Source organism: Spermophilus citellus (genome assembly GCF_964194105.1).
Source record: "Spermophilus citellus genome assembly, chromosome: 3".
In the NCBI taxonomy this organism is placed as follows: domain Eukaryota; kingdom Metazoa; phylum Chordata; class Mammalia; order Rodentia; family Sciuridae; genus Spermophilus; species Spermophilus citellus.
In genome coordinates this window covers 2,502,038-2,562,985 of record NC_138184.1, presented here as the reverse complement: position 1 = coordinate 2,562,985, position 60,948 = coordinate 2,502,038, and the positions used below count along the sequence as shown (strand labels likewise).

General features: G+C 59.8%; 2 protein-coding genes and 1 long non-coding RNA gene across 7 annotated transcripts; 2 read left to right on the top strand and 1 right to left on the bottom strand.

Moving 5' to 3' along the window:
* Positions 1-14,721: 14,721 nt before the first annotated feature.
* ZBTB7A (zinc finger and BTB domain containing 7A) lies at positions 14,722-30,722 on the top strand. 3 transcript variants are annotated; one of them, XM_081284255.1, is made up of 3 exons: positions 14,722-15,121; positions 23,135-24,389; positions 27,157-30,722. In XM_081284255.1, exons 2-3 carry the CDS (start codon positions 23,149-23,151, stop codon positions 27,647-27,649), a joined length of 1,734 nt encoding a protein of 577 aa, XP_081140381.1. In that variant the 5' UTR covers positions 14,722-15,121; positions 23,135-23,148; the 3' UTR covers positions 27,650-30,722. The 3 variants fall into 3 exon arrangements, with proteins under 3 accessions (XP_081140381.1, XP_081140380.1, XP_081140382.1); XM_081284254.1 differs by lacking the exon at positions 14,722-15,121 and adding an exon at positions 16,182-16,318; XM_081284256.1 differs by lacking the exon at positions 14,722-15,121 and adding an exon at positions 16,532-16,844.
* A 2,746-nt stretch (positions 30,723-33,468) lies between these two features.
* PIAS4 (protein inhibitor of activated STAT 4) lies at positions 33,469-52,259 on the bottom strand (the record flags this gene model as incomplete). Of its 3 annotated transcripts, none has more annotated exons than XM_081285895.1 (11): positions 33,469-33,960; positions 34,086-34,216; positions 36,161-36,321; positions 36,504-36,577; positions 37,434-37,539; positions 37,616-37,744; positions 37,836-37,926; positions 38,125-38,166; positions 39,221-39,305; positions 47,819-48,245; positions 52,107-52,259. In XM_081285895.1, 11 exons carry the CDS (start codon positions 52,131-52,133, stop codon positions 33,698-33,700), a joined length of 1,536 nt encoding a protein of 511 aa, XP_081142021.1. In that variant the 3' UTR covers positions 33,469-33,697. The 3 variants fall into 3 exon arrangements, with proteins under 3 accessions (XP_081142021.1, XP_081142022.1, XP_081142020.1); XM_081285896.1 differs by having other exon boundaries at positions 47,819-48,209; positions 52,107-52,232; XM_081285894.1 differs by lacking the exon at positions 52,107-52,259 and having other exon boundaries at positions 47,819-48,308.
* Positions 52,260-52,315: 56 nt separating this feature from the next.
* LOC308644566 lies at positions 52,316-58,828 on the top strand. Its single transcript, XR_014021034.1, has 2 exons — positions 52,316-53,620; positions 58,570-58,828. It is a non-coding gene; the product is annotated as an uncharacterized lncRNA (long non-coding RNA).
* Positions 58,829-60,948: the final 2,120 nt, after the last annotated feature.

The window sequence follows — 60,948 nt, the reverse complement described above, 5'->3', positions numbered from 1 at the left end:
GGCCATGATCAGAGACAGCCCTTACCAGGGCCAGCAAGCTTCTGAGTCCAGAGCCTGGGCCTCAGTGTGAAGGGGATGCTGGCAGGGGCACCCCAGAACCTTCTGGAAGGTGGACGGGTGGGCCCTGGGCTGAGTCTCCTGGGGCGGAGGTGTGTCTCCGGCAGGAAGCCTGGTGCCGGAACTCACTGAGGACTCTGGCCGGGTTAAGAGGGTTCAGAGGAAGCCGCTACAGGGTTTCCCAGAAAGCCAGCCGCAGCGCAGGGTGAGGAAGGAGGAGGCCTAGCTCAAAACGAAACTGGCCGGCCGCCCTGCCCCCGCGCGCCACCAGGTGTGCCTGCTCGCACACCTGGAGCAACAGGCCCAGTGGGTCCCTGTGCCGGTGCGACCTGTTCTGTGGTCCCTGTGGCAACGTGGCCTGGCTTGGGCTGTGGGGAGGCAGTGGAGAGGCTGGGCATGCGGCCGCAGGGGCCTGAGGGCCAAGCTCAGGGTTCTGCCCACCTTCCCAGGCAACAGCCTGAAGCCCACAGAGCCGCACCTGGGACAGGCCTTGCAGCTGAGGGCGGGCTGGCCAGGGGAGGACCCACCCACAGCCTCAGGCTCCAGGCACTCAGCCCTTGGGGCAGGGGGCTCCCTGTAGTCCCCGACCTGTGACCTAAGGGAAGGTCCTGCCCCTCTGCCAGCCTTGGTTACCCTGTGTGCGGAGGCTAAAGGAGACAGCTCCTAGGAAGGAGCCCATCCTTGGCCCTGAGGCCTGTGATATCACAGCCACCCTTTCCCATGTGCCCTCATGAAGTGGGCCAAATGGTCTCCTGTCCCCATGTCATCTCTGTGTCCCTGAGCCCCAGCGAGGTGAGGTGACTTGTGGTTCCATGATCCTGCTGTCCACCTAACTCCAGTACACAAACACGGGGCTCCCCCACAGCGCTTGTGGGGGCCCCAGAAGACCAGAGACTAGCCCTCTGCTAAAGCCCAGTTGGGCTGAGGTGCCAAGGTCCAGAAGTAAGGAGAGAGCCCAACGCAGCCCTCGGGGACGAGGCGGAGCCCAGACAGCCAGGCCCCAGGGGTGGGGGCCCTGTCCCAGGCCAAGCAGCTGCTGAGCAAGGCTGGCAGTGGGTCCCCGGGAGCCTTGCGTGGCCAGTCCCTAGGCCTGGGGCACAGGCCTCTGCCAGAGGGCTGGGAAGCCCCCGCCCAGCCCAGCATCCACCCTTTAATTTCTGGGGGGTGGTAGAGAAGGGTGGGCAGGGGCACTCCTTGGCAGTTGCCAGCGGGAACTCGTCAACTGGTCAACCCTCTGTGGCCTTTGGGGGAGCAATAGGTAGTGGCCCCGGGGAAGCCTGACCACTCAGATAGCTCGTGAAGAACTGTGAATGTTGGCCCTGCTTGGTGGCCCCACCTGTCATCCCAGTGACTCAGGAGTCTGAGGCAGGAGAATCGCAAGTTCAAGGCCAGCCTCAGCAACTTTGTGAGACTGGCTCAAAATGAATCTGAACAAGGGGCTGAGGACGTGGCTCAGTGGCAGAGTGTGTCTGAGGCCCTGGGTTCCATCCAGCTCCACAAAAAGTAAAGAGGACACTGTGGGCAGCGTTGAACTGTCCCTCCTGTGGAGAGCCCCAGAGGGACAGAGGGTTTCCTCAGCCTCCCTCTAGGTGGGAAGAGGTGGGCAAGTGTGGACACCCCTCCTGGCTGTGGGGTCGCTGGACAGTGGCCAGGAAGGCTGGAGGTGTCTGGGACGATAACTGTCACCCCATGGGTATTCTCCCCACACTGGCCTGTCCCTGCCCCTGCTACTGGAGATAAAGAGCCCCTGAGCCCCCCCTTCCTCTCACACTGAGCCCTCAGCCTTCCTCAGGCCTCAGTGGACCCCTGCTGACTGGCTTCAGCCACCCTGTCCCCTCCATCTGGGCCCCCACCCCCAGGACGCAGGAAGCCAACGGCCATTCCGGGTGCTGGCCTCTGAGCCTCTTCACCTGGGTCCCTCAGGACCTAGCCACCGCCTCCTCCCTGCACTGCCCCATAACCTCCCTAGGTGCCCGACTTCAGGGGGTCTCTGCCTCTGGTGCCCAACACCCCCAGAGTGCAGGGAGGGGGAAATGACCTTGACTCAGGGTCAGCGTCCTGTGGGTGCAGAGCCAGGCTGGGGGAGGACGGAGTCCTCCCTCTCACGGGCTTGGAGGAAATGGTGACCCCCAGTGAAGGTGCTGCTGCCTGTCACCCACGGAGAGCACGATGTTGGGGAGGGAGCCCCAGAGCAGGGCAGTGCACCCGCCTCCCCTCGATGCTCCTCCTCCTGGCCCCCTTCTGCCCCTGTCCCTGCTCCTCTGTGGCTCTCAGCAGCCCTGCCCCCCACAAGCTCCCAGGAGCCTGGCTGGGGACAGCACAGGGCCTAGGGGTGGTTGGGGACAAGTGGAGCTACCCCAGGCCGAGCCCACCGCATCACCTCCAGGAGCCCTGTCTCCTGTCTGCATGGTAGGGCACGTGATTTGTTATATAGAACAAATAAATAACATGGCTTTCTGTTTTTTATTGGGGGACAGGGTCCCTCTAAGTTACTCAGAGCCTTGAACTTGCGACCTTCTTGCCTCAGCTCTCAATCCCTGGGATTACAGGCCTGTGCCATTGCACCCCAGTTTTTTGTTGTTGTTGTTTTGGTACCAGGGGTTGAACTCGGGGTTCTCGACCACTGAGCCACACCCCAGCCCTATTTTGTATTTTACTTAGAGACAGGGTCGCACTGAGCTGCTCAGCGCCTTGCCATTGGCTAGGCTGGCTTTGAAGTCACTATCCTCTTGCCTCAGCCTCCCGAGTCTCTGAGATTATAGGCATGCACCACTGCGCCCAGCTGCACCCCGGTTTTTTAATTGGAAAAAAAATTAACTTTATTTATTTATTTTTGCAGTGCTGGGGTGGAGCCCAGAGCCACCTCGTGCTAAGCAGCGCCCTGCCTTCCAGCCCGCCATTTTTACTTTTATGTGCCGATTTTCATAGTGGGATTTTCACCCTCAGAAGAGGCCAGGCCCTGGTGTAGCTGGCTGGGGAAGGGACAACAGTTGTGCTGGGCAGTGCCGCCTGCCTTCTACGCTGGTTCACAGCAGCTGGACTCAGGATACCACAGAGGGGTCACCCCATGTCCTGATGAGTGAGGGGATGCACAGCCTGGCCCATTCACACCTGGAGCGTCCTAGGCCACAAGGAGGAGCGAGGTGACAGCTGCAGTATAGATGGACCTGGGGACCTCATGCTCAGTGAGAGCCAGACACAAAAGGCCACAGTGTGTGACCCAGTGATAGGAGATGTCCAGAGACGCGTGGATCCAGGGGTGCAGGGCTGGGGGGGGGCTGCTCATGCGCATGGGGCTTCTTTAGGGTGACAGAGTGTACTAGAATTAGTGGTAAGAGGGGCACAACTTGGTGAACACGTGGTGTAACCAGGGAACTCCTGGGTGGCGGTATTACAGGTGACTTATCTTAACAGAGCCATTTTTAAAGGCCCCGCCCTCCCACGGTCTGACACACACCAGCGGGCCTGGCCATCTAACCTCCCAACGGTGACTCGGCCACAGTCCCCAACACCTGGCCAGCCTCGCCCGCGGCGGGTGCTGGGCACAGGAGGTGAGGGGTCGGGCCCTGCCCAGGGACGCCCGGCAGAGGGACAGGGCAGCCCGCCGTCACCTGCCGGGAGCCCCGGATGGGGCGGGGAGCCTCCAGGTCGCGGCGGAAGCGCGGGCCTGGGAACGGGCAGGTGCGCTGGGCTCCCCCGGGTGGCGGCCTCCGGCCGGGCAGTGCTCACCCGCCCGCTCCGCAGCAGGAGCAGCAGCCTCCTTCCCGGGGTTTCTGGGCCAAGGGTCCCCCGCTGGCCGCGAGGGTCGGCCCCTGCCCTTGCCCCGCCCCCGCCCCCGCCCCCGCCCCCGCCCCCGCCCGCGGGGACACGGCAGGGCTGTCCCCGCCGCGCACAGGGCCCAGGTCGCCCCACCACCCCGCGCAGCGTGATTCTGAGCCCCGCTTTGGGGAGGAACAGGAAAGGATGCCACCGCGAGGAGGGGTTGGCTTCCCCTGCTCAAGGTCACACAAGGCAGGCTTGACCTTGACCCCTTGGCAACAGGGAAGTCAGGAAAGGGAGCCCGCAGCAGCGGCACCTGCAGGGGACCGACGGGGCGCTGGGCCCCCGCGACCACCCCGCCCTGCACCTGCCGCCGCCAGGGCGGTGCGCGCGTCCCCAGCCCGACCCCCACACCAAAGGGAAACTGAAGCCCGCGCCCCCCCGGGAGCCCACGTGGCAGGCGGCGGGAGGGAGGGAGGGAGGAGTCCCTCTCTAAATTGCGGTGATTTTTTAAAAAAGACAGAACCCGGGACTGGCCACACCAGAAGGCTGCCACGTTCTCCCCTTCCGCACCCGCCCATGCCTGAAGCCCAGGGGCCACTTGTGACCCTGCGCAGCTGCGGGAGAGGGCTGACCTCGTTCATCTGGAGTCCCTCTCCAGGTTCCACTGATCCCAGACAGGTAAAGCTCAAGCCCGCCCACCCCCCAGAGCGCCCTGGCTGCAGAACAGTTCCCCTGAGTCCCTGTCTTGTCCACCTAGCACAGAGGGGGAAGAAGCAAGTAGAAATGCAGGACTGAAGTTAGACTTCAGTTAGGACTTCTCTCCTGGGCCCCACAGACGTGAGGCCATGTCATTCTCTGGGTGGGCACCCTGGGTATTGCAGGGTTCTCAGCAGCACCCCTGGCCTCTATCCACTCTGTGCCAGGAGCATGTGATAACCATAAATGTCCCCAGACACCGCTCGTGTCCCCTGGAAGTCAGGATTGATCCCCAGGTGAGATCCATAGCCCTAAGTGGACCAGACTATGGACAGCTGTAGGCAAGTGGGGCTCTGAGCCAGGCCTTCACCCTCAGTTGGAGCACATGCCACGGTTCTGACAGGACCTAGGAAGTAGCCCAGGAGGCCAGCGCCCCTGTGCAAAGAGGCTGGAGCTAGGTGACGGCAGGGCCCTTCAGCCTGAAGGGCCCATTGCACAGATGGGAAGACTGAGCTGTGGGTGGACCTAGCACCAGCCCAGAGCAGCTCTCCGTGCTACCTTCTGGGTGAATACAAAGTAAGCTCCCAGCCCCCAGGTGCCAATGCCCCTCCAGGTGTCTGCCCGGGTGTCAACTCAGGGGCTGCCAGTTTGCTGCTCAGAACATATTCCTCCTATGATGCGCAGGGCTGTCTCGGGGTCAGCAGGACTGGGGGCACGTGGGGTACCCCAATGAGCAGCACTTTGCCAGCCAGTGCTGAAATATTTCCACACCTGCACACCCAGTTTAGCCACCCTGGTGGCTGCTCCAGTGTTAGCGGTCCGCAGAGCCAGGCGTGGCGGCACACGCCTGTGATACCAGTGACTCAGGAGGCTGAGGCAGGAGGATGGCAAGTTCAAGGCCAGCCTTAGCAGCCTAGTGAGACTTTGTCTCAAAATAAAAAATAAAAAGGGCTGGGGATGTGGCTCGGTGGTTAGGTGCCCCTGGGTTCAATGCCCAGTACAAAAAAAAAAAAAAAAAGTCAGCTGTAACTATCAGCTCCTTGGAGAGGGAGCCCAGGGGACTTTGCGGTGAGCCTGAAGGGACGTGCTGGAGGGGGCTGCACCCAGGTGGCCCTGCAGGCCAGCTCACCTGGCTACTCTCTACCCATTGTGAATCCAGGGTTATTGGAGCTTAGGTTTGCAATGTTCCTGACACAAAGTAAGGGTGCACTCACAAACACCACGGAGGGACGTGGTCGGCACCAGGGTCCACTCCTCTCGGTTCTTTTCTCTTTTTCAGAGATGTGTTCTGCCATGTCGCCCAGGCTGCTCTGGAACTCCCGGGCTCAAGTGATCCTCCTGCCTCCGTCTCCCAAGTGCTGGAAGAGCATGTGCCACCCAGCCCAGCCATTGTAGTCCATTCCAAGTGCACAGCTCAGTGGTATTAAGTGCATTCCTGATGTTATGCACCCGTCCCCACTGTACGTCTCCAGAACTTCCCATCACCCCACACTGCCCCTTTCAACACTAGCCCCCGCCTCCTATTTCCTGCCTCTGTGGCTCTGAGGGGTGCAGGAGCTTCATGCAGGAGGATCCTGCAGCGTGTGGTGTGTACTCTGACTCATTTCACTAGGTCCATCCACACTCCTGTAAGTGTCAGGATCCCTTCCTTTTTAAGGCTGCCTGATATTCCAGTGTGTGGACAGACCGCATCGGGTGTGTCCGCTCGTCTGTGCACAGACGTTTGACTTGTTTCCACCTGTTTATTTATGTATTTACTTGTTTATTTTTGGTACTGATTGAAGCCAGAGGTGCTTAAGCACTGAGCCAAATCCACAGCTCTCTATTATTATTTGAGGCAGGGTCTCACTAAGTTGCTCAGGGCCTCACAAAGTTGCTGCAGCTGGCTTTGAACTTTCGCTCTGCAGCCTCCCAAGGCTCTGGGATTACAGGCGTGCGCCACCGAGCTCCACTGTGCCCACATCAGCTGCTGTTGGCACTTTGGAACCAGACTCCATCAGACTCCACCCGAAGTCTTCCAGAAGGTTCTCCTGATGTTGTGCTGATCTGCCTCTCTGGGAGTTTAGTGCAGGGCATGCTCTTTTCTCTCTCCAGTGCTGGGACAGAAACCCAGCCTCAAGCTCCCTAAACAGGTGCTCTGCCACTGAGCCACACCCTGGGCCCAAGTTTCTTTCTTTGTTTCTTTCTTTTTCTTTTTCTTTTTGGTGATACTGGGGATGGATTTCAGGGGTACTCTGCCACTGAGCTGCACCCCAGCCCAACCTTCCTGAACTGGAAAGACCTGGCATCTCACATGCATTCATTTCCAAGATGGTTTCTGCAGCTGAACAGCCTCCCTCCTTCCACCAGCTCACACAAGAAGCAGACTCTCGTGGCTGTGGGACAGCGTCCACTCCACGCCCTTGTTTATCAGGTGGTTAAATATTTTGAATATCAATCTTCGATATTTATTCACCCAAACTCCTATTACATGACATTTGGATCATGGCCTCTGTTTTGCTTTAATAAATAATGCTACCTTTTGAACATCTTTGCATCTAAATTTTGTTTTCTTTTTGGCACCAGGGATTAAACCCAGGGACTCTTAACCTCTGAGCTACATCCACAGCTCTTTTATTTTTTATTTTGAGGCAGGGTCTTGTTAAGTTGCTGAGGTTAGACTCGAACTTGCCATCCTCCTGCCTCAGCCTCCCAGGTCACCGGGATCACAGACATGGCCACCACACGCGGTATGCGTTTGAATCTTGAAGTGCATCCTTGATTATCTTCTCTGGATAAATTTCTAGATCAGAATCTCTGAGTCAAAGGTGATGCATATATTTAGGCATTTGGTAGCTATTTGGTGAAGTGGCTCTTTTTTTTTTTTTAGGGGGCAGAGGTGTGGGTGTGTGTGTTTAATAGGGGCATAAAGTCAATGATAAAATGCACTGCTAGCGCACAGCAGTTGTTTGACAAATGCATACAGCCACCCCACCTCAATCTTTGGTTTCTTTGTTTTGTTTATCTGTTTGTTAAAAAAAAAAAAAAATTGTGGGGCTGGGAATGTGGCTCAAGCGGTAGCGCGCTCGCCTGGTGTGCGTGCGGCCCGGGTTCAATTCTCAGCACCACATACCAACAAAGATGTTGTGTCCGCGAAAAACTAAAAATAAATAAATAAATAAAATTCTCTCTCTCTCTCTCTCTCTCTCTCTCAAAAAAAAAAAAAAAAAATTGTGGTACTGAAGATTGTACCCAGGCCACTTCACCACTGAGCTACATCTAAGAATTTTCCAGGCTGGGCCTAGTGACACACACCTAGGATCAGTGACTCAGGAGGCAGAGGCAGGAGGGCCACAGGTTTGAGGCCAGTCTGGGCAATTTAGCAAGGTCTATCTCAAAATTTTAAAGCGAATACACAAGTAAATACATAAACAAACCCTCTAGGTTCAGTCCCTAGTACTGCTCCCCCCCAAAAAAATGTACAATTCAGTAGTATTTCTTCTATTCAGAATTGAGCCAGCATCGTTTCTATCTAGAACATTCTATCACCCTAAAAGAAACTCTTCCCCATGAGTAGTCACCCCATCTGCTCCCCAGCCCCCTGCATCCAAGAGTTCACTTCCAGGCTGTGGACCCTCCTTCCCTGGGTGTTTCCTGTCAAGGGAGTCACACACCGTGTGTCCTTTTGTGTCTAAAAGGTCCTCAAGTTCCATCCATGTGATGTCAGAGACGTGCTCCTTTCCACAGATGAAACCACCACACTTTAAATGTGAAGAAGTCCAGGGCTGGGGGTGTGGCTCGGTGGAAGAGCTAAAGTCCAAAACACTCACCGTGGTGACCCCTGAGGCTGGCTGCAGCCCCCTGGCTTCTGGGCTGCTCCTGGCATAAGAAGCTCAGGCTCGCCTCAGGGCCTTGGCCTGCGCTGTGTCTCATTTCTAAGTGGTCACCTGGCTGTCTTCTCCTTTAGATCTCTGCTCATATGTCATCTCCTTGAAAGCAGTCTCTCTGAGGTCCGTTTAAAAAAGTGCTCCAAGGCAAGAAACTGCATGTTGGCCTATCCTGAGGGCCCTCTGTACATCCCCAGCCCACTTTTATATTTATTTAGAGACAGAGTCTCACTGTGTTGTGCTGAGGCTGGCTTTGAACTTGACATCATCCTGCCTCAGCCTCCTAAACTGCCTTTTGCTATCTTTGAACTACTTCTGGACTCCCCAAGTTGTAGAAAACTGATAGTAATGGCCATCAGTTCTTGTTCATGAAAAGCCACCTTCATTCAGGACAGCACATTTTACTTCTATTTGTAAATAACCTTCTTGTGTTTCTTGTTTGTCTACGGATAGTTCTTCAAATTCTCCTTAATTTGGTTTAACATCTTACTCGTTTCCTCATCATATTATGATTAGTTACATAAAATTTTTCAAACATATTCAATGATTTTAAAAGTTAAATGTTCCTAAGCCCTAATTACCATCTTTCCTATCTTCTGCTTTACTTTCTTTGTTGCCATTATTTTCTGGAATTCTATTTGATTATTTTTATCAATCTTGGTTTATGTTTTTAAATAAATATCCAAACCATTTGCTAATCTTCTGTGTTATTTGTTGGTTTATTTTTTGTGCTGCTGCGGAGGACACCCTGGACCTCTAGCATGCTAGGCAATGCTGTCCCACTGAGCCACCTCCAGACACGCCTGCCTACCTTCCTTTAGATGTAGGTTGGAGTGGGGGAACTTTAACCATAGGAGGTGCCCCAGTCAGTAAATAAGAAAGAAAATGCTGTGGAGATTTTCCTCCAGATCTTCCCTCTGAAGGGAGCCAAGATGACCGACAGGACAGAGTAGACTGTGTGGGCTTCCAGGCAGATGAACTGCTTAACAGAATGTTCTAGAATTGTCATAGGGACCCATCAGGCTCAGAAACCCTGGGTACTAGAATTTTCCTGGATCTCTCTCTCTCTCAACCCCTGCCCCCCATCTCTGTCTCTCAGACTTTCCTCTGGGGGTGTAGCCTCTGATTCCCAAAACCAGGTGTGAATTCTTCTAAAATCTTGAGGCCTAAGTCCCCCAGCTCTGCAGTGCAGATAGAGCAGCCAGGGAAATTCCTTTATCTCCTCTTCTCTTGGGTCAGAGAAGAAAGAACACTGAAAACCAGAGCAAAAACGTGAAGACATTTGACCCAGTGTCTCAGGACAGTTGACCCCTGGTTCACCTGCCATCTCCCGAGGACTTGAGGGAGATATGACACTCGCCGTTGGTAAACGGGGGCCAAGAAAAGAAAAGCAGCTTGGGTGTGTGTGCACATGTGTGTGCTCAGCAGGAAGAGCAGGAGGCTCAGAGCTGGGCCCAGGCTCATGCCCTTCCCACCTTCAGCCTCAGCACCTGGGTGGCTTCTGTTGTACCTGAGAGATATTCTCTGTGTTTGGGGGAGGGGTGTCAGGGACTGAAGCAGGGACCGTGCCAGTGCTCCACGCCCCAGCCCTGTCTATTGCTGGCACAGGGCCTCCTAAGTTGCCCAGGCTGGCCTGGGCCTTGCCATCTCCCTGCCCAGCTTCCTGAGGAGCTGGGGTTCCGGGTGTGTGCCACCCTGCCAGGTGGCAGACATTCTTTTAAACTACCCTGGGCATGGGGCTGGAGTTAGGGCTCTGTGGTAGGGGCACTTGCCTGGCATGTGGGAGGCCCTGGGTTCGATTCTCAGCACCACATATAAACAAATAAAGGCCCATTGACAACTAAAAAACATTTTAAAAATACCCTGGGCATTTTGAAGATTAAAAAGACCATGAAGCCAAAAGCACTGGTGCCTGTAATCCCAGTGGCTCAGGAGGTTGACACAGGAGAATGGCAAGTTCAAAGGCAGCCTCAGCAACAGCAAGGTGCTAAGCAACTCAGTGAGGCCCTGTCTCTACATAAAATGCAGAATAGGGCTGGGATGGGGCTCTGTGGCCAAGTGCCCCTGAGTTCCATCCCTGGTATCCTCCCCAAAGAAAATAAATAAAAAGCCCATGAAGACATGAACTTTGTAAACTAAAAAATGCTTCCTCTCCATCAACTAATGATTTTATGTGTGTGTATGTGTGCATATATATATATTATATACATATCTCCTCTGAGATATAATTGGTGTGCCATGGAATTCACTCGTCTATTTCTTATTTAGTTATGTATTTTTTTTTTTTTTTGGAACTGGGGATTGAACCCAGGGGTACTTTACCTGAGTTACAGGGTCTTGCTAAGTTGCTGAGGCTGGACTTGAACTTGTGGTCCTCCTGCCTCAGTCTCTGGAGGCTGGGATGACAGGCTTGGCTCATTAAAATAAATAAATAAATAAATAAATACAACTTTTTAATTTATTCATTTTTTTGAATGTGGTGCTAAGGATTGAACCCAGTGCCTGGCACATGCTAGGCAAGTGCTCCACCCCTGAGCCCCAGCCCCTGGCTCACCCTTTAAAGGGTACAGCTCAGTGTTTCTCCTGTATTCCAGGACATTCTCAGGACCCAAAAAGAAGCCCTGACCCCTCCCAGCCCCTGAACCCATGAATCCACAAATCCACTTCCTGTCTGTAGACTCCCCTGTCCTGGATGTCCCCTGCAACTGGGTCACCCTCTGTGGCCTTGGTGTCTGGTCCTCAGGTCCCTCCACACTGCTGCGGTGTCCCCTTGCTCCTGCTTGTGGCCGGGGACTCTTGGGGTGGCATGGGCCACCCTGTGCACCCGTGCGTTAGTTGTCCACATTTGAGTCCCTTGGTGATCATGGCGAATGGCCCTGCTGTGGCCCTGGCCCTGTGTGTGTGGACAGCTGGCCTACTCCTGCGGTGCTTACTTAGGTGTGGCACTCCGGGTCCCATGGCGCCTGCTCCCTCCACCTTCCCAGGGGTCCCAGGCCGCTTCCCAGGCGCAGGCTCCCCGGAGTCCCTGGCTCGGGCCCACGGAGGAGCTGGGTGAGTGGGACCAGGGTCGCCAGCCTCGTGGTCCCTGGTGGTCGGTGCAGCCGAGCATTTTGGCGTCTGACGGCCGCGGCCTATTCCTGGTTGAGAAATGTCCACTGAGTCCTTGACTCACTTGTAATCACCATCTTTTTGTTGTAGAGCTTTAAAGGCTCCTGGGGAACAGGGTGCAGGCCCCGTCAGATGTATGATTCGCAAATCTCCTCTCCCTTCTAGGCCTCCTCTTCGCTCTGGAGGCTGAAGAGTTAAGTCAGGGTGCTCTAAAGGTTTTTCAATTTTATGGTGATGAATATGTACAGCACACAAAATCCAAAAGATCCAAAGAGGACAGCAGGAGCTGGACCTCACCCTGCCCCCCCGCCAGGCTCCAGCGGCCCCCTGGAAGCACACTGGTGGCTGCAAGAATTGTTTAAAACATTCTGTAGGAGGTGGGGACACAGCTCAGCGGGTAGAGGGCCTGCCTCGCAGGCACAAGGCCCTGGGTTCAATCCCCAGCACCGCAAACAAAACAGAACCAGGACGTTCTGTAAGTTTTCCACACTCTAGCTGATGGGGTCCAGCTCCTTCCCTCAAGGACTCCCCGTGTATCCGCAAGCTCCTTCCCTTCCCTGAGTCTGTGCGCAGTGTTCACTGCACACCCAAAAGCACAGACCTCCACTGATGAGCTACAGTAGCCTGCATGGCCATCTAGGGCAGGACCCAAATAATAATGACAGAATGACATCTGTCACCTACGAGGCTGTTCCTTGTGCAGATACTGCTGTTACCGTCACCATCGTTTCTACTCTTGTTACAACACTAGGAAGTCTCTTCAATTTACTCTCTCCAAAGGATTCAAAGGATCAGAAAGGCTAAGTAACCTGTCCAAGGCCGCACAGTAATTAAATCATTGACTTATTTATTTATTTTTCTGGTACTGGGGATTGGACTGGCAGGGGTGACGGGGTGTGTCTGTATCACTGAGCTACACGTCGACCTTTTCTTTTTCCCTCTTTAATTCTTTTGAGACGGGGTCTCACTAAATTTTCCAGGCTGGCCTTGAACTTGCCATCTCCTGCCTGTAACTCCCAAAGAGCTGAGAGGGCAGACAGGCACCGCTGGACCCTGCTCCTAACTCAATCTTTTATACTTTTTAAAAAATAGTATCAAACTAGATTTTTTTTTCTCCCCTGAGAAGGGGTCCCTGTGTTGCCTAGGCTGGCCTTGAACTCCTGGGTTCAAGTAATCCTCCTGCCTTAGACTCAGAGTAGCTAAGAGGACACCAGCAGGCCACTGTGCCTTTTTTTCTGCGGGATGGCAGGTGGGGGGAGAGGAAGAAGCCACTTGACAATAGGGGTGAGGACAAATCAGTGCCTCCCTCCCTCCTGCCTTCACCACAGGGTAGGGTAGGCACGGTGTCGGGGAGCCACTTCTCTGCTCTGGGGACCAGAGCTAAAGGAGGCTGCAGTTGACATTCGTGCTCATTGTCCCTCTCTGGGTCTCTTTCCTCAACTGTAAGATGGAAATCCTCCTCCTTGCTCTTTCTCAGGGCGGTAATAAGGATTAGATTAAACGCCAATCTTCCCTGCGAACTCCCTGGCCCTTCTGAGTGAGGTTGTCGGCCGTGAATTGCCCCAGGCTTTCTATCCCCTTTCCCTAAGGATATCTGTGGATGGCGGTACATCGGGGGAAACCGAGTCACCGCTGCTGGGGCAGGGGCGGGGCTTAGGCCCTGGAGGGGCAGCCCACCGCAGCGCGGGTGCTGTGAGTGGGGCTTCCACTGGCCTCCTGCTGGGGCGGAGATACGACCTGGCGGTTTAAGGAAGAGGGTTTCTTTCCCAGGTTCGCAGAGCAAAGTTCCTGGGTTCCACCCTCACCCTGGACCGACGTGGCCCCTCCCTAGGTCCCTTCCCACCTACTTGGCTGGTTTCAGGCTGCAAGTCCTGGGGCTGTTACTTCCCCTCTGGGGGCCTCCTGGGTTTCCCCTTGAAGCCAAATTATTATTACAAAAGCCAATTCAACCCGTTTGGGTGTTGAAAGGCGCTTTTAATATGTTGTGCGAAAAAGCAATAATGTGTGTTTTGGGGGGAGGCGAGGCTTTGAAGTCAGAGCAGACCCGGTAAATTCAGGCAGGCCAGCGGTAGTTTCCTGCCTGTAAGGTAGGGGTGGTCATAATAACAATAATAACAAGAAATAAAGCTAACGACAACGGGATTGCACGTTAGCATGGAGGCCAACGGACCCTCGCGCAGATCCAGTCACTGGACAAGCGTCCACTGAAGGCGGAGAAAGCGGGTGTCCACATTTTCCCTCCCAGGGGATGCGGAAGGGGAAACTGAGGTTTGGAATCACCTCCGTCCCGCCGCCGTCCCGCCACCGGTAGATGATCGCACCCAGCCAGCTCTTCCCGGGCGCCTACTGTATGCAGCTGGAGGCCGGCTGGGCCGGGTCACGCTGTTCTCACCGCTTGTCCCCTCCTCGCCCTCCCCCTCCTCCGCCGGACCTCTCCCACGACCGGGAGGAAGTGGGAGAAATGGACAGGGAAAAAAAGTTGGGCTGAGCCAACGCCTCCCCACTCCCCACCTCCGTCCCCCGCAAGCCACGAAGATCTTTGCGGGAGCTGCCCGCAGGACCCAGGCGTCCCGGGCCGGCTCCCCGTCCCGCCCAGGGGCCCGCAGCTGGGTGGGGGAACTCGGGAAGCCGGGAAAACAACCGCCCTCCCCGCCCCTCGCCAACCCCTTCCCCCGCTACGCCCCTGGCGCAGCGGGTGGAGGCGACTCCTTTATATAATCGCAGGAGGGCAGGTTGGCTGTTTCATTGAGGGACCCGGGAGCCCAGCGCACCCGCGCTGTCATTGGAAAGCCCGCCCCCGAATCTTTTGCGCCGGCTGGGCAAATTGAGGCCTCGGGAGGGCAGGCGCCTGGCCCCGAGGGTCCCCACCCGCTCCCGCGCCGCCCACCCCCAGCTGCCGGGGCAGCACGACCCACGCCCGCTTAGGTCCTCGCAGTGCGCACAGCGCTCCCCGCCCCCGCTGCCATCCTGCCACGCCCCAGGCGTCGGGGGCAAAGCCCGAGCCCCCCCCGCACCCCGCCCTGCGCAGAGGCTGGGGGGCCTGTTTATCTGGAGGCCCCCACCCCCTGCACCCGGGGGGCCGCTCCCCCCGCGCCCCGGGGAGCTCTGGAGCCAGATAAGCTGGCAAGCTGGCACTGCGCCGCGCAGCGGGGCGGAGAGGTCAAAGGAGGGGGGGGCGCGCCGGGGCGGGCCGGACCCCCCCAACTTGCCAAAACCTAATAACAGCCCGGTCTCCCCGGCGCAGCGGGCGAAGCCCCACGGGAGGGCAGGGACGTGGCAAGAGCCGACCTGCCGAGCCTGTTCTGGCCTCCGAGGCCGGGCTGGGGGGGCGGGCTGGGCGTGGGGGGGCCGGCGGCTGCGGCACCTTTAAGACAAGGGAGGACCCCTCTTGCCCTCGGAGAAACCAGGAAGGGAGTCGCGAGCATCATACGGGGCTTTGGCTGTACTGTACAGTTACTGTAGGGGCAGTGACGCCGCCGCCGCCGCCGCCGGAGCGAGGAGCGACGCGGGCAGCGCGAGCGAGGGCAGCGCGAGTGCCGCGGACCCGGGAGGCCAGCGGCCGAGGGCGCCCAGTCCCGACTCCGGGCCCCGGCCCCGCGCGCCCCGGCCCGGCCCCGGCCCGGCCCCGCGAGGTAAGTCAGCGCCCGGCGAGGCCCGGGACACGGGGTGCAGGGCGGGGACGGGCCGGGGGCGCTGCGCCCACTCTGCGCTCTGGGCCACGGGAGATCCGGGGACGTCCCCTAAGTTTCAGAGGAGGGGGTGCTTGGCAGCAGCCCGGAGGCTGGAGGCGCCCAAGATCCCAAGAGCGGGGAGGGGGCGCCGCCCGGTAGAGGGGATTGGGGGCGAAGTGCATGGGCTTGTGCGCCAGACCCCCCCCAACCGTGCATGGCTTTTCGGGGCTCCCGGACGCGAGGGGAGCGGGGGAGGGGAAGCGGGGCTGCACTGAGGGTGGGGGGAGCCGGCGTGGGGTGATAGGGGGGCGCGTCGCGTGCTAACTTTGCAGCGGTGTACTGGGGGCGCTCTCGCCCCCCGGGGGCCTATTCGGTGCTGCGTGCAGACGTTGGAGTTGGCCAGGATGGAGCTCCATGGGGGATGGGGGGGAGGGGGCTGAAAAAACAGGGAGGGGGGCTTTGCAAAGGAGAGGGAAGGGGTGGGGTGGGCGGGCGCGGGCGCTGGGCCCTCTGGGCGTCGTAGTTCCCCAGTCCCTCACTGTCCGCAGGTGGCAAGCGGCGCGCACTGCAAGTCCCAGGGTTCTCCGCGCCGGCGGCCCGCGGCGGCACACGGGGAGGGGCGGTGCGGAGGAGGGGCGGTGAACGGCGGGCCGGAGAACCAATGGGCGCTCACGGTGGCGCGGCGCGGGGCGGGGTCCGGACGGGGCGGGGCGTGCGGGCTGCCTCGCCGGGGGCCGGTGGCGGTCCCAGCTTCCGGCTGCGCGGCCGCCGCCGCCCCCTCCTCGCCCGCCAGCCCCTCCCGCCTGTTGTGTAACTAGTGCCCAGCCCCCTCCCTGCGGCCCCCCGCCGGGCACCGGCCCCTCCCGGAGGGCGCTCCCCGGGGAGGGCGGCGGCCGGCGGCCGTGAGGCGCAGGCGAGCCCGGGGATGCGCGGCCTGGCGCTGGCCGGCCGGGCGCGGGGGAGGCGGGCGGGCGGGCCCAGATCCGGGGTAATTTGCATCGCCCTCCCCCCAGCCCGGGTGGGGATTGGCCGCCGGCGGCGGGGGGTGGCGCGGGGCCAGGCGCACTGCCGCCTCCCGGGCCTCGGGGAGTCAGCCCAGCCGCAGCCGCCGCCGCCGCCGCCGCCGGGGCCGGGCCCCTCGCGCTGCCCGGGAAGGAGGTAGGAGCGCGCGCGGGCCCGGGCCTGGGGGCCGCGGCGGGGTGGAGGCCCTTCCAGCGCCTCGCCTGGTCCTCGCGCCGCGCGCCCCAGCCCGCGGAGGACAGCCCCGGCCCCCGGAGCGCGTGACCCCGTCTCCTCCGGCCGGACTCCCCCCCTCTCCTTGACGCCAGCACCACGTGCGAGCCCGGCGCCGGGGCAGGAGGGGCGAGCGAGTGCGATCGGCCCCCTCCCCCTCCCGGCCCCTTCGCGGCCCCTTCCCGGCCTGGGGTTGCGAGCCTGGCAGGGGGCTCAGCCGAGCTCCGCAGCCGGTGCGCTCCCCAGGGCCGGGCCTCTGCGGGGCCTCGGAGGCCCGGCCTGCCCGCGCCGGCCAACAGGCCCAGCAGCCCAGGGCCGCAGCAGGACGCTGCTATCCAAGCAGGCCCAGGCACCCAGTCGGCTCCTATTAATTGCTGGCGGAATGCAGCCACGAGTTGGCGGGGAGGCAAGCAGCTCCCCTCTCCCCCTCGCCAGTCGGCGGAAGTCAGAGGTGTGGATGCCCCTTCCCGCAGAGGGGCCCACCAGGGTCACCCATGGGTGGCGGGTGGCTTACCCGCCACCCCCTCCTCCCTACCAGCTGCCTCCTGGAGCCGGCTGGAGAGGGCGTCCGGGATTCCATGTCAGCCCCCCCCACCCCCGACAGGGCCAGGGCGTAACCCTGAGTGTGCCGCTCCCACACTGGGGGGGCCTCCCCGCCACCAGCCGGTCACTTCCTATTGGCAGGCCTGGCCTGGGAGAGGTCCCTGGAGCCCAGGCTGGGGCAGGGGCCCAGGTCCGGCCTCTGCCACTGCTGCCTGCCGGTGTAGGGCTCCAGGCAGAGACCATTTCCCCTGAGGGCCACCCCCCGAGGGGCCCTGCATCGCTGGGCCTGGCTGGGCCTGGCACCTAAGGCTGGGCTCGGGGCTCTGTTTACCGCCAGCCATCGCTGTGGAGACGAGCCTGGGGGAGGGGGTAGAGCCGCAGCCGGGAAAGCCAAGCCTCACCAAGGAAAGAGGAGCCAACGGGGACACTGAAATTTTAATTCGTGGGTCACTTGGGTGGTATTTATTATTCAGTTCTGACTGGCTGTGTGGTGGCCAGTCAGCACCCTGGCCGGGGCTGGGAGCCGCGCAACTCTTGGCAGAGGGAGGAAGAGCCGATGTTGGGGTGCTGATGGCCCTTGCTCCTTGGGGAGACTTGAGGCTAGTGGAGGCAGGTGGCCCAGGCCCAGCAGGGAGGGGTCCTTAGGCTTTGGCTCGTCCTGGTTGGTTTTGGTCTGTTCTTTCTTTGAGGCCATCTGATGTGTAGCTGGATTGACCTGGTCGTCGTCCCTGCTGCTATAGGAGGAAACTGAGGTCCAGAGGGGAGGCAGCACCTGAACTGGGGCAGAGGATGTGGAGGCGCAGGGAGACCGAGAGCAGCCCAAGGTCACCCAGCCAGTGCTGGGTCTGACTCTTTTGGTTGTTTCCCAGCATGGGGCCTTTCCCAAGTGTCTCTAGTACCTGTGTCACAACCGGCACCTGCTCACCTGTGTCTCCCAGAGTGTGAGGAGGTTGGAGGTAGAGCCCTCTCTACTGTCACTACAGCTTCGCCCAAGGATGACATTGAGGCTCAGAGAGGGCCATTGAGATTCTTGAGGTCACACAGCACAGGCTCCAGTCCTCCTGCCTGCCAGTGTGCTATGGTAGACACTTTTAAGTGTGCCATGTGCACAGGGGACCCCTCCCTACCCCTGCTTAGCTGTAGCACTCCAATCCCACACTTTGGCCTGTGAGGCGGACAGGGCTCTGGATTTTGAGGTTTGTACTAGAGGCAACCCAAGTCTCTGCTCTAGAGCCAGAACTCCTGGCCAGGCCTGTAAGGCAGACTGGCTGTGCAGGGGGTGGTCTGGGAATGGAATGCTGGCCCACTTGTTCTGTGACCTTGGACAGGCCCCCAGGCCCGTGGTTGTCCTGTGACAGCAGCATTGTCTTAGGGTTCCAAGTGGCGTCTGCAGGTCCCTCTGACCTCCCCTTACCCCTTGTGGAGGAAGCAGCTGGGTCTGCTTAGGGCTCTTAGGGATCTGCTGGGTATTGGGAGTGGGCTTTGGCCACCAGAGACACCCTCAGTAACCCCTGACAGTTACCTTGGGCCACGCGCACCTGATAGACCAGAACTGCCTTCCGGTGGCCCTGGAGAGCAGGCTGTGCGGGATGGTCCTGACCCCACCCAGACTGGTCCCTTGCTCTCTGCCTGCCTTAGCGTCCCCATCAGTGGGACAGGGAGAGCATCTTCACCCCGGGTGTCGTTCTATGCGGGAGCAAGTGTTGAGCAACTGCTGCGCTGTGTCAGGGCCTTGGGGAGGGCCCCCCCCCCCCGTACTGGACTGGAGGGGTTAGACCTGGCACCCTGAGTTGGCGGGTGTCAGCTGTCCTCCAGCCCTGTCCCCAGGCCCCGGGTGACCTCTCCATTCTCTGTGCCATTGCAGGATCTCTGAGGGGCCTGAGAAGAGGCCAGCCTGAGTCTTTGGCCTCAGGGTGTGTGGGGGGTTCATGCCATGGTGGTACCTGGGGCTGTGTTGGAGGAAGGGAAATAAGGAGACCTGGGAGGACTAGTTAGGCAGGACTAGTCAGTTAGATGGCCTGTGTTCAAATTCCAGCTTTGCTGTGTGACCCTGGGCAAGTCCCTTTCCCTCTCTGTGCCTGTTTTCTACTTGTAAAATGGGGCAGTGATTGTGGACCCTCCCTCCTGGGGTGGTGAGGGTCGACCTGTACAGGACTCTGTTGAGAGGCCCACAAGACCCGAATTCAGAGCCCCGTGGCACAGGAGGTGCCCTGCAGAGAATCTGGCACTCATGAGGCCTGTGGACAAAGGCCCAGCCCCTCCATCTGTCCCCCCAGCGGGCTGTGGACAGCCATGGCCACTCGTTGGAAGTGTCCCACCCACGCCTTTCTGGTTTGACTGGAAAACAAGGTCCAGTACCACCTCCTATCAGGATGTCTGGCAGGAGGGCTCTGTCCGGATCCTGCAGGCAGGCCACTGGGCGCCAGGGTCCCTTCACCCGGGGCTTCCAGGCTGGGTGGGGTGCTGCAGATGGCCCAGGTGTCAGGGGGTGTGCCTCCAGGAGAGGTGGATCGGTGGAGAAGAGCAGGTCCTTCCAGGTCACTCTGCCACTCTTGGGCATCTTGGGTAGCAGGTGCAGGCAGCCTCGGGCAGGACGAGGTGGACAGAGCTGGGATGCTAGGAGTCAGGTCCTGCTCACCCCTGGTGACAGGAAGCTCATTCCCTCCCCACCTCCAGTTTCCTGATGCTGTCTCGGAACCAGACTCTGGACTCGGCTTCTGGCCTGTGACTACACTGAGAGTGGAACAGGGTGGGCTGCAGCCCCACCCAGGACTGAGGGGTCACCTGGGGTCCCCAGGGCCTCCTTGTCTCCATCCCTACCCACACCCACACACTTCCCACCAGGCAGCTGCTTTCCTTCCTCTGGCCCTTTAAGGCCTGGGCAGGAAGCCCCTCCCCATTTAGGGCAATAAATGGACATGTAAAATGGCCGAGGGCCTGCCTGCGCCCTGCCTGGCCTGGGGGAGGCCTGCCTGCCTGTGAGGGCAGGAGGACAGGTGGGCAGGGGGCCGGCTGGCGGCCGTCAGGCTGTTGGTGCCCCTTGATCAGGACCCTGCATTCCTGTCCCATGAAGCCCGGGCCAGGCGGGAATTGGCACCAGGTCTGGGCGGGGTAACCCTCTGGACCAACCTTGCCACACAGGCTTCCTGACTGGGAGGGCAGGGGCTGCTGGGCGGGGCCTGGCAGCCACACCTGCCTGCCGACTTGCTGTGTGACCTTGGGCTGCTGCCCACCCTCTCTGGGTCTGGTTGTGCCCTCTGGTTTCCCACCCAGGCTCTCCCACCCTCTTCCTCAGCCAGCAGCAGGGTGACGTTGTGGGGTTTGACGGCCTGGCTGGCCTGCCCTCTGGGCCCCGTGTGGTATGCACCGGGTCCTCAGGCAGACCTTGCCCATGGACCTGTCCTCGTGCTCCCTGGCTGTAAAGGGGCCCTTCATACTGCCGTCGCCCCCTCCCCAGGAGACTGAGGCTCTGAGAGTGGTGCCTCTGGTTCAAGGTCAAGTGGTTGCAGGGGGTCGACCTGAACCTGCTGGCCCTCCCCTTGACTGTCCTCTTCCCTCCCTGGGTGGGGAGGGGGCCGCCCCCCCCCCCAAACTTCACTGCCCCGGAAGTGCCCTCCAGGAAGGCAGCTGATAGCAATCACCTGCTCAGCCCCTCGCCGCCCCCACCCCAGCCTGCCGCGTGACCTTGGGGGGGCAAGCCCCGTTTTGCTCAGCCTGTTCCCACTGCCGCTGTCCTCAGCAGGGGTCCATCACCCCAGCTTCTTGGGGTCGGGGACGGAAGGAGGTTGAGGGCGCAGGGAGGGCTCCCAGGCAGCCTGGATCCCTGCCTCCGCACCAGAAGCCAGGGGTGGGCGGGGCCGGGTGCTGTGGCCCTACTGTGTGCCCCTTGAGGAGGCCAGGCTGGGGAGCCAGGTGCGGCTCCAGTCCTGGAGGGGCCTGCTGGGGCCTGCCGCCCGCCCGCCGAGTCAGCACCCGGCAGCCCCGGAAACCCCACAGGGACCTGGGGGCGGAGCTGCTGTGACTGGTGGCCCCGAGGGTGGGTCTGGGCCAGTGTGGGGTGGGCTTCCTGGGGAGAAGGCATGGCACCTACTCTGTCGGGTGACAGCTGGGTCACCTACATGGAGGGGAACCCTAGACCCCCAGGGAGGAGTGGTGGGTGCAGAGGGTCGGAGGCGCACAGCTGCTCCGTGTTCCTGGGACCCCAGGGTCTTGGGCCTTGTTCTCAGGGAGAGGCCCCCAGAGGCCCAGGTGGGGGTGGTGGCCCGGGTGTGGCGGCAGGTGGTTGGTGTTCCTGGAGTGGGCGTGGGTCGGTGTCTGCTCAGCCGGTGTGGACTCCAGGGCCGGGGCCAGCCCCTGTGGCCAGCCTTGCTGGGTGCCCTTGGCTAGGACTCTGGTCTTCTCTGGGTCTGGGTTTCCTCCTCTGTCGAGTGAGGGCCTGGGCACCCGGGGTGCTTTCCTGTGTGGTGTCTGCCCAGGCCTGGCCTGGGGTGAGATGGTCTCTGGTGACATCTGGGAGGGAGAGGGCAGAGGCACGGACCCTCTGGCCCAGCTAGGCCCCATGGTGGCCTGGAGTCCGGGCATCTTAGCACTTAAAATAGGGCTGTGGCAGCCCCTGGCCCTCAGAGCCCGGCGCCTGGTGGGACGCCAGGGTGGTTTTGCCGGAGGGGGTGGGGCAGCCACCGCGAGGGCTGAGTCACTTGGACCATTTCGGGTCCCAGCCCCGAGGCCCCTGGAGACACCTCTAAGCCATTCCCGAGGGGACCCCAGGTCACCTGAGGGGAGAGCGGACCAGGGTGGCCATCTTGGGGCGTTGGTAGCCTGGGTCAGAGGTCCCGTCCCTCCCGTGTCGGGCGGGGGGGCTAGGGCTCTCTGATCCAGAGCCCCATCTGCCCACATGCTGCCCGAGGCCCGGGGCCAGACGGCAGATGGTGGCAGGGGGTGGAAGCCACCGGAGGGGGCTCCTGGGAGGCTTCCCGCCACGCCGCGTGTAGGGTCGCCCCAGCCCCCCCCCTCCCAGCAGCCATCGAGCCTCCCCCCAGGCCAGGGACGGGGAGTGAGCAGCTGGTGCAGCGGGAAAGGGTGGGCGGGCTGCCGAGGGGCCGTGAGTCCCAGGAAGCGAGCAGCCACACAAAGGCCTCTTGTGGCCCCGGCTGGACCCTGCGCCAAGGGCCACCCTGGGGGGAGAGCGGCCGTGGCTTTGGGTTTTGCTGGGCCTCGCTTGCTGGCCTCACCAGGCTCACAGGGGTCAGGGCTGGGCGGGCCACAGGGCTGGGAGGTAGGGTGGGGGTCTTGGCCCTGTCCTGGGTGACATCCAGGGGTTCTGGCCTGGGAGCCGCTGGGCCCAGAGGACCTGGAGGAATGTGGGCTGTGCTGGGTGGCGTGGGGCAGCCGGGCTCCCTGGAGAGGGTGGAGGGTGGGGACAGGAGCCAGAGGGTTGCACAAGTGCCCGAGTGGGCGGGTGAGTCACGGCGGAAGGAGGAGGGGTGGGGAAGAGGGGCGGGACGGACAGTCTCTCCAGGGCCGGCCCTTCCAGAGACCTCTGCCCATTTGACAGATGGGGACAGTGAGGCCCAGGGTATGCCAGGGTCCTCCGCTGGGCTGGACAGCACAGCTGGACAGAAGACCTGCCAGAGCCAGCTGTGGGACTGGAGGTGGACAGAGCCCCCGGCCCCCTGCCACTCCTTAGGGGACGGCCTGGGCGGTGCCTGGTTTTCCCTATTACTCACTGCCAGGGCTGAGCCCGTCCTGGGGGCTCACGAGGCAGGAAGACGTTCCAGCAGTCCCCAGCCCTGCTGCAATAGGGCCCGTCCACGGTGCCCTTGGCCCTGTCCGGGGCACAGCCTGGGTGCCAAGTTTTGGCCTCACTCTTGCAGGTCTTGGGGCAGCAGAGAGGCTGTGTTCCGGGGGTTCCCCAGCTGCCTTCTCACTCCCCCGGGGCAGGGGTGCGCAGTGGTGGCTCCTGGGCTCCGACTCGTGGGAACCCAGCTCGTGCGTGTGTGCCGAGACCTCCGTGCCCCTCAGGCAGGCCTTCTGTCCTCCAGGCTGGGCACAGGTCTGGCCAGCACGGTGTCACGTCAGTGAGACAGCTCAGGACCCCCGAGTGCCTTCACGTCTGGCCAGGGAGACCAGGTGGGGTGAGGCCAGGTGCTACTGCCGCGGTCCCAGGCCCCGCTCATGAGCCCCTTCTTCCCTCTGCAGGTCTCACGCGGAAGATGGCCGGCGGCGTGGACGGCCCCATCGGGATCCCGTTCCCCGACCACAGCAGTGACATCCTGAGCGGGCTGAATGAGCAGCGCACGCAGGGCCTGCTGTGCGACGTGGTCATCCTGGTGGAGGGCCGCGAGTTCCCCACGCACCGCTCCGTGCTGGCTGCCTGCAGCCAGTACTTCAAGAAGCTGTTCACGTCGGGCGCCGTGGTGGACCAGCAGAACGTGTACGAGATCGACTTCGTCAGTGCCGAGGCGCTCACGGCGCTCATGGACTTCGCCTACACGGCCACGCTCACGGTCAGCACGGCCAACGTGGGCGACATCCTCAGCGCCGCCCGCCTGCTGGAGATCCCGGCCGTGAGCCACGTGTGCGCCGACCTCCTGGACCGGCAGATCCTGGCGGCCGATGCGGGCGCCGACGCGGGGCAGCTGGAGCTGGTGGACCAGATGGGCCAGCGCAACCTGCTGCGGGCCAAGGAGTACCTCGAGTTCTTCCAGAGCAACCCCATGAACAGCCTGCCCCCCGCCGCCGCCGCCGCCTTCCCCTGGCCGGCCTTCGGGGCCTCCGAGGATGACCTGGATGCCACCAAGGAGGCCGTGGCCGCTGCCGTGGCAGCCGTGGCAGCCGGCGACTGCAACGGCCTGGACTTCTACGGACCAGGTCCCCCGGCCGAGCGGCCCCCAGCAGGAGACGGGGACGAGGGTGACAGCAACCCGGGCCTGTGGCCAGAGCGGGATGAGGACGCCCCCACCGGGGGTCTCTTTCCTCCACCAGCGGCGCCCCCGGCCACCACGCAGAATGGCCACTACAGCCGGGGTGGGGAGGAGGAGGCGGCCTCGCTGTCGGAGGCCGCCCCTGAGCCGGGCGACTCTCCGGGCTTCCTGTCGGGCGCGGCCGAGGGCGAGGACGGGGACGCGCCTGATGTGGACGGGCTGGCGGCCAGCACGCTGCTGCAGCAGATGATGTCCTCGGTGGGCCGGACCGGGGACAGCGATGAGGAGTCGCGGGCGGACGACAAGGGCGTCATGGACTACTACCTGAAGTACTTCAGCAGCGCCCACGAGGGGGACGTCTACCCCGCCTGGTCACAGAAGGGGGAGAAGAAGATCCGTGCCAAGGCCTTCCAGAAGTGCCCCATCTGCGAGAAGGTCATCCAGGGCGCCGGCAAGCTGCCGCGGCACATCCGCACCCACACGGGCGAGAAGCCCTACGAGTGCAGCATCTGCAAGGTCCGCTTCACCAGGTGAGCCGCCGCGCCCTGCCCCGGCCCCCGGGAGGCGTAGCCAGCCCCCTCTTTGCACATCCCCCACCTCAGTTGCTCCAGCTTCATCTGGGGGCAGCCCAGGCACCAGACAGACGACCTGGTCAGACAGATAGCATGAGCCAGGCATGGTGGCTACTCCTGTCTGCCCAGCAGCCTAGGGAGGCTGAGGCAGGAGGATCCCTAGTCTGAGGCCGGTTTGAGCGACTTAGCAAGGCTCTGCCTCAAAGCCAAGTGAAAGGGCCTGGGTGTGGCCCGCAGCAGCACAGCCCAGGCACGGACCTGACCGGCTCTTCTGTTTGGGGTGGCCCTTCTCTGTGGAAGGAGGGCTCCCTGACTCTGCCTTGGGAGGATGGGATGCTCTTGGGGAATGAGCTGTCTGTCGAGCGGGTAACCATCTCATTTGGCCCACGTTTGTCAGGCACTTTCTGTATGCAGCCCTGATCAGGCCCAAGGGCGCACAACGTGGAGCAGGCACAGTCCCTGTGGGGCAGCCAGGGCAGCGGGCGGACTGAGACAGGAGCACCGAGACTCACGGAGCACAGGGAGGAGCCCTGGAAATGGTGGTCAGGCAGAGACAGCCAGTGCAAAGGGCCTGTGGCTGACTTGACCTGGACAGAGCCAGGGACTCAGTCCCTGGGGTGCACTCAAGGCCAGGCTGGGGGCAGGTTGCTGGGGGCAGTCTTGGAGTTCAGAGGTGGCTGGCCGGGCTGTGTGGAACCAAGGCAGGCCAGACCAGTGGGGGCGGTAGGGCTGGCAGGCAGGGGCCTGGCCAGGCAGGGTGACTCAGCGTCACCCCCTGCCCCCCACCCGCCATGGGGTTCCCCCTGCCACACCTACCAAGGCAAAGAAAGAGGCCATTGTCCCAGCTTCCCAGCCCCACCCCACTGGGATGGGAACCCAGGCTGACCCCTCCCCAGCACCCTTGGCCCCCTCCCCAGCAGGCCAGGAGGGGCGGGTGGGGCCCAGTCTGCAGTGCCAGGTGGGGGCAAAGGGCACCGCTGAGGCAGCCCAGCTCCCACTCTGTGAGCCCATCCTCGGTCTGGGACCCTTCCTCCCCCAGGCAGGGGTCCTGAGGTGGCTGTGAGCTCTGTCCAGGGGTTTCTGAGCTCCACAGAGGCCAAGGGCCTGTCTCCCACTCAGGGTGGTCATCGTACCGGGCCCGGGGCTCTGGAGGCCAGGCTGTCTCAGTCTGTCCTGCCTCCCCTGGGGCCCATCCCAGCCGAGTGTAGGGAAACTGAGGCACCGCAGGTCCCCGTGAGGCCCCTTCCCCCACGCACAGCTGGCTTCCGCTTTATCCCCCTCCCCAGGGCCCCGGGTCCTCCCACCCAGGCCTGGGAGCCCAGGGGCCCCTCTGAGTCAGAGCAGAGCGTTGAGTAAGCAGGGCCTGTGGCAGCCGGGCTATAATTACCCAGGCCGGGGCTCGGGGTGATGAAACTGGGCTGCCTCCACCCCCACCCTGCCTCTGCTGGGCCCCTGGCCCGCTGTGCAACCCTGGGCACGTCACTTCCCCTCTCTGAGCCTCCCAGCCTAAGCTGGGCTCTGTGTAGTGCAGTGCCCTCTGGGCCTCAAGCCTGCGCCAGGGCTGGGCAGGGCACCTGAGAGACTTCAGGGGGTGGGGGGGGTTGTGGACGGAGGGAGCGGCCTGATGCCTGAGGACTGGCAACACAGGTGGGCTGAGTCCTGCTGGCTCCAGGGGCTGCAGAAATGGCAAGGGACAGGAGTGTGGTGTAGGGAGCGGTCCTGACCCCTGGGGCAGCCGAGAGCCACAGGTGGTCAGAGCGAGCAGCGGCCCAGGTCTGCAGGCAGTGCCAGGGGAAGGTCTTGGGCCTGGAGGAGCCCGACCTTGGGGGCTGGGAGAGGCAGAGGCGCAGGCAGGGGACATCCACAGGAGGCCTTGAGGGAGGAGTAGGAGTGCGGACTTCGCAGCCCCATGTGCTGGCCCTCTGGGGGGAGCAGGGGAGGTCTCTGGACCATTGTCACCTCAGGTCTGTGTGGGGACCAGCTTTGTGCTGAGATGGGTCCTCGTTGCTCACTGGGGCGTGTGGCACAGGGAGAGGCCCTGGGGTCACACTTGGTCCCCACTGTCCCTGCTCACAGCCCCATGTGGAGTGCGGGATGGTGATGGTGAGGGAGCCTGGCTGGCGAGGTGTCCCTGGCAGTGAGGACTGGGCATGCAGGGGCCCCGGCAGGGCTGTGGAGTGACAGCCAGGGTGCCCAGGTGCCGAGGGTTGGGAGAGTCGGCAGGGCCCGGCTGTCTAGGTGGGGCCTCGGTTATGCAGGGGACCAGCCGCCCCTGTGTGTCCAGGACTGAGGGATTTCTCGGGGTGCAGGACTTAGATCAGAACTTTGGGTCCCCTGGCTGTCACCAGTGCCCAGGGGGTGGCAATGGGAGGGCAGGGCCACCCCGCTCACTGTGCTGTTTTCGGCTCCCTGTGGGGTGAATGCAGCCGCCAGTCGCCCCCCGCACCCCCCCACCCCCGTGGCACTAGGGCCTCCTTGCCCACCGCCCCCAGCAGCAGGGAGGAGACCCCGCTCCAGACCCGGGCGCCCGCTGGCCTCGCAGGCCGCCCTGCGCTCCTCCCGCTTCGCGGGGGCCTGTCCCCACTTGGGTGTGGGCATCTCAGGGAGCTGGTCATTCCGCGGGTGTGGCCGGCCTTCCCAGCGGGGGGCCATGGTGCGGGTGCGGGTGCGGGTGGGTGGGTAGGTGGAGCAGCCTCTGACCTGCCTCGCGCCCGTCCGCCCGCAGGCAGGACAAGCTCAAGGTGCACATGCGGAAGCACACGGGGGAGAAGCCGTACCTGTGCCAGCAGTGCGGCGCCGCCTTCGCGCACAACTACGACCTCAAGAACCACATGCGCGTGCACACGGGGCTGCGGCCCTACCAGTGCGACAGCTGCTGCAAGACCTTCGTGCGCTCCGACCACCTGCACAGGCACCTCAAGAAGGACGGCTGCAACGGCGTCCCCTCGCGCCGAGGCCGCAAGCCCCGCGTGCGGAGCGGCCCCGAGCCCCCGGCCCCCGGGCCTGCCGCGCCCCCCGGCGCCCCCGCTGCGCCCGGCTCCCCCGACGCCCGGCGCAACGGCCAGGAGAAGCACTTTAAGGACCAGGACGAGGACGAGGACGAGGCCAGCCCCGACAGCTCGGGCCGGTTGAATGTAGCGGGCGCTGGCGGTGGAGACGACAGCGGAGGAGGCCCCGGGGCCACCACCGACGGTAACTTCACAGCTGGACTCGCCTAAAACCAAAAAAGAGAACGAACCGCCGACCCCGACCCCCACGCAGACCCCCTCCAGACACGTGGGCCGCCCACCGGCCAGCTTCGCCTCCCTCCGCCCCCACCCGCCGGCCGCGGGTCGCCCACCTGGCCCACGGCGGGGGCGGCCGGCTCTGGCCAGGCGGGCGGCGAGCGGGGGCCGGGCCAGCTGTCCTCTGCCCCCCCCCCGCGCGGGGTTCTAGCGTCTTTCAGACGAGACCTTAAATGATTTCTGTCTGCTCTGAGCGGACGTTAAATGGCCCGTCCCCTCCCCACCCTCCTTCCTCAGGGCACTTACCAAGGGGGGGTCTCCCCCTCGCTGTCCCCAGCGCCCCCGCCTCCCACCCCGCCTGTGGCCTCGCAGCTCCGCACGTCCTGGCCTCGAGACTCGGATCTATTTATTTCCAGGCCTGGGGCGGGGGTGCCTGGAGCTCCCGGCCTCTGCCACCTTCCTTTTGGCTCAGAGCCGGTGGCCCTGGGACCACCCCTCGGGGACCGCCCCAGGCCCCCAGAACCCCATGTTTGGAGATTCAAAACTTGTCTCGACCCTGCCCCCCCGCCCTTCTCCCACGTTTTTAAAGCACTTTTTAGATTTTTCTTTTCCTCCTTAAAAAACAAAATTTATATATAGATATATATAGACATATATATATATATAATATACTTTCCTCAGAGGAGCGGGCAGCAGCACGGCGCTGAGAGCCGAGGGAGCCAGGGCCTCCTGAGGCGGGCACCGGGAGCAAGGGCAGGGCAGGGGTTCCAGTGTCACAAAAGCAATAAAAACCCAAGATTTTACAAAATGGAGAGGAAGGAAGAAAGAAAAAGGCCACCAACCACATTTAGAAGTCTTGGCACTTTGTAATGGAACGGGTACTTTATCTTAACTCTTAATTTAAAAACATGTTTACAAGTTGCAACCAACTTCTATGAAAAGTTGAAAAGAAAAAAGAGAGAGAGAGAGAGAGAGAGAAATTCCTAAAACTCAATTTATTTTTGTACAAAATAATAAAATAAAAAACCCACCGAAAACATAGAATCCACGTCTGTTCCCCAAGGCTGAGGGGGGTGGTCAGGAAGCCATCGGAAGGGACCAGAGACCCCCAGGTGTCTGCCCGCTATGGGGGTCCACGCTGAGGGCAGACCGCGGGCCTGGGTCCTGCGGCTCTGCCTGCCTCCTGCTCTGCCCACTTCCGGTCTTGGTTGGGAGATGTCTCTGCAGCCATATGGTGGCCATCTCTGTCCTGGGCACCCACCTCCCTTACTCCCTAGCTCAGGGACGGCCCGAGAGAGGGCTGGCCTTCCAACCAGCCAGACTAACCATCCCCCAGCCCCATGTCCCTCCCACCCCCTGGGACCTGCCCTCCAACAGGGCTGCCCTGCTGCGGGGGTCCCTGCTCCAGGGCCTTAGCCTCCCCCCACCCCCTTTTTACTCAAAGGCACTGACTGTAACCGAGGGATGGCACTTGCCTCTCCCCAACCTCGGGCTCCCAAAGGCCCGGTGCAGACCGAGCCGCAGGCCACGGACAGGGCCGGGGTTGGGGAGGGGACGGTGCCAGGTGCCCTCCGACTCCCTCCGGCCCACGCAGTCTAGCGGGGCCTGTACATAGATGCTCCGCAGACCCGAGGCTCCTCCTGTCAATGCCTGGTTGGGGCGGAGGGGCGTCCCTGCATCCCCACCCCTCTTGGTGGCCTGGCACCCTGTCTGTGACAACTGTCTCATCCTTTTGTCTTTAAAGGGAAGCTTGTAAGAAGGCGGAATGTTTCATATTGTTTCTACCAGATACTTTTTGTCCTCCCCCCACCCTCCAGCCCATCAGCCCCCCAAATGTCTCAGGATCCCCCCTCTGGGCCAGCAGAAGGGGCAGGCCCGGGGTGGGTGGTGCTGGCCTGTTTGCACCCCGATGTCACAGGGCGAGCTGCTCCAGAGAGGACTGTCAGGTCAGGCAGGGCACTTGCACCGGTCGTTGTCCCCAGAGAGGCCCCGGGGCGAGTGCCCTCCCACCCCCAGGCCCCTCGCAATAAGACCCACTCAAATCACTGATGTCATCCTGGCCAGCAGAGGCCACCAGATTTGGGGGACAGAGCCCTTGGGACTCTGGCAGGACCAGGCTGCCCGCCAGCTACTCACCCGGAGCCCCTCGGGCATTGCACTGAGCCCCGCCCAGCTCCCCCGCTTCGCTGCCCCGCGCCCTCTGCCTTAACGCCACCCGGCCCGGCCGCGGCGTCTGCATGGGCCCAGAGCCGGACCCCCGCCCCCGACTGCGCAATCACATACTGTATATAGACGTGGATCGATTTTATTTTTATTCTTTAAATTAAGGTTGTGATAAAGTGTTGCCAAAGATACTGCTGAATTTTCGCGTTTCAGGAAACGGCGAGGCTGAGGAGGGCGCTGTCTGGGACTCCAGAGGCTCACCTTCGGTGGTTGGGGTTTGGTTTTTGTTTTCTTTTTTCTTTTTTTTTTTTGTTTTTGTTTTTTGTTTGTTTTTTTTTTTTTTTTAACTGCCTGGTACAAAAAAACAAAAAAAAAAAAACAAAAAAAGAAAAAGTGAAATGTTCTTTCCATCATCTTGGTGAGGCCGTGTGGGCACCCGTGTGTGTGAGTGGGGCCAGCCCCAGGCTGGGGCCCTGGAGAGGCCCCCCGTCCAGTCGCTGCTCCTCGCTCGTCCTCCCACCCCGCCTTCCGAGATTAGGGGAAAAAAGGCAAAAAAATAAAATAAAAACCCCATAACCCAGTGAATGTAAGACGCGGGAGGGCCAGCCTGCGTGTCACCCTGTGTGTCCAGAGCTGTCCCCCTGCTTCCCCTCACCATGGGACAGGAGGGTCCCTGGCCTCTTCCCCTTAGGTGGCCAGGGACACGGGGCACTGCTTGGACCCCTGAGTGGTGGTGGGCGCAGCAGCCTGTGGCCGTGCTGCAGCCCAGGTCCAGGATGGGGGCAGTGTGGGCCACCGGGACTGTAGGAGGTGGGACAGACTGAAAGGAAAAACAGAAAAAAAAAAAAAAAGAAAAATGTAAAAACCAAAAAAAAAAAAAAAAAGAAAGCAAAAATCCTATTTTTTGAGAAAGAAAGATATTTATATTTGCAGTTTTATTTTAAAAAGTTATTTAAGCTGAGGAAGCAGCTCCCCAGAGGTGGGGGTGGCTGGCACAGGACGGGTCAGGTGGGGCCCGGCCCCGGGGCCGGATCTCAGTTGAGACGAGCTCACACTAACCCTAGATCTACGTGGGGCGGTGGGTGGGCAGGCGGGCAGGCGGGCAGGCGGGCAGGGCTGCCCAGGCCCCCGGCCCAGACAGAGGTGCCTTGGACACGGGGGCCAGGCCTGTGAGTGGGGCAGGGTGGTGCCCGGTGGGTACAGAGCACAGCAGACATTCCATAGACTGTATTTGAGAGTCTTTATAAGTGTGGGAGATTTAAAAAAAAAATTGATAAAAATGCACTTTTTGGGGGTGGGGGGAAAGCTTTAAAGTAAGAAAAAAAAAACAAAAAGGCAAAAGATGATGAAAAACCAGAAAAAAAATCATTTTTCTTGTACATAAAACAACCACTAAACGCAGCCTGTTATGACCGCTCGGCGTCTTGCCTGATCTTGGTGTCCTCTGTGTTTTGTGGGGGAGTCAACCGGGGGGGGGCGGGGGGCCTGGGACACCGACTCTGGCTCCAGCCAGACTCTTCTTGCCCAGCTTGGGCAGTTGGTCCCTCAGGGGCAGGATGGGTGGTGGGTGCCCAGGCAGGACCTGGGCCAGGGCCTGAGGGACAGCGGCAAGCGTGTGGGCAGGTGAGGAGAACTGGCTGGGGGTCAGGGTGGAATCTGCAAAGCCCTGACCTTGGGCATCTGCAGCGCCCAGGCTTTGGGAGGGTCTGGCTTGGGTGGTCTTGGTACCCACTCGAGGCCATGCCGGCCAAGTTTCCACCTCCTGTGAGAAGATGGGTCTGCGCCCCACAGGATGGGAGGAAGTCCTGGGCTGCTGTCCGTACCCTCTGGGCTGGGGGTCACCAAACAGCTCCTTGCAGGACCCCAGGGAGAACCCATCCTCCTGCCCTCCCACCATCAGGATGGGGCAGGATGGCTGGTGGGATCTGCCCAGGCCAACCCAGCTGGTCAGACCCCTGGCTCCCTGTCAGTGGGAGTTGGCCAGGCCCAGCTCTGGCCTGGACACGCCACCAGGGTGCTCATGTTGACCCTGTGGCCGCCCTCCCGGCACTCGCCCATCTGCAGTCGGCTGCTGAGCCAGGCTGGTCCATGCTGAACCTGCTGCACACAGGCCCAGGCCACACCACGGGGACACGGGACAGGAGGGAGCGCTGGGCTTCGGCCTGTGACTTTCAAGAAGGCCTGCTCCACGGCCTGTGGTCTCTGGTACAAACTGTGTGGCCATGGCTCTCCGGTTCAGAATATCCCACCACCCTAAGAGGAAGCCTGTCCCCATGAGCACCCCCCCATCCCTCCCCAGTCCAGCACCCGTGGGTCCACGTCCATCTTGGACTCTGTCCTGTCATTGGGTCATGCATGGTGGCCTGTGCATCTGGCTCCAACTGACCAGAGTCCTCAGGTCTGTCCACACTGCAGCCGTCAGCTTGCTCCTGCTCTGGCCGAGGACACTCCTGTGTGTACACATGGACTGCCTGGGCGTCCACCTGTGGAACTCACTTCCACGTTCACCGGCTGTGAACACACGTGTGCACGTCCATGGGATGTGCTCAGACCTTTGGCCTGTCCTCTTCAGGGCCACTGCCCCCCTCCCATGGTGGCTGCTGTAGGCACGGTCCTCACCCTGGCCAGCACTGGCTGCTGCCCGTGTCCCAGCTCTGCCCTGGTGACCACGGCACCTGGCGGGCCCGCTGCCTTCTCCACCCCGGGAAGCCTGGGCAGGCACCCCTCATCCAGCCTCCTGGCCCAGGGGACAGGCACCTGAGGAGGGGAGAGGCCCCTGGGTGTCCCCAGGCCCCCAACACAGACAGAAAGGGCACAGACAGCACAGGCCTCGGTGGCTTCACCTTGACCGTTTTATTTGCATTTTTAAAAAACAATTAAATTAGAATACAAATATTAGAAAACAGCGGCCTCGGCTATGGGCAGCGCGGGTGGCCGGCCGGCGGGAGTTCATACAGCAGTCCTGACACCCAGCTGCGGCCCCACCCTGCCTCCTGACCAGGGCAGCAGGAAGGGCCCCCAGCGCAGGGGGAGCCATCTGGCGCTGCCTCGGCTCCGGGGTGGGCGAGTGAGCCCGGGCCTGTGGGAGCCCAGGAGCCTGGCGGGAGGGGAACCAACCCAAATCAAGAGACCTGCCACCCTCGGACGCCACGGCCTCCCTGCCCGGGGCGCGGCGGGGCTGGCGGTGGACATCTGTGCTGTTCCGTAGGGAAGTTAACCTGAATTGGAGTTACCGAGGTAGCTGGCTAGAAACTGACCCCCCCACGCCACACGGTGCCGCACCGGGGCCGCCTCCCGGGGGGCGCTGGTCACCGCCACCGCGGGGTCTTCAAGATACCAAGTTATTGCACTTTCAAAAACAACCCACCTGCGGCGACCCGCCCGCCCCACCCATGGCTTCGGAACCCAGCGCTGTGGGCGCCGCGAGGGTCTCCAGGGAGGACGCATCACGGAGAGCAAAGCAAGGGGACAGATGCATGTCGCTCAGTTGCGGTGGTCGCCGGGCCGCCACCCCCACGGCCAGGCCCCAGCTGGAATGGTCGCGGCCAGGTTCCTGGGTCCCTCCCACACAGCCCCTGTCCTCCCCGGGCCTGGTGGCCGCAGCGGGCTGTGCAGGGCGGCCTTGTTGGAAGAGTTCATCTTTTTGTCGGTTTCGTTTTTCTTTTTCTCGTTTTTTTTTTTTTTTTTTTTTTTTTTTTTGTCATTTTACTTTTTTTTAATCCCCGAGAGGAGAGTCCAGAGGTGCAGGTGCCAGGAGCCAGGGAGGGCGGAGAGGACAAACGGACAATGAAAAGAGAAGGAATCGCTGCTCCTCTGCGCCCGGCCGCCCGCCCTCCGCGTGGTCAGCACCAGGGAAATTTCAGGTCATGTGGCCGGCGGTCAGCAGGCCGGAACCAGGCCCTTCTGGAAGGGGCAGCGGCGCTTGGGCCGGGGTCCCTCCTCGTCCTCATCCTCGTCCTCCTCTTCGTCCTCCTCCTCCGAGGACGACGAGCTGTCCAATGTGAGGTCCACCACGTCGGTCCCGGGCTTGCCATTCTCCACGCTGCCCACGGAGGCTGCCCCGCTGCTCGCGCTGCCCAGGGTGCCACCGCTGCCGCCGTTGACACTGGGGGTGGGCAGGAGCCCGCTGGCATCTGAGGTTCCTGTGGGCAACGGGGACGTGGGCACTCAGGAGGCTGCGACAGGCACAGCAGGGGGCCACGGCCATCACGCACAGGGCCAGCCGCACCCACAGCCACGCAGGACAGGCGCTGGGCACGGGACTCACCGAGCACCAGGATGGGGCCCTGGGGGCTGCAGCTCCGCTCCTTCTCGGTGCGGATCGGGCACCAGGAGCCGTCCACCAGGTACTCGATCTCATCGGCGTCCTCACACTCGCTCAGGATCTTGGAGAGGAGCCTGGGCGAGGGGGTGGGCTGATGCCGGGCTAGGCCTCAACCCCGGCCTCCTGACCTCCACGGGCTCGCCAACTCCCCACCCATCTCTGCAGAGCTGGTTTCTAGACTGTACCCACCGGACCCAAGGGCTCGAGGGTGGAGGACTGGAGGGTCTTCTGCACAGGCCTGGACGTGTGGCCCCAGGAGGCCGGCAGGCAGCTGGCCTGGCAGCCAAGGGTGCAGACAGGAGGCTGTCCCCAGTCACCCTGGAGGGTGGCCAGGGGGCCTCATATCAGAGCACTACTCTGGGGCTGGGCACCACGGGCCACTGGCCCGTCAACCCCCACCTCTACTGCACGACGCCCCATTTCACAGACGGGGAAACGGCCGAGAGGTGACCGCACGAGGACGAGCAGAGTGGAGGCCAGCGTAGGAACCCCGAGCCTCTTGTGGCCTGCTCTCCAGGCAGACAGGACACTGAGGCTCGGGAGGGTGCACATGGCTCCAGGCCCTTAGAAGCTCGGGGGACAACGGGGCCACCTCGCTCCCACACTGCAGTTCCTGTAGGGCGTGCACTGTACACGGGGTCCCTCTGCATGGGAACTTCCCGCCATCCACAGAAGGGAAACAGAGGCCGTGGCAAGGACAAGAGCCTGAGGTCACAAGACTGGGCAGCTGGCTCTGGTTCCAGTTCTGCCCCCAGCACCTACTGGCCACGAGGCATGTCTCCCCATCAGAGGGGGCACCGTGTCACGGGTAAGTCTGCACAGGGCACGCTGGCCACCGTGCCCCCAACCACAAGGGAGAAGCCTTGTCCCACTCAGGGCCACCCTTGCAAAGGCCAGTGGGCCACTTTCATCCTGGCTGGCCCCCACTGCCACCCTCACCCGGGTCCCCAAGGCCTCTCCTGCTCTCCTGCAGAAGCAGCTGCCAGCAGAGGGCTCCTGAGGGCAGGTCCAGGGCAGACGGGCAAAGCCACAGGAGACACTAGGTGAACCCCTGCAGGAACCTCCCGGCTGCCCTGCGACACCAGGACTGAGGTGGCCGGGACCAGGGGACAGCACCTGCCCAGCCCGTTGGCCTCTGCAGCCGGGGGCCACTGCTGCTCTGAGCTGAACCACCGGCTCCGGGCCTGGGGGAGGCGGGTGCCGGGCTGCACAGCTGCCAGGCTGGGAACAGAGCGGCCATTCAGGTCCAGCCCACGTGCCTGGTCCCAGGGGCCTCCTCACTCCACTTGGAGGCCGGTAGCAGCTCAGCCCTTCCAAGAAGGGCTCAGGCTCAGAACCAGTGAGACCTGGATTCAAGTCACTCTGGGCCAACCTCCTACAAGTTAGTGGTAGGGTCTGGGTGGGGGCAGTCCCCCCTGAGGCTCAGTGTCCTCATCCGTTCAGTGGAGGGGCATCCTGGGGTGGGGCTCATGGGTGGACGCCTGCCAAGCATGTGAGGCCCTGGGCTCCCCCAGCACCGCAGAGCAACAGGCAGCACGAGAGTCAGAGGCAGGGCAGGTGCTTTAAAAGGGAGTCCACCCCATGACCACTGCTGGCCACAGAGTCTCTGGCGACCGGGAGGTGGGGTGGGGGAGGTGGCAGGAGCCACCTCAGGTGCCAGGGACAACTGAGCGCAGTGTGTGGAACCTTGAGACCTAGGCAAGCTTCCCACCCAGAAGAAAGGCCCGTCCTTGGCCAGTGCCACCAGGAGGGCAGGGCGTGACCAGCAGCTGTGGGTGCAGGGGCAGGGTGCTGTCTGCAAAGGGCCTCCAACTCCCGCAGGCTCAGTGCTGGCCCAGCAGGTGCCCACCTCATGGGCAAGAGCCCAGGCCACACCACAGTCTCCAGCACCTGCTCGCATGGGGCCAAGCCGTCCTTCCCTGCCCACGGCATTGGCTTCACGCTTCCCACAGCTGGGCCCAGGGAGACGAGGGGCTGCCCAGCATGGCACCTGGCTGCTCCTGGGCTCCAGGACTTACCCGTCGATGATGAGCTGGTCGTAGGGAGCTGGCTTGTCACACACTGGACACAGCCAGGTGGGCTTCTTCTCATTCATCTGCAGGTAGAAGACGGCATCGAAGCACTGCAGGTGTGCGCAGGTCTCCGCCCGGCAGGGCACTGAGAGCCGCATCTTCACCAGCTGCGGGGGGGGGGCGGGGGGGGGCGGGTGAGCAGGCTCGCAGGATACCAAGGGGACCCCAGCCAGGCCCTGCCCGCCTTCGCTCCCACACCAGCTGCACCAGCGCCACTTGGGGGGATGGAGGATGCCCGGGGCCACGCGGCTCTGGGAGGGAGCAGTGTGGGGACCTGCCAGCCACTCACCGGGCAGATGAGGGAGACCCGCACACCCGTGGTGGCGATCTCGCTGTCAGGATCCAGGCGCAGCTTCTCCTTGACTACATGGAGGGGACAGAGGACAGTGTCAGAGGGGAGGGACGGGCAGCCTGGGTCACAGCCCACAGGACGCGCTCACTCCTAGAAGACGCTTCCCTGGTGGGGACGCAGGCTGGGCTGGGAAGAGTATCTGAAGGAGGCTTCCACATAGTGAGGCTGGAGGCCACGGGATGTGGAGAGCTGGGGTGGAGCCCAGGGTCCATCTGGGCTGGGCAGGGCCCTGCCCTCCCACCTGCGAGACTGGGTTAGTGGAAGGGGCTGAGCAAGCCCAGGGACCTGTGGTGCGTCTCCAGCGGGCACCAGAATGCAAGGCCAGGTGGTTGGGCCCCACCCAACTGCCCCTCCAAGGACAGGACAGCACAGCCCAGCCCCGCCCCGCAAGGCAGGCCCACGGAGAGGCCTCCCCAGGATGGCTTGGGCCTGTTCTTGTGAAGAATGCCCACACTGCTCCTCCCCGCCAGGGCACCCAGCGTCTCTCAGGTGCTCCAGGTTTCATTACTTAACAGCAGCACGCGTCGTGAGCACAGGAAGGAGGAAACAGCAGCCTCGTCCCCTGCGAGTCACCCTCAGCCAGCTATGATCCCACCTTGCCTGAATGTCAGGCCAGAGCCACCCATGGCAGCCTGAGGGCTCGCTGGGGGCACAGGCCCTGGGAACAGGGCCCCAAGTCCTCGGCCCCTGTGGGCCGCAGCCTGCTCCCCCCTGCAGCATGGTGCAGAGGCCTCCCGGCCTCCCTGGTGCCACAGCCCCCAAGCTGACTTGCTAAGCCTGGGCTCACACACTGTCGAGGCCACCCCTCACGCCCAGGAAGGAGGGTCCCTGGTACCAGGGCGGCCGCTGGCCCCCACCACCACTCACCCAGCGCCTTGCACAGCTCCGGGTGCTTGACCCCGATGGTCCTCAACCTCTGCAGCAGCTCCGCCGAGGTCAGCTGCCGCACCAGGTACAGGGCCACCGAGTAGCTCTGGGGAGAGGGCAGGGGTCAGCCCAGCAGGGCCAGGCCAGGGGGAGGCCAGGTTGGGTAGGGGAGGCCCGCTCACCTTGCCGTAGTTCCCCCAGGTGACGGTGATGCGGTTGGTGGCTGAGGACAGGTACATGAGGTGGGTGAGGTTGATGGGGCGGCAGGGCCTCTTGGGCTCCACTCCGGGCTTGTTGGAAGGGTAGTAGCCCTGCAAGAGGACGGCTGCTCAGGGCACTTGGGCCAGCGGTGTCCCCCCTGCCCCCCCCCCCCCCCCCCCGCCGAGCAGGGCCTCGGCTCACCGGGACCGAGCAGTAGCTGTGGTTGACCTTCACGGCGATGTTGGGCGGGTACTGGTCCTCCTGCGGGCAGCTGGCATCCGAGTAGCAGATCCTGCAGCAACAACGGGGACAGCTGTTCTGGGGGCTGGGAGCCACTGCTGGTCCCCACACGACGACAGGGGTCAGAGGGTGGGACAAGGGGCCAGCGGTGCAGGGCCTGGGGTGCAGTGCGTGATGAGGACATGGCAGCGGGGTGAGGGTGGGAGGGCCATGGCCAGGGCTGGTGGCCGTGGCCCGTTTGCAGACGTACCTCAGGACCACCTGCACGGCCTTGACTCCGGGCTGCAGCTCCCTGTACGGAGCGGACCAAGGAGAGAGGAGGTCAGTGGGGGAGGGGCCAGCATGCCCCCCGCCCGCCAGCTGGACCACGTCTTGCCGGGGAGCCAGCGGCACCCTCGCCAACGTCACTAGCCAAGGGGCTCCCCGGAGGACACCAGCCACCCTGGCCCACACTGGGAAGACGAGTCGTCCCAGGCGAGGGGCGCGTGCCCGGGGCAAGCTCTGCATGGGGCTGCGTGCAGCAGGGGCCTGAGCGGGGGGTGGGGGGGGTGCTGTGGCAGTGAGGCTCACACCCCAGGAAGAGGAGGCTCAGTGGGTCCCCAACCTCTGCCAGGCCACCCAGCCTCTGTGGCCACTGCACTAGACAAAAACCATGACCAGTTTCAAGAGCAAGGATGAGGGGCTGGGGGACCTTGGACCCATAAGCAGGCAGGGACTCAGACGTGGGTTGTGACCCTGGCCCTGCACAGGCCCCCAGAGGGGCTGGCCAAGTGACCTCTCCTGTCTTTGCTTGTGGTGCTGGGAATGGAACCCAGTGCCTCATAGGGGACACACACATGCTCTGCCTGAGTGTCTGCTGGTCTCTGGAAGACGGATGGGGTGCTCCTGGGAACCCCTCTGGGTGGAGGGCAAGGAGCACCCAGCAGAGCCGGGCACACACGCCATCTGACAAGGGCTCCCCGGCGGGGCTTGTGTCTTAGCTGGACGTGCAAAGACTTCAGAGAGCTCTCGGGGCCTCTGCTCCACCTGTTATAGCTCAGGTGCCTCATCTGGGCTGACCCTGACTCCAGGGGATAGGAGGGGACGTCCGGGGACACGTGGTGTCACAACTGGGGAGCTCCTGGCCGAGTGATGGAGCCAGGGGTGCTGTTCAGCACCTGGCAGCCCAGGACAACACCCACAGAACCACCCAGCCCCGCCCACAGCATCTTGGGTCCCTTGTGAAGGGGGACAAGGAGTCCATGTTGGAGCTGAAGGGTACGTGCCAACACTGAGCACGTGGCCCTGGACGTGAGGGCTGTGGCTCTCGGGCGCCGCGGTGGCCCTGCAGGCAGATGGGCGGGCACCTGGAGTTGCGGATCAGCTCCACCTGCCGGGGCGTCAGGGCGAAGATGCACGGGCTCTCCTGCAGCTTCTCGCTGTTCTGTGGGACTGAAGACAAGTGGGGTCAGGGCCACGTCTGCCCACATGCAGCCACGTCTCTGAGCCCCTCTCCAGACCAGGAAACAGGAAGTGGGAAGCCAGAGCCAGTGGGGTCCTGTGAACGTGGCAAGACTGCCCAGGGCCCCTGGTGTGGGAAACTTGATCTTGTCCCCTTGCAGGAGGAGGGGAGGACAACCCAGCTGGGCCCTGGCCTGGCTCCCTGCATGCTTTCAGAAACTGGCCCCAACTCAGGGACCACAGGACTGTAAAGACCACAGCGGCTGGTCACAGTGGGACCACATGTGGGGCCTCGCTAGAGATCATGAGAACCTCCCAGGGCCAAGGACAGGAAGGTCCTGAGAGGTGGCGCCACGCCGGGGGCACAGCTGTCCTTCACGCTGCACTGTGGCTAAGGCCACGGGGCAGTGAGAGACACACAGAGCAGCACTTGCAGGCGCAGCCAAAGCAGTTCCCGGAGAGGAAGAGGATTTCAGTTTCTATTTTGTGGGGCTGGGGACGGAACTAGGGCTCCGCCACTAAGTCATACCCCCCCCCCCCCGTCCTTTTTATGTTTTGAGACAGAGTCTCACTAAGATTCCCAGGCTGGCCTTGAACTTGCCATCCTCCAGCCCCAGCCTCCCAAGGAGCTGGATGGCGGGCACAAGCCACAGGTCCTGGCCCAGAGAAGATGTAAGATGAAAGATGCAGGCTTCCTCCAGGAGCAGCTGGAAGAAGAAGGGCAAGTCAAAGCCAAAGTCCCTGGAAGGAAGAAAATACTCGAGAAAAAATGAAAACCAAACAGGAAAGATATCAAAGCCAAAAGCTCGACTTTCGCCAGATTGAGCGGTGAAAACAGTGGCGTCGACCAAGGCTCTCACCATCAGCAACAGACCAGCAGCCTCTGCTCAGCAGGCACCGCGCCACCTCAGACACACGGTGGAGAGGCTCCTGGCCTGGGGCAGAAACCGAACACAGCTCCACGGAGACCTTCTGCAGGGAGGCAGAGCTGCAGGCCCAGCCCGAGGATCCCAGCCACAGCGAGCCAGCACTGGGGCGCTCAGGCTGCGCTGGGACTGGCTCTGGCCTGCCAACCCTGCCTAGAACTTTCTGAAACCCAGATCATGAGGCTAGATGACACGGGACAGGACACCCGTTCCACCTAAGAGCAACTCGGGCCCAGAGTCAGGAGGCCTGCGCCTCCTCACAGGTCCACTTCTTGGGGTGCCCACCACTACTGGGTCTGTGTTTAGGGCCCAAAGGTGACTGTGGTGACAGCCATGATGCTGCAAGCCAATCCCGACTGCTCGCTGAGGGCCTAGCAGGTCTCTGGATGAGTGCCACCTAACTGTGAAGGGGGTGCACACAGGCCACCTGCAGACAAGCCTGGATCTGCCCAGGGGCCTGGGGGGCAATTATTCTGGAGGCAGGAGGGGAGGCCTCACAAGGTGACACCTGAGCTAGGCCCTGAAGACCAGGCAGGAGATCAAAATGCCACCCCCACCCGTTCCACCCTGCAGCTGCTCCCGGAAAGCAGGAGTGGAGGGCAGGCCCCCAGCAGGCGGCTTCAAGTAGTGAGACAGGCCTGTGAGCCCAGTCACCAAAGACACAGCACCCGCCCTTCCCTGAGGGGCGTCCACTTCTAGGTGAGGCCAGGCAGGCAGTGTGCTGGCTCAGGGCCGGGGGTCGGCCCTGCACACCTCTTCCACTGAACCGCTGGCCCAGGTCCTGATGCTGCTCCCAGCAGCCGGCAGAGGTGAGTTGTCACCTGGGCTGTCACAGCCCTGTCCAGAAAGGCTGGTGTCTCCTCTAAAACCGTGTGCCTCGGCCACACTGGTCAGAAGCAAGGACACACTGCCTGGCGTCCAGGGCCAAGCCCCCTCCTCCCCATCCTGCTACATACCCCTCCCTTGGCCAGTCCCGGAGGCTCTTCCCAAACACCGCAGGCACCCAGAGGCCTGGCCCTCGGGCTGTCTGCCCTGACTCCGATCAGAACCCTGAACTCTCACAAAGAGCTGCAGATGGGGAGCTCCCAGCCACTCAACCCCCCACCTACCCTGTTCCCACTGCCACTCCCCATCATTCCTCAGGCCCAAACCACTCCAGGAGGCCCCTGTCCGCACGGACCACCGGCCCAGCCACCCAGTCTCCTCCTCAGGACCCCATCAGCTAAAGACATCCTGCCTCAGGGCCTTTGCACTTACTGGTCTCTCTTCTGGAACATTCCTCCCACAACTACCTCCACGGCCCTCTGTCTTCCCTTGCACAATCGCCTCGGAATAAAATGCTTCCCTGAGCCCCTCATTAAAAACCTGCAGCCGCCACGCCTGGCTTTTCTTCACAACCTTGACCTCCTGGGAACTGACCGACCTCCCCACAGACCTCCTGCTCTCCCTTGTAGGCCCACATTGGCATGAGGTCCACAGGCGACGCGGGTGTGTGTGGGGGGGGGCGTCACACACGTGCACCTAATCAAGGCAGGACTCCGAGGAACCAGAAAGCACTGGTTCCCCGGACTCCAAGGAGCCAGAGGGCACGAGCAGGGCAGCGACTAGCAGGTGCTCAGCCCGAGGGTCACACACAGCCCGCCCCTCATGGCCCCGGAGCGGAGGGAGGTGCAGGGACCCTGGACCAGCTGGACCCAGGATCCCACAGCCATCAGGCGCCTGGTGGCAGGCGCAGGGCCTGGAGCCTGCTCTGATGAATGTTTAATGCCCGGCAGATGCTCAGGGAGAGCGGGGCGGCAGAGCCCACACCGGGGCCTCTCGGGCGGCTGGATTACAGCGGGCAGATCCCTTGCGGGGCCTGGACTCTGCAGTGAGTACGTGCAGCATCACACAAGCTGAGGGAGGCAGCCTACGATCAAACACCCAATCAGACAGGCGTCTCCCTCCCCGAGGCCCCGCTCCCAGGCTGAGGCGCCCACCCGCTGCACACACACAGGCTCCTCGGCTCCCACCAGACCTCTCCGTGGGCCTCCACACTGCCCGCTACTCTCGGCCCTGCCCAGCAGGACGCTCGCCTCGCCAGAGACCCCAGAGTGCCAAGCAGGTCCTGGACAGCACCCCAGGCAAAACCAGGACAGGGTCTGTCGGTGGGCAGCACCAGAGCCTCAGCCCAGCACTGTGGCCAGGCTGGACAGCGCCAGGGCGGGGGCTGCATCTAACCCCCACTAGGGCCTGGGGGTTCCAACCCTGAACCCTGGCTTCCACACCCAGCCTGGTGCTGGGGCTGCTAGGTAACCGGCAGCCAGCTCCAGCACGTGGCCCTGGATGCTGCTCAGCTCTGCTTCTTTGCCTGTGCAGTGCCCTGCCTGTGGCCCCAGCCTGCTCTAGCCGCCCCCCCAGCCCTAGGTTCCATTCTTAGCGCCACATAAAAATAAATATTTAAATTCATAAACGTATTGTATTCATCTACAACTAAAAAAAAAAAAAAAAAGGGCTGGGGATGTGGCTCAAGTGGTAGCGTGCTCGCCTGGCATGCGTGCGGCCCGGGTTCGATCCTCAGCACCACATACAAAGATGTTGTGTCCGCTGATAACTAAAAAATAAATATTAAAAAAATTCTCTCTCTCTCTCCTCTCTCACTTTCTAAAAAAAAAAAAAAAAAAAAGTGCTGGGGATGAAGCTCAGTGGTAAACTGCCCCTGAGTTCAATCACCAGTACAGTTAAAAAAAAAAAAAAAAAAGACATTAAGCAGAGCATGGTGGCACTGGCCTATAATCCGGGCAACTCAGGAGGCCGAGGCAAGAGGATCACAAGTTCAAGATGAGCCTCAGCAATTTAGTAAGACCCCGACTCAAAACAAAAAATAAAAAGGGCTCGGAATGTGGCTCAGTGGTTAAGTACCCTGGGTTAAGTTCAGTACCATTAAAAAAAGAAGAAAAAATGTTGAAAAATGAGACCATGGGCTGGAGATGTGACTCAAGAGGTAGCGCGCTCGCCTGGCATGCGTGCGGCCCGGGTTTGATCCTCAGCACCACATACAAAGATGTTGTGTCCGCCGAAAACTAAAAAATAAATATTAGGGGCTGGGGATGTGGCTCAAGCGGCAGCGCGCTCGCCTGGCATGCGTGCGGCCCGGGTTCGATCCTCAGCACCACATACCAACAAAGATGTTGTGTCCGCCGAGAACTAAAAAATAAATATTAAAAATTCTCTCTCTCTCTCTCACTAAAATAAATAAATAAATAAATAAGTAAATATTAAAATTCTCTCTCTTAAAAAAAAAAAAAAATGAGACCATGGGCTGGGATTGTGGCTCAGTAGTAGAGCACTTGCCTAGCATGTGTGAAGCACTGGGTAGAATTCTCAGCACCATATAAAAATAAATAAATACCATAAAGGTATTGCATCCACCTACAACTAAAAAAATTACATGAGACCAGCCTGGTGTGGTGACCCTTGCCTGTAATCCCCACAGTTTGGGAGGCTAAGGCAGGAGGATCCAGAGTTCAAAGGCAGCCTCAGCAATGGCAAGGCACTAACAAGCAACGTGGGGAGACCCTGTTTCTAAATAAAATCCAAAACAGGGGATGTGGCTCAGTGGTTGAGTGCCCCGAAGTTCAAGCCTTCATTACCCCTCCTTAAAAAAAGAGAGACCAGCCGGGCATGGTGGCACACACTACAAGGCCAGCGACTCAGGAGGGGGGGCAGGACATCGCGGGCTTGAGGACAGCCCCGGCAGGTTAGCAAGGCTTTAGCAACTCGCCAAGACCCTGTCCTGTCTCAAAACCCAAAATAAAATCGTAAAGAATGGGGAAGTAGCTCAGGGGAAAGTGCCCTGGTATTCAACCTCCAGAACAGCAGCAAAAAGTAAAAACAAAAATAAACAAAGCCCAGACAGACAGGAGACCCAGAAGAGTGCACCGGGCCCCACAAGGTCTGCAGCCCCCAGACCCGCCAGCCTCCACTCCTCCCCAGCCCACCATCCCTGGGGGTTCAGGAAACTGTCCCTCCTCCTGGGGCACCCCACCCTCGGGCCACAATGGCCTGCACTCAGTCCTGTGAGGGAGCCCTCTAGACGCCAGGCCCCTGCTCTCCTTGGTCCTCTGCCTGGAGTCCGCGCCCTGCCCCCCTCTATGCCTGGCCAATTCCTCGGCCTGAGGTCTAGGCTGGAATACCACCTCTTCCAGGAAGCCCTCCTGCCAGCTCCCCCACAACAGCCCCCAGCCCACCCCCCAGTCCCCTCTAGTGCCTGCTGGGTGGCACCGGGGCAAGGAGATACCAGCACTGTGTCTGGCATCAGGGCAGTGCTGGCCAAAGGGCTTAAGAGCCCAGAAAAGGGGCTCACTTCTGCCCTGCACACAACACAGCAGCACCAGACCAGAGCCCCTAGCCATCACTGACACTGACCCTGGGGACAACCCAGGGGCCACTCACCCCCCCCGTGGTGGGCTGCAGTGCTGCCTCAGGACGCCAGGAGCCAGCAGCTCTGGTGGCAGTGAATTTCCCTCCTCTGCCCTGGTCTCATGAGGGCGCCTCTTGGGCACGCTCTGGGAGGAGGGTCTGGGCCCCTGGTACTGCCTGGCCCTTCTCTGCTGAGGTCATCAATGGCCTTCTGCCCAGGCTCCCCTTGCCGAGGGCAGGGTTCCAAACCTGACCTCCCAGGAGGCAGTGCAAAGTCCAACCTGCTGGGAATGAGGTCAGGACAAGGGAGGATGGAGCCGGGCTCTGTGTGACCTTGGACAAGTCTCCTGACCTTTGGAGGCACCAGTCCCACACCCCATGGAGCCGCCCATCTGCCTCCCAGCCCTCCCAGCTCCTGGTCTGCGCCAGCGCCCACCCCTCCCCCACCCAGCATTCCACTCGAGGTGATTTATGGCTCCCATCCGCCGGGTGCAGCCTACAGCCCAGAGCCAGCGGCAGCTCTACTGGGGGAGTCCACTTGGGCGTGTGGGTCTTGTTTTGGTTAGTGGGTCGTGGCCGGGACAAGGAGGAAAGAGAAGCTGGCAGAGCTAGGCCTCTAGAAGCGGGCAAATCATGGAAGGTTGGAGGCTGGGACACAGAACCGTGGGTTCTGGAACTGAGGGAGCACTGCCTTGGATCCAGACTCCGCCATGGCACCTACGTGCACAGGGCATGGGGTCCCGGGGAGGCAGCGCGCTCTGCTGGGAGAGGCTGCCCCCGACTGGAGCACACAGGGGGCTCTGGGGAGGAAGGCAGGGCGGGGTCGGCCTCTTTGTTCTGAGCAAGAGCAGAATGCTCCTGGTGGAGACAGGGGAGGGGGCTCTCCCGGAGATCAGGTGACCAGATCTGGGGGGACAGGGGCACAGCAATGCATTGTGGGGCGAGAGCCTGCAGGAAGCAAGCCCACAAGCCAGCAGGAGATGAGGCTGGATACCTCAGGTTCAAAGTCCCCTCCAGCCCGTCCCCTCAGCACCCAGGCTGGGGCACCCAGCCTCCCTGTTGCTCAAGTCATTCTGGAGACCTCTGGAGTTCAAGACGCCACTTTGACCTTCAGAACCGTCCAGCTCTCCCAGAACCCCAGGGAGATGGCTGCCAGCACCCAGAGTGGGCTTGGCCAGGGGCCAGCAGCACAAACTTGGAGGACACTGGTCCCCAATGCACCCGTGACTCTGGACAGGTGCTCCTGGGCCAACCTACTTCCCAAAAGACTCTGCCGGAGCATGCGGCCTCAGTGGACTGCTGAGGTCAAGGCTGCCCTTCCTCCCTTCACTTCCTGAAACCCCATCAGGGACCAGAGTCCCTCCCACCCAGTCCCACCAGGACAGGAGGTCTAAGGGTGGTCAGTGGGAGGGAGATGCGGCCTGCACCCCGTCCTGGCTCCAAGCTCCAGAGCAGGAGAGGGGTCTGGCTAGAGCTGAAATGTGCATGCCTGACAGGGGCCCCTGGTCCTCACTGCTGGCCAGGCAGGATGCTGGGTCAGCAAGGTGGATGAAGAGGGGTTCTGAGCTGCAGCCAGGAAGCCAGGAGGCGTGGCCTCTGCTGCCCACCTGCAACAGGCAAGTATAGACTCTGGGAGGACATAAGGGCTGACTGGAAAGGGCGGAGGTGGCAGTAGGGCCCTTAGAGCAGGCCACAGGATAGGGACCCTGCAACCCTAAGTGGGGTGCTAGAAAGAATGCCTGCGTTCTTTCTAGCTGCATGCCCTGCGCCTGGCACTGCACTGGGACCCCACCCATCATTCTCCATTACTTTTAGGAACTAACAAACTGGACGGGAAATGGAGGCAGGTGGGAGAGACAAAGGGTGGGGGTCTCCCGGCATGCTCAGGAGCCTGGTAAAGTCTGAGTGCCTGGACAGGGGTCCAGCAAAGGCCCCTTATACTCCCCTCCCCATTGGGGGGCCTGGGAGGCTGGATGCTCTGCCCGCCCATGAGCCTGGGGCTGTCCAGGCCTCCTCAGCCCTGAGCCCAGGCCAGCGACTGGCTGAGCCCAGGGTCAACACCCATGTTTGGCCTGTGTGTATGAGGCTTCCGGGAGGGCCCAGGGCGTGCCTACGCCATCCTGACCAGCCCTGGCCAAGCCTTCAGATGAGGCAGTAAGGTCACGGGCCTGTCTATAGCTAGGTACGGTAAGATCCTGATGTCAATGATGGGGAGTGAATAAACAAGAGGACCTTGGAGCCCTGCCGGTCTCCTCCACCTGACTGTCCAGCCTCAGAGAAGTATGTGGAAGCCTAGCCTCACCTTGGCCCAAGGGGCTGTCAAAGACTAGTCCTGAGGCTGGTGCCTGAGACAAGAGCCTTTGGAGGAAGGGAGCAGGTCAGACACAGCTCTTCAGCCCCTTTTCCACAAAGACTCGGCACATGAAGCCAGCCACGGTCTGGCGTGGCGCCCTGCCACGCTGTACCAGAAGCATCCATGTGAGCAACAGAGCATGGCCAGAGTGAAGGTGTGGCCCGTCGGAGATCAGTTATCAAGCAGAGTGTGGCAGTCAGGCGTGCAGACGCGCACCTGCAGGCCCAGCTACCTGGGAACCTAAGGCAGCAAGATCACTTGAGCTCACAAGTTCAAGGCCAGCCTAAGCAACACCACAAGACCCAGTATCTGTCTGTCTGTCTGACTGACACACACACAGAGACGCACCGCCGTGGTTTCTAGCTCAGCCTTGCCTTTACACATGAGTGTCCTGGATCTCCTTCCATTTCTCCTCTCTCCCTGAGAACACAAGCTCTAGGACAAGCAAGCCACCGTGCTTGGAGGACACCCAGGCAGCCCACTCAGGGGCCACAGGGCACCATGGCAAGGGACCCAGGCCTGTGGGCGACCACTTGAGGAAGCGGCTCCCTCAGCCCTGGCCACGCCTTCAGATGAGGCAGCCCTGGCACCGGAAGCTCCTGACAACAGGCTCAGGCTGTGCTTCCAGGGACTGACAGCTGATTGACATCTGTCATTTAAGTGCTAGGCTTGAGGGCAATCTGTTACGTGACAACAACAGTCAGAGGCAGTCCCCTCGCTGCCTGGGAAGGAAAGCCCCAAGTCCCTCCCCACTTGCCACGCCACAGTCATGTGTGAGGCGGGCTGTGTGGCTGGAGGGTGCTGAGTCGGGAGGCGCCACTCACCTAGCTCGGTGGGCTTCAGCAGCTCGTCCAGCATGTTAAAGAAGGGCAGCTTCACCAGGCGGACTTCTGGTTTGAGGGTCTTGGTGGGCAAACGTCCGAGTCCGTTTAAGTACTTCCCATAGAGAACAGGGTAGTCAATGTTGGGGCCCGACAGGGGAGTCCTGGGCACTGTGCTGGCCCGGTCGTAGGCCGAGTGCATGGTCAGCGGGTCCAGGGGCCGGTGGGGCTGCGGGCCTGGCTCTGCGCTCTTCTTGGCGTAGCGTGTCTCGTACAGCTCTTTGATCTTCTTGAACAGCTCGGGGCTGCAGTCGAACTGCACCAGCTGCAGGGCCCTGGTGACGAGCTCGTGCTTCAGCCCGCTCTTGCTGCGGCCCACGAATCCCAGCAGCATCTGGAGGTCGGAGACTCGGAAACTCATCACCATGTTCTGAAGAAGAGCAACCACACACATGCTCTCAGAGGCCAGAGCTGGCGACATCAGGGGCGTCATGCGGTGGGGGCTGGAAACCAGGACTGCTGCAAAGTTACACCCCCCCAGGACTGGCAGCTTCTGTGGGCTGCCAGCTCACCCTCCCCCACCGCCCCCCCAAACTCCTAGGCGGCACCACTGTGGCAGAGCACCGGCTCCCCACCCCCACAGTCTAGTTCAGGCGCCCTCTTCAAGTCTGAAAGCGCCCCAGACAGGAACTGGGATCTCATCCTGCCGTGGGAAACGGCCCCTGCCAGCTCCTGGCCAGCAAACACTGACAACCTCTCCTGAGTCTCCACTCTCTTCTTCATGGGCCAAGATAACAATCTGCACCTAGTGGGGACCCTGGGAGGGGCCAGGTGAGGCAACCCACACAAAGCACCTGGCCTCAGCCACAAACACGCTGCCTGGCGTGGAAGAACGCAGCCACAGCTACTTACTGCTGTCACCTGCAGGACAACCGCACACCCCTCACGCTTCGCTCTGAGCCTTAGAACAGCCCTGCCAGGGGAGCAGGAGTGCCCTCAGGGGTGGCATGGGGATCAAGGCCTCACTGAGGCTGGGGATGGCTCCTCTCTGATGCCTCCTCCCCACTGGCACTGAAACAGCTAGGTACTGATGAGGCAGGGACTCCTCTGGGTGTTGTGGGCACTGGGCCAAGTTGTCCCATGGGGGGGCACTCTGGGCCCAGCAGGGTGCTAAGCAGATCCTGGTCTCCACCTGCTCCAGGTCAGGAGCTCCCAGTCATGACGGCCATACATGTCCACAGTCACGGGCCCTGGCTGAAGGCTACTGAGGGGCCCAGTAGCCACACAGTCTCATGCCTGGTGCCACAGTCAGGAAGGGGGACTGGCAGGATCCGGCACTGACTTCCTGTCCAGGTCTCTCTGGCTAAATCAAACAGAGCTCTACAGGTCCCAGTGTCTGACCTGCTGGCTCTTGGGGTACTCTTTCTCAAGAGCCGGCCACCAAAGGCGGTGAGGACTCCCTGAGAGGGATGTAAGCCAAGTGTCCTCAAGGGATGGGCCAGGGATCACCTGCTGAGCCCTTAAATCAGCCTGGGATAGATAAGATGTGGTGGAAGGAAAACCTCCGGGGAAGGCAAACAGCATGAGCAACAAGACTGGTTGGGAGGCTGGCACACGGGGCCTCGTGCCCACAGGAGCCCGCAGCCACAGACACCTGCCTGGGACAGCAGAAGTAGGAGCTTCCAGAGCCCCACCACGTGTTCACAGAGTGGCCTGGGTGTCACAGGCCTCTGCAGCCAGTCTTTGGCCACTTAAGAGTGAGGCAGGAGGTTGACACAGCCCTGTAAGCAGAAGCCTGCTGGCCCCCTACCTTGGGACCGACTTCCTACCTTGTGCAGTAAGAAAAAGACTCCCAGACAAAATGTGTCTCCTGAAAGAGACCCAAGCCCTTAGAAAGGAGGGGAGGTGCTGACAGGTGAGCGCTGACCCTGGTGATCAGCCAAAAGCCCACAGCCCTGCTGACATTATCCACTGGAGCCCCTGTCCACCAAGGTCCAGCCTCTCCAATCAAGCTGGACATCCCAAGCCCAGTGAGCATCCAGCACACCCCTCTCCTGCCATATGCTCTCGACTCGAATTTCTCCGCAGCTGCTGCCACCAAGAAACCTGCCCTTGACACTGAGGAGGGGGGCTGTAGAGGGAGCCAGGGAAGACAAATATTCAGGAAGAAGCCTGGAACAGTCCAAGATCACTTCCTGCCCAGCTTCATCCGGATCCGCCTGCCTGTCAGAACTGTGTTTATAAACAGTGCCAGGCCCTGAGAGCCAGCACAGTTTCAACTCTCCACTTGTTTAGGAACCACATGGGGACACATCAGCCAAGACAAAGCAGTGGCACCTGGCCTCTGCAGCATGGGCTCCTCTGAGCCTTGGGTGTGTGTGTGGGGGTAAGGCCCCCTCCATGAAAACGCACAGTGTACCAACACTGCAGACCCCACCCTCAAGCCTTCTTTGGGGCCTCAAGTGAAGGCTTAGACTTATTTACCAATAAGTCCCCACATCCTCCCCTTGGAGCAGCCCTTATGCACACCAAACAACAAAATCTCCAGCCATTCACACGATGAGCTAGAGAAAGCTCCTGAAAAAAGGATGCTTTTCGATGACATTTAAGGTATTTGAGATAGTAGCAAGAGACAGAGGTGCCTAGGGCCTGGGAAGTTATGCTGCAGCCCCAAACTCCCCTCAACAGAGGCTCAGGGCTTAGAGAACTTAAAAGAAGGGTAACCTTGGCTTAATTGGAATGGGGAGGCCCAGCCACCAGAGGATCAAGCAGAGTTCATCATATTGTATTTCAAGGCCCTGGAAGATGTAAAAATGCAGCCCCAGCCCCTCCGCCAAAGTGCGGTGGGGTCCAGAGTTCAGACCTCCTCATCTTCAGGGCAGATCTCTACTTCCCAAAACCCTAGAGAGGAAGTGTGTATGGTATGGGTCTGGGGGAGTACTCTGGGGGGGCGGTATACCCTATTATCACAGAGCCTGAGGGTTGCCTTTTGGCTCCCAGTGGGCAGAGAAGGATGGAAGCAAGGAAAGGGAGGAGTGAGGAGGAAAATGCACTGACAGGTGCACTGACCAGAGGGAGGGAAGACCAAAGGCTGGTATCCCCAGCTCCCAAGGAGCAGTGGTCTTGGACACAATTCTGAAGCAAGAAGGATCAGACACAAGGATGCTGGCCCCCCACCTGGGTCCCAGTGATGGAGATGTTAAATGAGGTCCCAAGCTAGGAGAAGGAAAAAGCAGTTACAGAACATTGAACCTAGACCAGAGAATGGGGCACAGAGTGAGAGCCTAAAGAGATCTATCCTGGAACCAGTTGGAGACCCTCCAAAGATGAATATAAGAGAACAAGCAAAAAAGGGAAGTCAGAGCAAGGACATAAGGACTCTGGGCCTGAGCAAGGAAGAGGGAGTCTGGTCTAACAAGCGGACTTACTGGAGAGGGGAGTCTTAAGATTACCTCTAGGACAGCACCTGGTTCTGGAGTGCGGAAATGTGCGCTCCCCGAAGGAGAGGTGCGCTCCCAAGAGTCAGTCAGAAGGCAGAGCTCAAGATCCAAGGCTGAAGAGGACTTCGGAAGACCTCTGAGCAAGAACGGGGTCAGCGCTCTACTCGATGGGGAGGGCAAAGGGTGGGCCCAGTGTCCCCCAGGTGTCAGGAGGGGGCGGGGCTCTGGGGCTCACACCGAGGCTGAGGTTCCAAACCGAACTCGCGGCGTCTGCGCCGCGAGGACTTATGCGGTGTGGGCTGGTTTCGGACCGTGGCTCAGCCACCCTGTGCTGACAGGGGTGACAGAACACCACTTCGGAGGTGGGGGGACACTATGAGCAGGGAGTCACCGACCCCAGGCTGGTCTGCACGCCGGGGAGATGAGACCCGTTTACAAGCTCTCGGTGCGAGCAGACAGAAACTACCCACAGCCGAAGAGCCCGGAGCCCTGCTCGGGGCGCGGGGTGCCCACCCGCCCCGCTGTCCGCGGGGACTGAGCCTGCAGCGGGGAGGCGCGGCCTTCCCGGTGCGCAGGGACGCCGGGACCCTCGCCGGTGGGGTCGGCCGACCCGATCCTGCCTCCAGCGGCGGACCGACCGGCGGGAACACCGCGGCCCGGGCAGGGGGCCCCGCCCCCGGCCTCCCCGCCCCCCGCCCGCACTCTGCGCCCGGGGCCGACGGGGCCCGGAAGGGCAGCCTTGGGCGGGCCGCGCCGCGCGGCCCCGAGCGGAAGGCGCAGACCTCGGCCCGCCGCCCAGCCCCCGCCCCGCCGCCCGCACAGCCCGGCCAGCGCCGCCGCCACTCACTCACTTTGGCCTCCACCAGCTCTGCCGCCATCTTGGCCACCAGCGTCCCCCGCGCCGGGAGCCCCCAGCCGTCGCGTCACGTGACCGCCCGCCACTCGCGGGCGGGGCCGCCTCCCCGGCCAATTAGCACCGGCGCGCGCTCCTCCCCAGGGCGCGCGCCGCAGTGTAGTGCGCACGCGCGCGCGGCCGCCGCCCGAGCCTGGAGCCAATCAGACCCGCCCGACGTCGAACCTTCCCCCACTTCCCCCGTTTCGCTCGCGGCGACCACGCCCACTCCTGGCGGCGTCTGGCTTCTTAAAGGAGCACGAGCCCCGCGCAGGTGGGGGCGGGGTCACGTCAAAGAAGGGAAAGAGCGAGTGGGCGGTGGTGGCGACGACAATACCGCCAGGTATCAGGATTCCCTGCGCGCGCCGGCCGCCAGGTGCACGCCAGGTCGGCGGGCGGCGCCGTTGGAGGAGGGGACGGTTGCTCAACCGCAGGGTCGCCGGTGCGTGCAGGGGGGAGCCGCGCAGCGCGGTGCGAGCCCCGCGGGTCGCACGCGGCCCACATCCGGGTCCTGAGTGCACGTGGGGCGCTGTTCCGCACCCCGGCCGGCCCCCGGCTGGGAAAGGCGGGACCTCCCCGGCTCTCGGGCTCGTCGCCACTCCCGTGCGGCGACCGTCCCTCCACCTCTAACCCTGCGCCCACACCCGCCTTCAACCTGGGAGTCGCACTGACCGGGACCTTCCCGCCCCGAACTCTCCGTGCTCCCCAGAGCCCACAGAAGCGCAGCACGAACTTTGTTGTGTCAGAAGCAGGAAGTTGGCGCTCGCCTGTCACCCCGGTCCTGGGGAGGGTGGGGCGGCGGGACGACCCTAAGCTCCAGGCCTCCGGAGCAGCTTAACCGGACCCCGCCTCAAAATGAAGAGGGCTGGGCTGTGGCTCAGGGTCGAGTGGGTTCAATCCCTGGAACCCCCCAAGGGAAGCGAACCAGCGATTGGCTCTGCCTAGCCGCGCGACGCAGCAAGGAGCCCCCCACCGGGGGCCCCGCGGTGCCGGTGCCTGGCCGATGCCGGCGGGTTCTGGAGTTGACTGTCTGAGGGTGAAACACTTCTAAGATTCGCCAGAAGTGGCACAACTTGTCCCAGTCACGGCCTCCGGAAGTAGATGTCAGTGTCCTGTGGTCGGCCCAGGAGCAGACTGGGCTCAAGGTGCCCCTGTGTCATCCAAGGGGGACAGTACTTTTTTTATATTTTGGTTTCTGGTATTGAACTCAAGGGCACTTTACCACTGAGCTACATCCCCACCCTATTTTTATTACTGTTTTTTAAAATAGGGTCTCATCTGAGTTGCTGAGGCTGGCCTCAAACTTGCCATCCTCCTGCCTCCACCTCCCAGAGGCCGGGAGGGCAGGCCTGTGCCAGCACATCTGGCTCAAGCGGGAAAGTTCTAAGGAATTTTATCACATATGGTATCTTATTTATTGATTTGCTTATGTTGTGGTTCTGAGGACGGAGCCCAAGGCCTCCTGAATGCGAGGTGAGTTCTTTACCACTGAGTTTCACCTACAGCACTCCTGGCTACTTTAAATTGTCTTGAGGTGGCTTATAATGTCTGACACATGTTCTGTTTGTAGGTTTTGGGATTGAACCTAGGGGTGCTTCACCATTGACCCACATCCTCAGCCCCTTTTTATTTTTTTATTTAGAAACTTGGTCCCTCTAGGGTGCTCAGGGCCTGCTGGGTTGCTGAGGCTGGCTTTGACTTGAGAGCCTCCTCTGGAGCCTCCGTCATTATAGGTCTGTGCCACCACCCCGCCCTAATACAAGGTACATGTAATGCTAGGTAAGTAGTTCTTCTGCTGTATGGTGTAGGGAATAACGACAAGAAACAAGTCTGTATGTGTTTATCACAGATTCAGATTACTTATTTATTTACTTATTTATTTGTAGCACTGGAAGTTGAACCCAAATTCTTGCTCAGGAGTTGGTCTCCCACTGAACTGCACAATCCCAGTCCCAGATGGAAAAAAAATTTTTTTTTTTTTTTGATTTGTGGTGGTTGGAACCCACATATACGGAAAACCAACTCTTTTTTTCTTACAGGTAAAATTATGGTAATGATGTGCCTACAGGGTAGGACATTTAGACTCAATGAAATTATGATCTTAAGTGAAAAAATAGTGTTCAAAGAATAATTAAATAACTGCAACTGCTCAGACACATCACATGGATGAAAACCCACACATCTGTAGTGATGATTATAAAAGCAGGAGGAGAAAAGGGTAAAAATCCAGGCCTCTGGACTCCTGGCAGGTGCCTAGGGTACCCACAGTGACCTCTGGAAGCAGGCTTTCCAAGGGAAGGGACTGAGCCCTTGTTAGCATTTGCCCTCCACACAGCATTTCTGTAGACTGCAGCAGCCGGGATGATAAAGGAGTTTTCTTTAGAGCACGAGGTCAGCATGCAAGAGGCCCCGGGTTCCATCCCCAGGACCCCAACCAGTAAGGAGCGGGGAGGGAGTAGGAATCAGCCATGTTACAGGACAGTATAGAGCCGCCCTAGAAAATGACACACTGTTTAAAAGAAAAAACATTTTTCCTTTTTTCAGTACTTGAAATGGAACCCAGGGCCTCACACAAGTTGACGAATGCTCCACCACTGAGCCACATCCTCAGCCCTTTTTATTTGTTTTTTAGACAGGGTCTCGCTAAGTTGCCCAAGCCGGCCCGGAACTTGCCATCCTCCTGCCTCTGCCTCCGCCTCCTCGGTCACTGGGATCCCAGGCGTGTCATCGCCCTGGGCTCCAATGTTCTCTGGAACCCAAGACATTCCTAACTGATACCCCTTCATCCCCAGCTCCCCTGCGGCTGGGCCTCACAGTCCTGGCTGCTCCCTTTGGTTCTGTCCATCCTGGGCTGCCTGTTTTTTCTGTTTTTAACTTTTGCAGTGCTGGGGATGGGACCCACACATGTGAGGCAAGCACGCTACCTCTGAGCTGCGTCCCCAGCATCATCGTGATCTACTTAATTTCTCCAGTGGAGTCAAACCCTGCTGACTTAGGACCTTTGCTCAGGCTGTACCCTCTATGTGTGTGTGTGTGTGTGTGTCTCTCTCTCTGTCTCTACCCCCCCACACCCTTTCTCTGGGACTGGGGATTGAATCCAGGGGCCCTTTTATTTTTAATATTAATAAGCTGGTGGGCTTATATTTTAATTTTGAGACAGAGTTTAACTAAATTGTCCAGGGCCTTGCTAAGTTTCTAAGGCTGGCCTCAAACTTGCAGTCCTCCTGCCTCAGCCTCCAGAGACCCTGGGATTACAGGTGTGTGCCACAGCACTCTCATGGTAGGCAGAATGATGGCCCTGGTGAGGCCACATCCTGACCCACTGAGCCTGTGGGGACCCTCCTTACCGTAAAAGCCAAAGGGGCTTTGCTGGTGGGCTTGTACTCGGGACCTAGGGAAGAGAGACCAACCTGCATCATCCACATGGGCCCCTTAGGAAGGTCCTTAAAAGATGGAAGAGGGGCCTGGGGCAGTGGCTCAGGCAGAGCGCTGGCCCAGCACGTGTGGGCCCTGGGCTCCATCCTCAGCACCACACGAAGTTAATAAATAAAGGCGTCGTGTCCACCTACAACTAAAAAAACACCTATTTAAGGAAAAAAAGGGGAGGCTGGGGCCGTAGCTCACTGGTAGAGCACTTGCCTCGCATGCACGGCCCTGGGTTCAGCCCCCACCCAAAGAAAGAAAACAAAAAGATGGAAGAGGGAGGCAGAAGGACCAGAGAGGGACGTGGCTATGGAAGCCGGGGTCACTGGCAGGGACCACAGGACAAGGGACCTGGGGGCTCTGGGACCTGAGGACAGCCCAAAGTCCCCGAGGGGGGCAGCCCTGCGGGCACCTCCAGCCCAGTGGGACAGTCAGCCTTCCAGTCCTGGTGTCGTGAGTGTCCCCAGCCTCACAGTCGGGGACTTTGCCCTGGCAGCTGCGGCGCCTCCCCAGCGCACTTGGCCTCTCTTTATCTGAGTCTGCTCATCTGGAAAATGGGGACGGTGACGGGTCAGGGTCTGGGATTTCACCTTGGCGAGCCGAGGAGTGAGCCCGAGGTGCCATGGGCGTTCCAATGCTAGCCACGGCCAGCACGAGGGACAAGTATTGGCTTCTGTTCCCCAGGCCCCCAGAGTCCCCTGGGTCCCCAAGGCCATGCAGAGACCAGGTGGGTGGCGCCCACACTCGGGTTCCTGTTGCTCTGAGGGGCTCCTGAGCTGGGGGATGGGCCGCCTGGTTACTGCCTACACCCCCCTTGTCCTCTTGCAGCAGCCACCAGAGGGCACCTGTGAGCACCAGAATCTGGTCCCTTCCTCCTCTGCCCACAGCCCTCAGTGGTTCCACCTCCCTCAGTGTCCCCTCTGCAGCTCACTGGCCTTGGGAGAACTGCCCCCTCTCCTTGCTGCCTCCTCTCCTCCCTCTTTCCCCTGCTTCCTTCTGCTCCAACTACACTCTACAGGCTCCCTGCTCCCTGCTTTGTTCTGCCCCAGGGCCTTTGCATGGGCTGCACCCTCTGCCTGGAGTGCTGTTCCCACAGACAACCACGTGCCTCCCTGTGTCACCTCCCTAGGTCTCTGCTCACATATCTTTAGATGTATAAATGTCTACTGCCATTTGCCCTACATGTGCTCATCCCTTGACACCCCGGGGGAAGACTTCTTTGGCCAAAGCGTGACCCACACTCCTATGGGTCCTGTATCTGACTCGCCAGCCTCAGGATTCCCTTCCTTCCTTGTAGAGTCCGGTTTATACAAGAATCTTGCCAAGTCATCTGGGCGCAGTGGCGCACACCTGTCTGTTGAGAGCCACAGCCGAGTTGGGATGGCGCCTGGCCTTTTGCCCGCATATTAACGCCTGAAGCAAGAAAGGCATTAAAACTCATTGAAACATATATGGAAAATATGCATTTGGGTAGAATTGATATAAGTTTGCCTTTATTATTTATTGTAATACCAACAAAAAATATTCCTACAGGAGTATTTTGGCAAGAAGGTCCATTATTGTGGATACATTTATCTTATTCTCCTAACACTATTCTTACTAGGTATCCTGAGGCTGTAGGACAATTAATACTCAAAGGAATAAAAGCAGCAAAGGGAGTGTTTGGGATTTCTCCCAATAAAATTATTACTCCATATACTATGGATCAAATTGATGAGTTAGCTAATGAGTTAAATACTTGGGCAATAATCATGTGCAAATCTAATGTTTCATTTGATAACCACTTACCATCTAATCCTTTGTTGTCTTTTTGGTCATTGCATCCTGTAATTCTTTGAAAAATGACAAGAAAAACCCCTATCATGAATGCTCCAAATACATTCACTGATGGGTCAAATAATGGTACAGCAGCAATAGTTACACCTGATCAAACTTTTACATTTATAGTACCCAAACAATCAGCTCAAAAGGTAGAGCTTAATGCAGTATTACAAGCTTTTGTGATGTTCAAAAGATTCTGTATTTAATTTATTTTTTCGATAGTCAGTATATAGTTAATGCTATAGTATCCCTTGAAGATGCTGGTAGGATTTCACCTTCTTCTACTGTTTTCCACTATACAAAGTCTAATCTGGGACAGAAAAGATCCATTCTTTATAGGACATATCAGGGCACATACAGGATTGCCTGGAGCCCTTAGTTTGGGCAATGAATTAGCAGATAAAACTATACATGACATACATATTTTCTCCACAATAGAAGAAGCTATAAATTTTCATAAAAAGTTCCATGTCAATGCTAATACTTTACAAAAGCGTTTTAAAATAACTGAGGAACAAGCTAGACAAATAATAAAACAATGTCAAAATTGTGTGACCTTTTTACCACAAGTTAATCTTGGAGTCAATCCTAGAGGACTGATACCTAACCATATTTGGCAGATGGGCGTCACACACTTGCCAGAATTTGGAAAATTAAAATATTTGCATGTTACAGTTGATACTTCTTCCAGATTTTTGATGGGCTCCCTTCATGCCGGAGAAAAAAACTAAAGATATTATAGCTCGTTGCTTACAAAATTTTGCCACTGTGGGCGTTCCAAAACAGTTAAAAACAGATAATGGCCCTGGTTATACTTCTACCTCTTTTAAACAATTTTGCTCATCATTTGGCATTACTCTTATAACAGGAATCCCATACAATCCACAGTGACAAGGCATAGTTGAAAGAGCTCATCAAACTATTAAAATGTATTTATTAAAGCAAAAAGACGGAATTGGGAAGGGGTATATATCCCCCAAAGATAAACTTAAAATAACCCTTTTTACTCTAAACTTTTTAAATTTGGATTCATCAGGGCTTGTTGCTGCAGAAAGGCACATGTGTCCAAAAATTGTACATAAGCCCAAGGTACTTTGGGAGGATATTCTAACAGGACAATGGTAAGGTCTGACCCAGTGATTGTCTGGAGTCGGGGTTCTGTTTGTGTGTTTCCACAGGAGAACAGCAGCCAATTTGGATTCCAGAGAGATTAACTAAAGCGATTTCTACAGACCAAAAAGAAGGTGATTTGATTCAAATCCATAACAGCTGATATCCAGAGCTCCAGTTTGGCTATCCTTACATCTGCGACAGTGGTTCTCCCACACCTGGAGGCTAATGAATAATGAACACCATTAAGGCCTATTTCAAATGTAAAAAACCTTGGGGCTTGCTTGTGGGAATACCTTCAGACCCATATGCAAGTTACAGGAAGAAGGATGGGATATCAAAAGAAGAGTCAAACCCAGGTGGTAACCAGGATGCTTTTTTCAATATCTATTTTATTATTGCCCTTTCCCACATCATGAAGTTCTATTTTGTTTTTTGAGCTCATACAGACCTAGGGTAATGTTTTTCTGATCAGTTCTATTTTTTGACTGTGGAGTTTTTAAACATTGCAATGGAGATTTCACCTGTGTAAAGCTACAAGGCCTTTACTATTGTCTTATGTGTTGTATGTTTGTGTGCACCCTTGTGTTTTGTATTGTATGTCTGTATGTGCGTATGTCCATATATATGAGGAGCGCTCATAAAAAAATGGATCCAATTTTTTTTTGTTATTCACGTGATTTAAATGGTTTAATTTAAATTGGGTAAACAGCTGTTGAGGATCATTTTAAAATGTGAACAAAAAAGGAGGTTAACAGATCTGTTTGTTTACTTTCACCTTTCCTTTTCATTATATCTAATTCTATTCAGGATACTAAATTGTCTAGAAAATTGCTTTTTTTTAGTGCCTGCTGGAATGTTACATAATTTTTTTTAGCCATCATTGCCAGAATTCCTATCTTCATCCCAGTGTCGGTGAAGACAAAGATAAAACCAAACTACAGCTTCTGCCATAGCTATCGCAACAAACTGTATAAAATGATGCATCAATGAACAATGTAACTCAACAAGTGATGCTCAATCAAGAAGTCAATTTTTGGGGGGAGGAAATGGACATATTGATGGATTCCTTTGCTTTGAACTGCTTGCAGAACTTTCTTGGACTATGGATCACTTGTATGCATTGTGAACTCACATCTGTTGGTGCAGTGACTTGTGGTAGTGCCGGGGTATCTTTGCTGATGGTGTCATCGGTGGTACAATTTTTCCAAAAGGAGCCATCAATTGGCTTGGTGTCATGGCATTTTATATCCTCCTCCCTTCTGCTTGTGATGGTTGTCGTTCAGCTAAAATTTGGGGGCCAACAGGTGAGACAAAGAACCTCACCCCCCCACTGGTGCAAAGGCCTATCCACAGGTGTGGCTGTATGCTGGGCCAGTAGTCAATGACGGGTAAGATCCAATTACAGTGGTACCAACCTAAGACAGGAGGCTGACGCCTTGAGGTCAGCTCATCCGATGACGGGTAAGGACCATATGTACTATTGGACAACCTAAGACAGGCATGGTCCCTAAGCCACATGCTTGCTGTTTAATTAAACAGAAGGGGGGAGATGCTGAGAGCCACAGCCGAGTGGGGATGGCACCTGGCATTTTGCCAGAAGGAGTGGTTGAGAGGTGACACCAGGGAGCCATTAAGATGATGATAATTTAGTTAAGCTGTGTATAGTTTCTGTGACTGGATGGTGCTGCATTGAAACAGGCTGTGTATTCAGTTGTATAGAGACCCCTGCTGTCCAGCAATAGGGCGCCCGCTACTTTTGAGTTCTCTCGGAGCTCCCCGCTGAGCTCTCACGGAACCCCGTGCAAAGCGGAGAGTTCTGGGGGAGTGTGCGAGTTCGGGCAATAAAGGAGTTCCTGTTTGAACCTACAAGTGCCTCATGGCGGTTTTGTGCCCAGCCAGACTGCGGCACCTGTCATCCCAGAGACTCAGGAGGCAAAAGGCAGGAGTATCCAGAGTTCAAGGCCAGCTCAGTGACTAAGCCAGACCCTGTCTCCACGTAAGAAATAGAAAGGGCTGGGGGTGCAGCTCAGTGGCAGGCTGCTCCACTAGCTTGTGGGAGGTCCTGGGCTCGTCCCCAGCACCGCTCCCCACAAATGACAAAGAGGAAGATGGCCACTGCTGCTCTGGGGCATCCGCTGTGTCGCCCAGCACTGTCCCTCTGTGTCCACACCCTGTGTGGGGGGCAGCAGTTTTGCAGGGCTTTGGAGGGCTTCATCATGCCCCCTCTGGGGCCTGTGCTCTCCTTCCCTGTCCCTGGATCGCCCTCTCCACAGCAGCTCAGTTAACTCATCTTTTATTTTGTTTTTTAAAAAATTTTTGCAGTGTAGATGGACAGTATGTCTTTATTTCATTTGTTTATTTTTATGTGGTGCTAAGGATTGAACCTCACACATGCTGGGCAAGCGCTCTGCCCCTGAGCCCCAGCCTAGCCCAGTTAACTCATC

Bases quoted from the DNA above. Each gene is read 5' to 3' on its own strand.
- ZBTB7A (XM_081284255.1), top strand. From the start codon at position 23,149: ATGGCCGGCGGCGTGGACGGCCCCATCGGGATCCCGTTCCCCGACCAC. The intron at 24,390-27,156 runs GTGAGCCGCCGC...GTCCGCCCGCAG, and splicing joins TGCAAGGTCCGCTTCACCAG to GCAGGACAAGCTCAAGGTGC.